General features: G+C 33.9%; 5 protein-coding genes and 1 non-coding gene across 13 annotated transcripts in view; 2 read left to right on the forward strand and 4 right to left on the reverse strand.

Moving 5' to 3' along the window:
- Positions 1-800: 800 nt before the first annotated feature.
- TRNAW-CCA (transfer RNA tryptophan (anticodon CCA)) lies at positions 801-872 on the reverse strand. The gene has a single exon. It is a non-coding gene; the product is annotated as a tRNA-Trp (tRNA).
- A 7,708-nt stretch (positions 873-8,580) lies between these two features.
- Positions 8,581-25,225, forward strand: LOC107950380 (protein ACTIVITY OF BC1 COMPLEX KINASE 8, chloroplastic). Of its 4 annotated transcripts, none has more exons than XR_005911116.1 (22): positions 8,581-9,429; positions 10,194-10,329; positions 11,135-11,301; positions 11,562-11,682; positions 13,106-13,206; positions 13,500-13,598; positions 14,713-14,823; positions 14,925-15,004; positions 15,144-15,213; positions 20,443-20,516; positions 20,630-20,699; positions 20,791-20,879; positions 21,194-21,318; positions 21,880-21,960; positions 22,046-22,106; positions 22,217-22,271; positions 22,359-22,457; positions 22,569-22,658; positions 23,534-23,593; positions 23,716-23,839; positions 24,713-24,774; positions 24,853-25,225. XR_005911116.1 is itself a non-coding variant. In XM_041089688.1 (21 exons), the coding sequence occupies exons 1-20, from the start codon at positions 8,905-8,907 to the stop codon at positions 23,830-23,832; spliced, it is 2,331 nt and encodes a 776-aa protein (XP_040945622.1). In that variant the 5' UTR covers positions 8,581-8,904; the 3' UTR covers positions 23,833-23,839; positions 24,713-25,225. The 4 variants fall into 4 exon arrangements, 2 of the variants coding, with proteins under 2 accessions (XP_040945622.1, XP_040945623.1); XR_005911115.1 differs by having other exon boundaries at positions 24,872-25,225; XM_041089688.1 differs by having other exon boundaries at positions 24,713-25,225.
- A 17,095-nt stretch (positions 25,226-42,320) lies between these two features.
- Positions 42,321-48,472, forward strand: LOC107950377 (probable inactive receptor kinase At5g10020). The gene is made up of 3 exons (XM_016885224.2): positions 42,321-43,638; positions 44,659-46,326; positions 47,712-48,472. Exons 1-3 carry the CDS (start codon positions 42,702-42,704, stop codon positions 48,287-48,289), a joined length of 3,183 nt encoding a protein of 1,060 aa, XP_016740713.2. The 5' UTR covers positions 42,321-42,701; the 3' UTR covers positions 48,290-48,472.
- Positions 48,473-48,596: 124 nt separating this feature from the next.
- Positions 48,597-52,843, reverse strand: LOC107950378 (protein CPR-5). 2 transcript variants are annotated; one of them, XR_005911117.1, is made up of 6 exons: positions 52,352-52,843; positions 51,508-51,564; positions 51,366-51,401; positions 50,507-51,223; positions 49,163-49,823; positions 48,597-48,963 (listed from the first exon to the last, which is right to left on the reverse strand). XR_005911117.1 is itself a non-coding variant. In XM_016885225.2 (5 exons), the coding sequence occupies exons 1-5, from the start codon at positions 52,697-52,699 to the stop codon at positions 49,299-49,301; spliced, it is 1,683 nt and encodes a 560-aa protein (XP_016740714.2). In that variant the 5' UTR covers positions 52,700-52,843; the 3' UTR covers positions 48,597-49,298. The 2 variants fall into 2 exon arrangements, 1 of the variants encoding a protein (XP_016740714.2); XM_016885225.2 differs by having other exon boundaries at positions 48,597-49,823.
- A 2,624-nt stretch (positions 52,844-55,467) lies between these two features.
- Positions 55,468-56,535, reverse strand: LOC107950379 (nuclear transcription factor Y subunit B-3). Its single transcript, XM_016885226.2, has one exon. The coding sequence runs from the start codon at positions 56,301-56,303 to the stop codon at positions 55,623-55,625; it is 681 nt and encodes a 226-aa protein (XP_016740715.1). The 5' UTR covers positions 56,304-56,535; the 3' UTR covers positions 55,468-55,622.
- Positions 56,536-71,915: 15,380 nt separating this feature from the next.
- LOC107950376 (uncharacterized) overlaps positions 71,916-72,089 on the reverse strand; it is a 2,545-nt gene continuing 2,371 nt past the window's right edge. For all 4 annotated transcript variants that reach the window (XM_016885223.2, XM_016885222.2, XM_041089691.1 and 1 more), the window contains exon 5: positions 71,916-72,089. This exon is cut by the window's right edge. The gene's annotated coding sequence lies outside the window, so the exon portion shown is untranslated.

The following is a 72,089-nucleotide window of genomic DNA, read 5'->3' on the forward strand; positions in this document are numbered from 1 at the left end:
GCTTGTCTTCATTGCTTGTGTTGTTACCTACTAGAATCCAACACATATAGTACGCAATTTTCATTATTTAAAAATTGCCGAGTATTAAACTAAGCAGCTGCACAATCAGTCAGTTCATATAGTATGCAGGATACTGAAAATGAAGTGATCACTGAAGTTACTAAAAGAGAAAGGAACAGAGGGATCCGAGGTATTGGAATAGGTCCCCTGCCATCTTGCTACTTTAAGCGAAATACTTGGTTGTCTATAGAAGTTGATGAAATTGAGAGAAGAAGTGAATTTTATGAAAGCAAACCTGGCCTGAATGCAAGCAGAAAGAGAAGTAGACATGGCCAAAATGCAAGCACATGAAGAAGAAATGAAGAGAAAATATCAGGAAATGCAGTCACAGATTCAGGTTATTTCAAGTTTCATGCAACAGAACTCCAAAAACCCATCGTTTCAGGTCCTATTTTTATTCACGTTGTTAATTGTTTAATAGCGTAATTAGGGCGGTGATGAAGGTGGTGCAGAAATCGACAGTAAACCAGTTTGCTTCCAACTGTAACGGAGAGATTCTATCTTATGTATTTTGTTCAAAAGTGTTGACAAAGACCATCTATGATAAAATTTGAAATTTAAAACTTGAATATTTCCTCTCAACTTGTATGTTTCATGGTATTCAAAGTAGAAATTAGTGTTAATCTTTATTAACACTAAAAAGTTAGAAGACTATATAACACCATGCTAATTTCTAACATCTTTTTCCATTGAAATATCACAAAAACCAAAAAAGGTTAATCCGGATGGGATCGGGGCTTTGAACCCGACGTGAATCGAACACGCAACCTTCTGATCTGGAGTCAGACGCGCTACCATTGCGCCACGGATCCGATGGTGTGAACTTATCGTAGCGTATAATATATTGTTCTTAGTTATGAATAATTAAAGTTCCTCCCGATAGATAGATTTTTTTTAATTAAAAGTATATAAAATATAAAAAAAAGAAACATATTAATTAAATTTAACGTATATATGTTTACATCTATATTTATATGGATTGAAATATCTAATTAAATTAAATGTCATGAGTTAATCAATTATATTTTAATTAAATAAATAAATTAATAAAAGCAAAGTAAATATAATAGTAGTGTTATATAGTTTTTCGGATTGTCAGCCGATTTGTTGGGAGAATTAAAAAGACATACAATAGAGGTAAATCTAGAGGCTGAGCTCAGCCCTCTCAAAATGGAAAATTATTCGACCCTTAAAAAGTTATTCTGGTTTCGCCTCTACATACAACTAATCAACGAGTAATAATGATCCATCAAAAATCGTGTTATGATCGCAACACGATTAACGATACTTCACTCTTAGGGCACACGTTCAGAAATTGTAAACATTATGATATACATTTTTGTACTCTTCAATTTTCATATATGCATAGATTTAATAGTTATTATTATATTACTAAGAGTAATTGTTATTATATTATTAATAATATCTAAAATATGATTTATATATTTAAATTAAATATTACAAATAATTTATATTAATGATTTAAAATATATTTAAAATTTATATGTCATATATTATTATATTAAATTATTTAGATTAAAATTCTTTTTTTTAAATAAATATTTTAACATTTAACCATAATTTTTCGATAGTAATATTAAACACTTAAAATTAACATATTACATTTTTTTATAACACTTTTTCAAAATGATTTTATAATAAATTTCTTAAAATTATTTATAAAATGAAAAATGTTTCAATTGAATTATTATTTTTAGGAGGGATAAAATTGAAAATTTTCTAATTATCCAGAGAGGTGCCACTAAATTTGTCCCTATTCTCATGTTTATGTAACACATTATCATTTTGTGTTTTTAAATTTTAATCAAGAAGCTTTTAAATTTTTTAACCTACTATTTTTATTTAATTAATTGCGTTTTAGTATTGTTTTGATGCTAATTAAAAGTTTCTCTTCTATTTATAATGAATTAATTATTTTTAAATTTTTAAATTTTTTTTAGAGGTTACAATTTATTTATATGTATAAATAGTTATTTCTTAATTCTCTAGATATTGTATTACTTTTAACAATTTATTTATATGTATAAATAGTTATTTCTTAATTCTCTAGATGTTTTATGAGTTTGGGCTTTTATGATTCCCTTCTTCTTCTTTTTTTTAATAAAGGAAGTTTGAACTTCAAAAGTTCAACCAAGAAATAAAGGATTAGGTTATCTAATACTGATCACATAACATAATATCTTGCACCACCAAAGGCAGGTGAGAAAAAATGAAATCTCATTGTACTGCTCCTTATCGCCTTGGTCATAACATCAGCTGCCATGTTTGCTATTTGTGGCACACGTTGAATGATTATTTTAATATGGAAGAGAAAAAGAATTTTTTAATTTTATATGTTGTAATTTAAAGAATTTTGAATTATACTCTAGATTAAAAAATATTTTGTATTTTTTTTATAGGTATAGTGCAAAGTTCGTTCAAAATATTATGTTTTAATTTATATTTAAATTTTAATAATGTTTTGTTTCATGATAAAATTATTCCTAGCGATAACTCATATTGGATTTCCTAAATTTTCTTATTTTTCTCATTCTCCCATTATATTTTTTTTCATTTTTAATTTTTTAACAAAAAAAACCATTAGTTTAGTTTTTTTTCTCAATTCATCAAATTTTCGTGTATTTTTTTTCTTTTGTTTCTCATGCATTTTTAGGCTCTCCCCAACTCTTTCATATATGATTTTCATTTCTTCACTTAGTCTTGTAATCTAGTGTAAGAATAATTTTTTACATATTAAAACAAATAAAAATATATAAATTACTTTTTTTATATAAAATATTTTTAAAAAACTAGTATAAAAGTTTGTGCTAATAAATTATTATAACATATCCGTATATTGTCAATGAAATTTTAGTTGTGGTCGCAAATGTTAAGATAATAACACAAATTAATTTATTCAATTTAGTTTTTGTAAAAATTAATCCTGATTAAAATTGTTGATATAATTAATTATAAATAACTTTTCACTTGGTAGGTGGGTGACAAAATTTTTTATTCCATATCCTACCCTTATAATTATTTTATTTGAGTAAAAGAATTCATAAAAAAATTTAAACGAAAGATATATTAAAACCATTTTTAAAAAATAATAATTATATTTTGATTAAAAAAATATAGTAATTTTTTAAATGGGTGGTTTTTTTCTAATAAATGCTTTAGTTTTTAATAAAACTTAAAAAGTTTTAAACACCCTTAATCATCTTTTTTGTAATTTTAACTCATGACACCAAAGACGGTTATATTTTTCATACATAGCTAGATTATGGCACGCTCACGTTATGACTGGAAAAAACATATATAGAACATATATTTCTATTAAGGGGGAATCGACTTCTCTTGAAGAAGTCATATCTTCGAAGTGTTGTCCTCTAAGCAGTCGATTCAAACCTCAACAATTGAAGATGTTGTACCCATATTGGGGTTTTGTCCTTGGTTTCTACGAAGTGTTGTGTACGATTGACGGAAGGGGCGCCTCGATCGAGGTATAACATACCCAAATACCTCCATTATTATTCACACGCCCAATACTAATACCTATCCTGAGTCTTGTGTCACGGGTTGCGAATCAAAGCCCGTAACTAATACACAAAGAGTGTCCCATGGAGGCCAATTGATTAAATGGGGCTCATTTAACCCACTTGAACTGACTCAACTTTTGGAACTTTTGGAGAAGTCCATCTACTTGAAGCCTTGGTGGCCTAGTGAAGCATTTAAGGAAAATTAGGGCTACTTTGGTAAATATGGAAAGTAATCTTAGAAGATTTGATTTAGTAATCTTAGGAGATCATGTAAATCTTTTAAGAATCTCAAATTGTAGATTGGCTTAGTCTCGATCGACGATATAAAGTAAATTGTATTGTTGGATCTAAGAGAGCTCAACTATAAAGAGAAGTTTTTCCTCTCATTTGTAATCATCCCATTACATCTCACAGTACATTATTATTGAGTTAAAGAATATGTTTGAAAGCATTTACTCAAACATTTAGTGTGCATTGCTTACTTGTAGTTTTTTCAATTCTCTCATTGCTCTTTCGTTTTTGAGTTTGCTTTCACTTTATTTTGATGCCTTAGAGGAATTCCAGGAAAATTCTCACATTTCGAGAGATAAGCTAACTTAGGCAAATTTGAAGCAAAGAAATTACCTAAGGCCGCGTGGTTTTCCAAACTTAAGTTCTAACCCCATGACAGTTGGTATCTAAGCTAAGGTTCGAAGGTGTCGGTCGAGATGATGAAAGGAGGAGAAGATCAAATTGAGCCAATGAAGACTTGTGGGAGGGCTAGAAAAGCTAGCCGATTAAGGGAGTGCTGTCAACTTTGGAAAGTCGAGTAGTCAATCTTGAAGAATCCATGGGGGATGTGAGGAGACACTCGAGGTAGTTAAGGATGTACTGCAGAGTTAGACTTAATGGAAAAGTAACTTAAGGAATTTGTGTTGGAGTTTCTCGGTTCCAATGTGGAAGCAATGCGAGGGGTACTCAATTCCACTATGGATAAGCTGACATTAAGGGACGATGCTCTCGGGGTCATGGTGATGGCTTTGAAAGAGGAAACTAAAGTCACGACGAAGGTTTTGAGCACAAGAATTGAAGAGCTCGAAGGAACTAAGGGAGGCAACAGAGTAAACATATTGAATGTTAAGTAAATCCACATGAAATTTACTTAACTTACCTTAACAAATGGAGGCAACGGAGTAAACATATTAAACGCTTAGTAAGTCCATATGAAATTTACTTAACTTACCTTAACATTACAACAAATTAAACATTTAAATACATTGGCATTATATATTGCATCCTTATAGTATCATATGCATAAACAAATACAACCAATAGTTTAGTTCACTTACATATCAAGAACTTATAACATAAAACATATATATATACAACAATTCCATTTAATATCATGTACCATCCAATTTGTATTCAATTTGAAAGCATATGTAATTTAATTCATGTTCAAATCATTTCTACAATTTCATTTCCATTAGGTTACCATTTTTGCCTGAGAGAACCTTAGTAAATCAACTCAGATACATGAGACTATATTGCTCAGACAAGCTGACATTTATGAATTTGCTCACACAAGTTGGAATTGTATTAAGGTTACTAGTCCATGTTAAACTAACAATACATATAAATCGAGAATTCGCAACAAATGATGGATCTCATATAACTATGTCAATCCTTAATCGTTTCCATATTTAACCTTAATGGCATACCATACGTATTCTAATCCTTTACTAAGTTCACACAACATTATTACTGTATTCATATCATTTCAATCCCTATAACAACATATACATTTCATACCAATCTTATAAACATTCCATTTCCATTTCGATACCTTGTACCTATTCATAAATATCATATTTTTCATACTTTGTAATTTAGTCCAATTGATGCCAAAATCACCAAATTCACAATTATATAAACTAATGAGCAAAATAATTACAATTAAATTATAACATGAAACAAAATAGTAAGTTCCATATGAACTTACCTGACAAAACAACAAATGAATAAATCTTTAAGGACTAATCAACAATTTTACCTTTTCCCCGATTATCTTTAATTTGGTTAAATTCCCAATTTGTACAATAATTCAGTTCAATTTATCAATTCCAAACATTTTTAACATCTTATTATATGCATAAATCAGTTCAATTTCATTTTTTGAATGTCCCTAAAGTTTTACTATTTATTTAATTTAGTCTTTAAAACTGAATTTACCATAACTTTCAATTTTGAGCTTTGGTTTCAAAATTGGTCTCAATTACATCCTTTTAGGACCCTCTACTATCTAAAATTACATAAATTTCACATCAATTTTTTAATCTATACACTTTAGTCCTTATATTCAAAAACTAGTAATTAAGTTTTACAATCTAGTCATTTTCACTTCTAAGCTTAAAATCTATCAATTTAACACTAATTTATTTAAGAAGTTTTTATAAACGTTAATAGTTTTACAAATTGGTACATGGGCTAGTTAAATCAAGCTCTCATGACCTCAAAAACATAAAAAGTATAAGAAATGACTTGATTGAACTTACAAATTAAAGGCCGAAAGTTTTGAAAGCGTAAAACCCTATTCTTTCCTTTGCAATCGGTGGAGAAGAAGATGATGAACAAATGTTTCTTTTTTCTTCCAATTTTGTCTTTTATACTTAGTTTAACTTTTAATTAATCTCAATTAATTTAATTAAACTTGAGCAAGCTAACCTTAAGCATGATTAACAAAGTTGGTGGATTTTTATCGTCACCCACCACCGTTTGGCCATATACAATTGGTCTAATTGCTCATTTGGTATTTTGGTTAATTAAACATCTATATCAATAAAATTTTACAATTTAGTCCTTATATATTAATTAACTACCAATTTGACAAAATTAGGAGACCAAACTTTAATAAGCTTTAATACTAACCTCGTAAATATTAATATATATACAGACTTGGATATCGAAAATGGGGTTCCAAAACTATTGTTTCTAACACCACTAAAAATCAATTGTTACAAATTATTTGTTAGTTCATTTTGTCGATTGCATATGTATCGTGGATACTCATCAATGACAATGCATTGTGTTGGTGAGTCGTGATGAGAAAGGTGGAACCAATGTATTTTCGACAATCCAGCTAGCCGAGGATGTTCATTGTGGCAAGAACATTGACTTGGTAGATTGGAGTGCTATGAAAACCTCATTGGAAATGCTAGAGGTACAACAAACCAATGTGAAGCCTGTTGAACTATCAGTGGGGCTATCACCTATGAGGGAGATGGTTATGCATCAAACTTTATCAAAAAAATAGTGATGCAAATTGGGTAGTTGGATCGAGTAAATTTTACGCGGGAGGTACATCTCAAACACTTTCTTAGTGTTTTTCATTTTGACTTACCATTGGCTTAGAAAAGATACAGAGGCCCTTTCAAAGTTCTAAAGCGAGTAACCTAAGGGACTTACAAATCGAAGTTGGTAAGAAACTCAAGGTTAACCCAATGTCCAAGTGGGCACGTCTAAGCCTATTTGTGAGGATCAAGAGGTTCCTGATCGTGGCAAGTCACAGTGTGGGCAAGTAAGAGCGATAGGCTCTTACAACAGAGATGTGCCAAAGAGAGGGGCAGTTCGAGTTAGGCAACGATCAAAGCTAAGACAAATATTCTGAGGGATAAGATTATCCAATAGAGGCTAATCGAAAATCAACCAAGGCATCAAGATAGTTTGAAAATGAGTCAAACCAATGTCATTCAGAGGACGCGACAAGGGCGTCGTAAGAATGGGTGGGGGAGAATGTCACATGCCACAGATCAAAGCTCGTGACTAATGCACAAAGAACGTCCTACGGAGGTTAATTGATTAAACGAGATTCATTTGACCCATTTGAATTGACCCGATTTGTGGAATATGTGGAAAAGACCATCTACTTAAAGCCTCGGTGGCCCAGTAAAACATTTAAGGGAAATTAAAGCTACCTTGGTAAATATGGAAAGTAATACTAGAATATTTATAATATTAGAATGTTTGATTTTGTAATCTTAGAGGATCATGTAAATCCTTTAAAAATATCAAAATGTAGATTGACTTAATCTCGATTGTTGATGTAACGTAAACTGTTCTGTTGGATCTAAGAGAGCTCAATTATAAATAGAATCATTCCTTCTCATTTGTAATCATCCATTAAATCCCATAGTATCCTATTATACTTTATATTATATATGAGAGCATTTACTCAAACACTTGGTGTACATTACTTTCTTGTGGCTTTTTCAGTTCTTTTGTTGCTCTTTTGCTTTTAGATTTGTTTTTGCTTTATTTCAATGCCTTAGAGAATATCCAGGAGAATTTTCACTTTTTGAGAGTTAGGCAGATTTGAAGTAAAGAAACCGTCTAAAGCCACACGATTTGTCAGACTTAAGTTCTAACCCCGTGACACTTGTAGATAACTATCTCTACTGACAAAAGCACCCCTCTCTGTAAACCATATATGACTCTCTGTGGAGTCTGAGGACAAAACCTTGACATGAAGACAATACCTTCGATTGTTGAGATCCAAGTCGGCAACTCAGAGAACAACATTTTAAAGATAAAATTTCTCTCGAAGGAGCCGATTCTCCCTTCATAAAACAAAATATAGATATAGATAAAGATAAAATAAAATAAAATAAAATAAAAATCTATATATATTATAAATTAACTGATATAAACGGATAGGACAAGTATGATTTCATTTTATTTGGAAGAGAGTAACGTAGATAAAGCTACCATCGGCATTCGATACCCGTACGGTATAACTACAAGTGAGTTTAGGCATGCACCCTAGTGGCACACTCAACATCAACCGGCAGGCTGACTTCACTAAACTCCCTCCAGCAAGCCTAACATACATACGCGGCTAGGATTGTTTTTGGGTAAGATTTTTAAAAATACTTAACCAATTAAACGCAAACATAATTAACACGTGAGCATCCATCCAAATGAAAATTTTTTGCCAGACCAACACCCTTTGTGGCCAAGACATCTCCGCGCCATATTCTCCACCAATCACAACTCTAAGCCTCTATTTCTCTATCCGCCTTTGCCACGTGTCCACCTTACCTCCACCCCTTTTTCTTCCTTTTTCACTTCATTTTCTGAAAAATCTGTCCGTTTCTCTGCAATCTCTTCACTCTCCCACCACAGGACATTCACAGTCCCAAATATATAACCCCTAAAAATAAAAAATAAAAATAAAAAAGAGAGAAAATAATGACTTTTTTGGGGGGTTAGTTAGGGTTTGATTCAAGTTTTCTGGTTGTTGCAGGAAAATTTTAGTTCAGTTGCATTAATGGCGTCATCATCTCTACCATTACAAGAGGTTCACTTTCTCTCCCCGAGAACTACTTCGAAGCACCGGTTTTATCTCTCTAGATGTTCTTCTCTCTCTAGAGTTTCTCTTGCTGGGAACGGCCATTTAAGGAACGGTGTCGTTTTGCGTTCTCGAGTTCGAGCGCTTAAAGAGGAAGGAGTTTCCTATGAGGAAAGGGAGCGAGAATTTATCAAGGAAGTCAACGGTGGGTTTGGATCGAATGGGAATGGTAGTGCTAGTAAGTACGTGTATAAGAATGGATCGGTTGAGGGATATAATAATGCCAACGGTGGAGTAGGAGTGGTGGAGAGTGAGGGCAATGGGAGCTTGGTCAAGTATGTGAACGGGAATGGGAATGGTGCGGCGGCGGAAGTGATGGCAGCGGAGGTGATGCAGGTGGTAGAAAAGGAAGGAGTAGTTTCGGAGGAGGCGAGGAAAAAAAGGGTAGAAGATATTGGGAAAGAGGAGGCTTGGTTCAAGCGGAGCACTCAAGACCAGGTCGAGGTACTTGGTTTTACCTTTTGTGGAGTTGGGACTGATTTAGAAAAAACTTGGTTTTATTTGTTTTTACTTGCTTTTTTTGTTCTTAAAAGGTTCTGCGAAGCAAAGTAAATCATAGAAAGTAAAACCATATTAATTCAAAGGGAGCCAAAATATAAAAGTAGATTATGAATGTATTCTTTACAAAATGTGATATTTCTAATCCAATATCTATATATTTAAAAATTTGTATTCAAATACCATTTTTGCTTTCTGATTTTAGCAGCAAAAAACAATTAACAGAATTAGCAACTAAGAATTCTTTTAAACAAATGTTGCCTCTAATATTATATAACAAGATATGGGGCTCATGGAATTTGAATATTGTGGTGAAAATTTTGTTTGCTTGTAAGTAAATGTACTACTAGTTCAGACTTTGCAGGATTGCTTTTAAAGTTTTGGTGTTGATCTCCATGATTAATGGAGCTGTATCTTATTTTGAATGTAGTATCTTATTTCATTATTAGAGAGGAGTGTCTACAGCTAATAATAACAAAAATCCAGGTTTAAGCTTGTGCTTGGGTGCCTTTTCCTTGATGTACTTTCTCACCCATTTCCGTGATGTTTGTTTGATTGCCTTGTATAATGTAATACAGTTGAGTTGACCGCATTGATTTGTTTTTAGTGTCACAACCATCTCTGTTTTGGTGCGTTTTCTACCTAAGTAGCTCTGGTTGTGTCCCTTCTATTTTGTATTAACTGTAATCTTGTGGCAATAAATCTTTCAGGTTTCTGTTGCTCCTGGGGGACGTTGGAGTAGATTCAAAACCTACTCAACAATACAGAGGACCTTGGAAATATGGGGATTTGTTCTAACTTTTGTATTTAAGGCATGGTTGAACAATCAGAAATTCTCCTATCAAGGTCAGTTACTGCTAGATATGCCCTTTCTCTTTGCAGTAAGCCTCCATGACAAATACAAAATTTGTTATTGTAAACCATTTCTTTCTTCCATCTGATGGAACAGAATAATAATACTAATAATAAAAATAATAAAATAGTAATTATTTAATTAAAATTAATTGTCTCATTATCAATTGGTTTTGGTTATGTTAGAGGTTAGCTGCTTCGTAGGTTTATAGCTGTTAAAATACAGCACACCTGTATGACTGTCAGCAATTGCGCCGTGTTTTTCATTTTTCCCATCATTTACTTGGAGGAAAAATAGATTATAAAAATTGGTATAGCCCAAATTTGATCCATGACATATGATGAAAAAGGTGATATTTTCAGAAAATGGTATTTTAGAAAGAATACATCACAAATTATATAAGTTCATTGTTTTACATTTTAGCAACCCTAATTTAAGTTTGACTAGATAAAGGGATGTTATCTAATAGAATTAACATTCTTGAGATGAAATATAAAGAAGATTGCTAGTTTGCGAAAAGAATTGGTTTTGAATGGTTGACATGATCCAGCAATGTTATCAGGATATAAAATTTTCTTTGTGATACTTTTTATTCTGTATCCTGCCTTTATAGACAGTGAGTGTGCTTGTAGCATCCTCTTGCATTTCTGAACTACCACCAGATGTTGGAACATAGAAGTGCAAGGGGTGGCTTGTTTGACTTATGTCCTTAGATAAACCCTGTGGTCTTATATATCATATTGTTATGTATCCTTCTTGTTGGCATTATATATCTTGTTTTAAGGTGCATTCATGCAGGAGGAATGACTGAGGAAAAGAAAGTTCTAAGGCGGAAGGCCCTGGCAAAATGGTTAAAAGAAAGCATCTTGAGACTGGGTCCTACTTTCATCAAAATTGGCCAGCAGTTCTCCACAAGGGTCGACATTCTTGCTCAAGAATATGTTGATCAGTTGTCAGAGCTACAGGTTGAAGTTCCTTTTCTTTTAAATTTTAAATTTTAACTTTTAGGTCGGATATTGTTTATTGTGAACGTTAGTTCTGCTTGTAGAAGAATTCATTCACGGCAGATTGTGAAATAAACTGTATAATAATTCTGTGCCCCAAAATCATATAATGATTTTCTAGTACATACTACCCCCTCCCTTCTACAAGAGAGAGTTAGCTAGCAATATGGTTTCTGAATTTAAAATTTTGTAGTACAGAATTTAATTCTATTCACATGCAGGATCAAGTTCCACCTTTTCCATCAGAGACTGCAGTATCTATTGTTGAAGAAGAGCTTGGAGCTCCTGTGGGTGTTATCTTTGATCGGTTTGACTATGAACCCATTGCTGCTGCTAGTCTTGGTAAGCTTCTTGACCTCTACATTTTTCTGATTTAATTTCTTTTTCATCACTGAATAAACATTTCATAAGATCAATTGGTAAAAGATGGATTTTTTTTTTCATTACAAATTGGGGAGGGGGATGGATTGCACAAGGCTTGAACCTTGGGCTTTGGTGTCAACTTATAACAATGTTGCCACCACAACTGTGGCTTTGTTGGTGGTAAAAGATGGATTATGCTGTGGTTAGTATGACCATTGTCAAATCACCAAATTTTATAACATACCCCCCTCCTCTCCAACCTGATTTTGAACAAGACTTTACAAAGATATGTTGCATCTCATGCCAAGTGGTATATTCAGAACAATTTTTGTTTTCTTCATTTAATTTTTCTGTTTTCTTTAATTCACTTATTTTACTTGTAAATAAATTCGAACTCATACCAATTTGGTGGACTATTTAACAGTTTGACTAAAATAACATGTAAATAAGAAAGACGCAAAGATAAATTCAGAGCTAGCTGTGCCTAAAAGAAGTTTACTGATCTAATGTCTTCATATGATAATATATCAAGAACTGTTACTATTCTATTGCTTCATTAACACATTAATGTGGCATCTAATGCTTATTTAATTATATATATGAATAACTCTGTAGATTTCTATGAACTTGTTACAAGATGAGAGAGATATGGAATGTTATTACCCATTAGCAATAATGGAATTTTGACTTTCACTTTTCCCCCCAGTAGTAATAATTCAATTAAATGAAATAAAAAGAGCCCAAGTTTTCTGATGCTTGCATAAGGATGTGTCCAGATTGAGCACAATAACAGAATATGATCAATGTAACTGAGCTTCGTGGTTGGAAAAGACTTGTTTGTTGTATGTTGGACATCCACTTATCATTTCGTACTCTCACATAACATATTAAGTGCTTATGTAAGTTAAAGCCTCACCAAACCACTCTTTATAACTATTAAAAAAATTGGAGTTGACTTTCTTGTCATCACATTATTTTTCCATTTGGCAGCAAATGAATTCAGCCATGTTGTTTATTTCTCCCTCACTCCCCCTTTAAAATTAGCCCTATCCAGATGATATTTTAATTTCAATGAGTTTGCAAATGTTTAGAAGAGTCAATTTAAAAACAGAAGAAACAAATCGTATTCATGATTAAACGATAAAGGAGTAAGAGAACATACACAGGAAAAAGTTGGGTGTCTATACACTGACCGTGAACCATATTATGACACATCATTAATACGGTGAACTGATTTATACACTGTCAGTGTATAATTAAAATAATTTTATCTTTTAACTGGTGGCATCATGTGGTTCATTGGAAGGTATAGATCTATACACTGTTATTGTATCAAATATAAATCCATAATAGTTTGCTAGTTGATTAAATGGAATTGAAAGATTTATTGTTTCTTTTGCAGGCCAAGTCCATCGAGCAAAACTGAAGGGCCAAGAAGTAGTTGTCAAAGTACAAAGACCTGGTCTAAAGAGTCTCTTTGATATCGATCTTAAAAACCTGAGGGTTAGTTTACTAATTTTTGAAATTCTATGTACCACTGATAATGTTATCCCTTATCATGACTTCATCATGCCTATGGTTTATTAGCTTTTGTGACTTCTGGTGTGTTACCATTTACTCTTTGATTCGCTTGTCAAACATGATTTCTACTTAATTACTTTGGTTTTGCTATCACTATCATTGGGTACTAATAAACTGCTTATTTTCTATTAAGATAATCTTGAAAGGAACTTTTGGAAAATGAGAACGATTACAGAAGGTTAAAGATTCTGACTCTTGCTTGGTTTGGCTTTTAGGTAATAGCTGAATATCTTCAGAAGATAGACCCAAAGTCAGATGGTGCAAAGCGAGATTGGGTTGCAATTTATGATGAATGTGCAAGTGTGTTGTATCAGGTAGTCTCATTACTGTATCAGAAGCTATCAAGTGCCTTGCTTCTGAATTGCTTTAATGCTAGATTGTGTGCAATTTGCAATTGCTAATATTTCCCCATAAAATTTATGCATGAAGATTATTTTAAGTTTTAAGGACCTTTTTGCTTCTTAAAGGCTGATGCTCGAAAGATCTCAATGTCACAAGACTGGATGAAATTAAAATAATGAACTAGGAAGAGAGTTAAAGGCAAGTGAGGATAAACAAGTAGGGAATAAATGAAATAAGAAGGAAAACCTTATGAACAGGGAAAATTCAGGATTTTAGGGAGAATTGGAAGAACTTGGGGGGAAAACTGAGAAAGAAGCACTAGAGGCAAAATATCTTAGTAATTCATCATCCAAAAATTGCTAGAAGCTAAAATCAGATGAGTGTAAATTAAACCTTAAACCATAAGTAGATCTACCTCATTAACTATGTAAGAATTGAGTGCACATTTTAGATTAAATAACCAAAGGATTTATTAGGAATAAGAATGATGAAATGATTGGATTGTATACTCATGCAACATGGTGAGGGAAGGGAATAGTGAAGATTTCTTTACTAGTGAAGGCATAATTGGTGTTTAATTGGATCCTATGTCATGACCAAACCTTCTAGCCTTATGCTAAAGACTCTTTTTAAAGGGAGAACTCTTGGTGGAAGTTTGAAATTAAGGATTTTGTGCTATGGCTCTGAGCTTCCAATAAGGGTAAGATATTGATAAACACAGAAGATAGCATGAATAGTAGTTAGACTTCAAGGGAATGTCCTAAACTAGAGATGTTAATAATAATGTAGGAAGAGCATTAATTAGTCGTGCTCACTGTTTAGACTCATGTTTTTGAGAATTTTGAAAGATCTTATGTATATGAAAATGTAAAATATCGGCCGGGGAATGAGAATGCATTTTGGATTGCCATTAAATTCAGTAATTAAAAAGCAACATATAGGCAAACTATTTGAGTTTTTTATCATCTTGACCTGCGGGTTAAACGCATAATCTTACCTAGTGCGAGTTACTTTCTTCTTTCTGCGAATTCTGCAATTATTGTCATTGATATTAACTTATACAATATGCATATATGCAATTTTCAGGAAATTGATTACACAAAGGAAGCTGCCAATGCAGAATTATTTGCCAGTAATTTCAAAGACATGGATTATGTGAAAGTTCCATCAATATACTGGGAATACACCACACCACAGGTATGAATTTTATGAATTTATAAAAAAAAAAAAATTAGAGTTGGAATGTCTTCTGGATTTACATTCTTAAATATTTAGATTTATCCATGTAATCTGTGTAGGTCTTGACAATGGAGTATGTTCCTGGGATCAAAATAAACAAGATTCAAGCTTTAGATCAGCTGGGAGTTGATCGGAAAAGGTTTTGCTAATTTCCCTAGCGAAAACAATATTTCATGCATTGCTTTCTCCTCTTACATATTAACAAGTGATTACAATATATGGTGTTCATGTGTTACCCTTCATGCTCTTCACAGTTATTATATTTTTATGTGATGCAGGTTGGGCAGATATGCAGTTGAATCTTACTTGGAACAAATTTTGTCTCATGGTTTTTTCCATGCTGACCCAGTGAGTTTCTATAATCAGTTTTAATTTGTTGGGCTTTTATACAAATAAGCAAGGTATTTGGGTTTATTTGTGGAACTGCTAGGTCAAGGGGTGTCAGTTGAATATTATGTTTGCACTTTAAACTTGGGTATAACATGCCATAGTTTCAAAGGAATGCTTTGCTTTTCGTTTTGTAGGCCTAGTATTTTTTTAGAACTAAAATGTGCAGTATTCGATTAGCAGTACCTGCTTTTATTTAATTATTTACTCAGATTACAAACTCCACTTCCTGAGCTCCTCCTGCTTTATTTAACTAGAAACTTAAATTACTGATATTAGAAATTTTGCAAAAATTCAAATGTAATTGGGGTTGATGGATAGATACCTTTTCCTGCTGGAGTTCTCTTTGAGTTCCTTTATCCACCAGCTTACTTAGTCAGCTCTAACCCTTGAAGCACAAACATTGCACTATACATGTGTATACATATGTAGCAGTTGGCTTTAAAACATAATGTGCAGTCTTGTTAATTGATAATTCCCTGTTTCATTATTTCTTTTCTTAGACATTATTGAATCAATCCTCATTTCCTCCTAGCTTCTTTCTTCATTATACTATAGCAAGAAAAAGATTAGACAACCATATGCTTACTGGAACTACTAACATTTTGAACGTTAGAAATAGGCTTTTTCTATTATATTTTCTTACAAGGAATTACACTAATATTTATATACATAGTGAGCCTAACTTAGGAAACTCTGTACTAGGAAACAGACTAATTCTAGGGATGCTGTCCCTTAAAAACAGCCTTAAAGTTAGGGATAACAATTATTAAAATATTTACAGAATCCTATCTGATACACTCAAGATTCCTTATTAGGAAACTGTAATCTGACACTCCCCTTCAAGCTGGGAAGTGGATATCATCCATTCTCAGCTTGCTTACTAGTTTCTGAAAGATCTTCCCAGATAATCCTTTGGTAAGTATGTCTGCCAGTTGACCATCAGTGGACACAAATGGAGTGCAAATTAAGCCACTGTCAAGTTTCTCCTTTATAAAATGTCTGTCAACCTCAACGTGCTTCGTATGATAATGTTGAGCTGGATTATGTGCAATATTGATAGCAGACTTATTATCACAATACAACTTCATTGGACATTCCCACTTGATCTTCAGATCTTTCAAAATAATTTTCAGCCATAATAATTCACAAATTCCAAGAGCCATCGCCCTAAATTCAGCTTCTGCACTAGATCTAGCCACAACATTCTGTTTTTTACTCCTCCAAGTCACAAGGTTGCCTCCTAGAAAAGTGCAATAGCCCAAGGTTGATCTTTTACCAACCATAGACCCTGTATAATCTACATCAGTATAGGCTTCAAGGGTTAAATTCTCCCCTTTCTTAAATAGGATTCCTTTGCCTGTAGTGCCTTTTAAGTACTGTAGAATCTGATACACAACTCGAAGATGTGATTCTTTGGGATTGTGCATGAACTAACTTACAACACCAACTACATAGGCAATATCCGGTCTAGTATGTGACAAGTAAATGAGCTTCCCCACAAGTCTTTAATATGAACCTTTATCAACTGCTGCATCTTCTAGTGCATCTCCAAGTCTGTGGTTTACCTTTATGGGTGTCTCTGCTGGTTTACATCCCAACTTGCTCGTCTCTGTCAACAAATCAATTATGTATTTTTGCTGAGATATGAAGATTCCTTCCCGAGAGTGTGCTACTTCAATACCAAGGAAATATTTTAACTTACCAAGCTCTTTGACTTCAAATTCTTTTACTAGGCATATCTTTAAATTTTCCATTCCTTCCAGATCATCATCAGTCACTATAATGTCATCTACATAGACTAATAAAGCGGTCATTCCCCCTGAAGATGAGTGCTTTACAAACAGAGTGTGATCTCCTTGACTTTGTTTATACCCCAACTTGAGCATTACTTTGGTAAATCTTTCAAACCAAGCTCCTGGGGATTGTTTTAGTCCGTACAAAGCCTTTTTTAGTCTACAAACTACCTATCCTGTATTTGGACCGAATCCTGGTGGAACATACATATAGACTTCCTCCTCAAGGTCACCATGTAAAAAGGCGTTTTTGATGTCAAATTGTTGTAATTTCCAGCCTCGGTTGGCAGCGAGTGACAGCAACACTCTCACAATGTTCATCTTTGCAACAGGGGCAAATGTCTCAAGGTAGTCTATTCCATACATTTGAGTGTACCCTTTAGCAACCAATCTTGCTTTGTACCTCTCCAAAGAACCATCTGACTTATATTTCACTGTGTACACCCAACGACATCCAACTGGTTTCTTTCCTCTCGATAATCTTACCAAATCCCATGTCTTGTTTTTTTTCAAGGGCTTCCATTTCAATCTTCATGGCATTTTTCCAATTCTCATCATTTAATGCCTCGGATACAATTTTGGGAATGGAGATAGAATTTAGGCTACTAAGAAAGGCTTTGTGGTTATGGGACAAATTTTTGTAAGACATGAATAAGTACAAGGGATGTTTTGTACAGTCTCTAGTTCCTTTTCTAATAGCAATGGGAAAATCATAGTCTCTCTGATCTGAATTTTCAGTAATATTTAAAGTAGGTTCAACAATTACATTGGGTTGTAGAGTAGTAGGTTGTATATCCGAAGAAGATGATCAAACTTGCACCGGTGTCTTCTTCCTTGAGTAAACCAGTAAAGGACGAGTAGTGTCCTAAATCCCTTTTTGTGATTCGGGTGTATTAGGCTTTTTTTCGGGTTGCATAGGTTCAAGTTGGGCAGGTTGGTTGGTAGGCAATGACTGAGTGTTTGACAGCTGGACAGGAGTTGGAAAATCAAGAATGTTTAGCTGCTGGACAGGAGCTGGAAATTCAAGAAGAAAGAATTCTCTGTCTTTATCTTTTGTGGAAAAGCTCTCCCCTTGAAGATAAGGACGAGTAAAGAAATTCTCTTGTTCTGCAAAAGTAACATCCGCTGAAATATAAAATTTTTTGGTGGCTGGATGATAGCATTTGTACCCTTTTTATGTGGAAGAATAACCGATAAAGACACATTTGACAGCTCGTGGATCGAGTTTTCTCCTAATTTGAGAATGTACATTGACAAAGGCAACACATCCAAATATTTTGGGAGTAAGGTTTGAGGTATTGAAATCAGGAAAGAACTTGCATAGGACTTTGAGAGTCAAGGACTTTTGTAGGCAATCTATTTATCATACGAGTAGCAGTTAAAACAATTCCCCCAGTATTGTTTAGGGACATTTTTTTGAAACAAGAGAGCTCTGGTAATAGCTAAAATGTGACCATTCTTTCTTTCGGCAACACCATTTTGTTGGGATGTGCTAACACAAGATGACTCATGTATAATGCCTTTTTCTTGAAAATATGGGGAGAGAAATTGATTGAAGTAGTCCTTGGTATTGTCCGACCTAAACCTTTTTATTTCAGCTCCAAATTGTGTTTTGATCATGTTGTAAAAGGTTGGAAAGACAGACCTTACATCAGATTTCTGTTTTAAAAGAAATATCCAAGACACACGGGTACAATCATCAATAAAGGATACAAACCACCGAGCCCCAGAGATGTTTCAAATAGTGGATGGTCCCTAAATATCATTATGAATAAGAGTAAAAGGAGCGGATGTCCTTATATTGCTTATCGGAAAATAGGTACGTTTATGTTTGGCAAGTTCACAAACATCACAATGGAATTTTTCAACAGTTATCCCTTTGAACAATGAAGGAAATATCATTTTAAGGACTCTAAATGATAGATGACAAAGGCGGAGGTGATGGAGCCAAATTTGGTCTTTATTGGTTTTAACAGATTTGGATATGAAAAATAATGGTGAGGAATTCAGAGCACTAACTTCTCCACTGGATTCTTCAAGATAGTATAGGCCATTTACTTCCTTAGCATGTCTAATCATCCTCCTCGTATTCTGTTTCTGAAAAAAAATCGATTGGGATAAAAAACCACACTACAGTTAGTCTTTGGTAATTTTTTGGATGGAGAAAAGATTGGTAAATAGTTTTGGAACGTGAAGGACATTTTTAAGAGTAAGAGTCTAGTTTATAACAATATCACTCTGACCAGCCACTGTGATCATAGAACCATCGACTACTGTTATCTTTCTATTATTAGGACAAGGTGTATATGAAATAAATTTTTGTGAGGAGTGGGTCATGTGGTCTGTAGCTCCTGAGTCAAGGACCCAAGACCTGTTGGTGACTGTATCCGAGACTTTAGAATCTTGAGAAGAGGATATACCTGAAAAAGCCAAACTACAAGTACTTGTTGAAGAAAATTTTTCCAGTGGTCCTAGCAAATTCTTCCCATTTAACCTGTAGGCTACTTGGATGTTCTGCAACTCACTTATTGGGTTGGAGTTGTTCATAGAGACTTCTGAAATATCCCCATTGGTATTGGTTTGGACAATTTTAAACATATTTCTTTTGAACAAAATATACAGGCATGAGGGTTGAGCGGGAGTAAAAAAATGGCAGAAAAAAGAAAAAATTCCCAGAAATCGGGCTAACCTGATACCATGTTAGAAATAGGCTTTTTCTATTATATTTTCTCACAAGGAATTACACTAATATTTATATACATAGTGAGCCTAACTTAGGAAACTCTGTACTAGGAAATAGACTAATTCTAGGGATGCCGTCCCTTAAAAACAGCCTTAAAGTTAGAGATAGCAATTAATAAAATATTTACAGAATCCTATCTGATACACTCAAGATTCCTTATTAGGAAACTGTAATCTGACGGAAATCAAATGTAATTAAGGTTGATATGTTTTTCCTGTGCACTTTTCCATTACATAAGTTCCTCCAGCCACCAGTTTTCGTACCCAGCTTAGTTATCTTTTCAAGAGTAGTTATTTCTCAATTTCAAGTTAGTAACGCTCAAAAACTTAGAATTAGCTAATGTATAAAATGTAGGCTGACCAAGAGAGCCAAGAATTGTGTAAACTGCCTCCTTATTTATGGTTAAGATCATTTAGAAGAAGTTCTGGGAGTTTTAGCGGTTTATGTTTTCATTCTGTCTTATAGTATATTCCAATAATTGGGAGACTTGCTGTAGCCTATTCATACCTGTTCTAGGTCTTGAGACCCATAGCTGTAGTAGTTATAAATAAGCCGTAGTCCTCAAGTTCCATGATTTCTCAATGCTATACGGTCCCTCAGGTATTTCTAACAAGAGCTTTCTTGTGTTTTCTTTTTCTTCCATTTCTGCAGCATCCAGGAAATATTGCTGTTGATGATTTTAATGGTGGACGGTTGATCTTCTATGACTTCGGCATGATGGGAAGGTAATTTCCTATTCTAGGGTTAGCTATTTGCAGGCAACATTCTGGATAGAAAGCTTTTCAGGTCTGTTGGTAACTTTGCCTGACATATATCTTCTGTTTTTGCTACCTTGCAGTATCAGTTCAAACATCAGAGAAGGCTTATTGGAAGCATTCTATGGAATCTATGAGAAGGATCCTGATAAGGTAATTATGTCTTTAAGGAACAGCCATATCATGCATTAGTTTGTGGACTTCCGTTGTTATATTCTGTTACTGATTAAGGTAACCTTAATAGGTCCTTCAAGCAATGATTCAGATGGGCGTTCTTGTTCCTACTGGAGATATGACTGCTGTCAGACGGACGGCACAATTCTTCCTTAATAGGTGGATTACAAGAAAAAATCCTATGGTTTTAACTTTTCACAGCATCCTTAAGTTTCTTTTGTCTAATAGGAGGATCTTGGCTTAAACTTTAAAGTGTGCTTTTGTATGCTTGCCTAAAACTGGAAAGATAAATAGTTCATTTTATCTGTGAAATTAGTAATTGGATATGCTCTTTGCCTGTTGAACGAAGGTTTAGAAGTAAGTTTAAACTATTTTTTTATTTAATTGGGTTAAAAAAGGGCATGGGTGGCAAAAGTGATCTCTTTCATCTAATATTCTGCTGAATGTGAAGTACATAAATGTAATTTTTTCAGTTTTGAAGAGCGACTTGCTGCTCAAAGAAGGGAGAGAGAAATGGCTACAACAGAACTTGGATTTAAGAAACCATTGACAAAGGAGGAAAAGATTGCAAAAAAAAAGGAACGCCTGGCTGCAATCGGTAATACATTTGGTGCTATTTTTTTTTCTTTTTAGTGTAAAATAAGGTTTTACTAACTCAGCAAAAAGGACATGAGACATTTTCATAACTTCAGTGGAGAAGACTCACTAAGCATCTAACAGGCTATTTGTTTGCAAGTTATTTGACATTTACATGGATACACACACATACTAGCGATCAGAGGAAAAAGATAATGTCAGCTTCTTTATCAGCTGATCAATTTTGAAAAATATCGGTATCATACGTCTTATGAAAAGATTGCCTTACTTCCAAGGTCTGGCCTTTTTCCTCCTCTTAACAAGAACAATATTTGCATTATGTGGACATTACATGTGGTTGGATATTGAAAGCTCTTCAAAACTTGAGTTGTCTTCCTTTATGTTAGAATCAATTGATACATCCTAGAAAGGCCTCCCTTTTTAAGTTTGAATTGTATTTCTTCCAATCTATTAATGTCCATTTATTTCTTCCTTGAGTTAATAATTCAGCTGTTTACCCTTTAATTTGTTCACTAAAAATAGCAGGTTCCTGCTTCTCATGGATGTTTCATTACCTGAACAGGGGAAGATTTATTAGCCATTGCAGCAGATCAACCCTTTCGATTCCCTGCCACATTCACATTTGTTGTCAGATCATTTTCAGGTAATATATATTAACCTGGTGGCTTCATTTCTATTTGTGCTTTGTTGAACAAGAACCTTAGCACCATGAATTATTTCCTCTGCAGTATTAGACGGCATCGGGAAGGGCCTTGATCCTCGGTTTGACATAACTGAGATTGCAAAACCGTGAGTGTGGTTTAACTCTTTAAGATCTTTGAAGTTTTCACTCATCTTTCAAAGGTTTCGTCATTCATTTTGTCAGTATATCTGATTATCTTGCATTTTATTGCTCCTAGCTATGCACTGGAGTTGTTAAAATTTCGTGAAGCTGGAGTTGAAGTTGTGTTGAAGGCAATCTTCTAATCTTTGAATCTGGTTTTGAGTTGTATTTTTCATGATACAGTTCCATTTTCATGATAATCTGTATAAATATTTCAGGACTTCAGAAAGAGATGGGACAGGCAGTCCCGTGCGTTCTATAACTTATTTAGGCAGGCAGATAGAGTTGAGAAGCTTGCTGAAATCATCCAAAGATTGGTAAGGCTCTAGATTCCTTCTATGATTTTGTTTGAAAGGTTAAAATAGTTTCTATGTTATATCAGTTGTTTCAAATGTTAAATTAATGTTGCAAAATTTTGCATATTACAGGAGCAAGGTGATCTGAAGCTCAGAGTACGAGCTTTGGAGTCTGAAAGGGCTTTCCAACGTGTTGCTACTGTTCAGAAGACTGTAGGGAGCGTAAGTTAAATCATAAATTTCTTTTTCTTTCTGTCTAATTTCATCGTTTGAGATTTGTTTTTAACTATGAAAACATTTTAAATTCCTTCAAACATCATTTTGCACTGTTGAATTATTGGCTTTCTTGCATTTCCAAGTGGATATAGTAAGTTTTTTCTTTTTTGTTTTTTTGTTTTTTGGGGGGGGGGGTGGGGGTGGCGGACTTCACATTAAGTTCTCTTGTATGCATCCTTCCATAGGTTGGCAACTTGTTAATTGGAGATGTAGACCCAGCATGATCCTTCCATAAGTTTATTCCCTTAGTATTATATTCTAATGGTGCATTTGGGAGGACTGGGGAAGTGATGGGATATGTGACAATGAAGTTCATGGATTGCTGGTACAAGTGAAAATCAGACTTTAAGAAGTTCAGAATGGATCAAGTCTTGTGTATTTCAGATATTACTAGAATTGAAGGGTTTTATAGCTTACTGAATTGTTTTCCATTTATAACTTCAAAGGACATTTATGTTCTTGGTAGCTTTTGAACATATTCTACGATGTGGAAAACATTTGGAATGTTCTTCAAAACTAGATATTTACATTTGGGAGGACTGGGGAAGTGATGGGATATGTGATAATGAAGTTCATGGATTGCTGGTACAAGTGAAAATCAGACTTTAAGAAGTTCAGAATGGATCAAGTCTTGTGTATTTCAGATATTACTAGAATTGAAGGGTTTTATAGCTTACTGAATTGTTTTCCATTTATAACTTCAAAGGACATTTACGTTCTTGGTAGCTTTTGAACATATTCTACGATGTGGAAAACATTTGGAATGTTCTTCAAAACTAGATATTTACATGGTGATCCTGTTCCTTTTTACCTATAAACAGGCAGTAGCTGCTGGAAGCCTGATCAACCTCGCAACAATTTTGTACCTCAATTCCATTCGAGTAAGCTCTCTATTTTGTTGGCCAAAAAAGTGCTCTCTATTTTAATATGAATCTATGTATATCTACACCCCTCAGTTCTTGACTGTCTCTTTAATCATTTGCTCTTATGGTTATCAATTTAGGTGCCAGCTGTTGCTGCATACGTCATCTGTGCATTTTTCAGCTTTCAAGTTCTTATTGGTATTGTTAAGGTGAAAAGATTTGACCAGCGAGAAAGGTTGATAACAGGAACTGCTTGAGTAACAGGTAAGCAAATTTTATTTCTTTTACACTTTAAGCATCTTGTTTTAAGTTTCTTCATCTTTGTAGATAATATATAGTGTAAATGAGATTCATCAATGTTGTTTTAGACGCTTGAACTACTGATAAGATTAAGGGTATGATTGATAGAGTGGAAAAGTGGGAGGATCAATAGAGAATGGTGAAAAAGTGGAAAGAATATGAAATTTGGGTGCACTTGGTAGGAAAGAGAAGTGAGAGGAAAGATTTATCATTTTCCACAAACAAAGACAAATCTGTTGTTATGAACACATGAACAGGATAGTCACAGGGCGTTTGACGGGGAAGTTGAAGTCAATTGTCTTCCCTGCTCCAAATTGGCAACGAAAGATGAAAGAAAACTAGGTTGATTTGAGTGAAGTGTTTACATTTACTAGATTCTTTTCAAGATCTATTTTCTCATCTCAACTTACAAAGGGTATGTCTTAATCAAATGCCTAGTGGCATACATTTTATTTTCTTTCCTCTCATTTTTTCAATCATACCTAGCAATGGGTATGAAGAAAATTATATATATACTCTTTTGTACCTTTCCTACCAAGCATACTAATGGAAAGAAAAACACAATTTCTATCTTCCACTTTTCTCATCTTTCGAGTTTTCTTACCACTCAACCAAGCAAATACTAAGTATATCATCATACTATTAGACGTAAATAACAAGTCAGACTCCTACGTGCTCTCTTTGATGCATCCTTTTCTTTTTGTTATGAAAAAAGAAATATAAACATATCAATGTAGATTAATGCCTGCTTTCATGTTATTCTCGTGTTACTCTTCTAGTAAGTTATATCACAGGAGCCGGGAGTACATAATGGAGGTTTAAACCTTGTCTTTGCAGATTTGAAGATTCAACTCGGAGGAAACTTTGATGATAAATCAATCTCTACCCACAGAAACAAAGTGAGAGGCATAGATACACTACATTTTTTGTTTGTTAATTCAACATAAATGAAAGCCTTCAACTTGGTAAATTTTTAGCCAAATGGATGTTTAACAGCTAAGCACTTGGGATGGCCTTAAAAGCTCTCAAAGATCTTGATGATGTTATAGCCAGAGCTTAGTTGCGGCAATTCCTGTAGCAACTTCATATTTTCAATTCTCGAGTTAGCAGTTTTTTTACCCCTTTTTATCATCGGCTGGCCTGATTTTCATGTAGCCTTTTAGCCATAGCATAGATTAACTTCTGCAGAAATTCAATGTTAAGTGTTAGCATAATGTATCCCCCTGTCAATTTACTAAGGGGCATGTCTATAAGCTGTGTATAATATTTCAACATACGAGAAAATGTTGTGTAATTTGTAAGTTATACACCATTCACAGACTACAAATTCAATTATGGTTTCTATCTTAACAGCTTGCTATGCATATATATTTTTTACCTGACAGATTGCACACTTTTGAACTTTTTTTGTTTATACATGTCTGGTTTATGGTACATGAAGACTAATCTTTTCGGAGTTTGTAATTGTCCCGCTCAAAAATATCATCTACAAGGTTCAAACTTGAGTTTTATTTGTTTTATCATTGCATCCAGCATTTATTAATAATTATATTTGGAATCCAGTTTGGAATGAACAGAAAATGTTGATAAATATGAGATTCAAATCTGATTTGGTGTTGTTTGATCCGAAGGTCACCAGAGCCTCTTCTACCAACTATGGTTTTTGAAAACAAGAGTGATACGAAATGGAGGTGAAGTGGTCCTGGAGTTATAAGTAGGCAATTCCATGCACTTTGTTGTTACTTGACAAATGATGATGCCACAATGAGAAAAGGAGAGAAAAAAAGGCAAGAAAAGCTTGGATTTGAAAACTGTAGAAACACCAACTTCCAACAATTGAAAAGGTTATTATTATATTATTATTATTTCCTAAATTCTTTATTCATTAGCTGTCAGTCACTTGATGTATCCTTTTATAATCATTCAAGATGCTAAAGCAGATGGGGTGGGCGGTGTTATGCCCCACTCCCCCTCCGGTATCATCATCTTTCTATTTGACCTAATTTCCAATTGCTATACACTTAAACAGTGATTGTACTTGACATTGTGGTTGGGGGCCAGATCTGTACATTCACATACCCTCAAATATAAATCTTTAGCTCTATTCTTTGTACGGAAGGGGAAAGGGGAAATGTCAACATGCAAAACTCTTTTTTCGTCTCTGACGGCATCAGCTGTTCTACCTTAGTCCTTGGACTTGTCTGAGTTGTGGATTTAATCCTTACATTCTAATTTGATTCGTTTTAGTCCCTTTACTTTTTAATTTGGTCAATTTTAGTTCTTTTATTTTTTTTATTTTAAAATTTTAGTCTTGAAACGAACGGTAGTGGCTAAATTCGTTAGGTCGAATTCTGCTATTAGTCTTGTAAGTTGTGGATTTAGTTCCTGTTGTCCAATTTGATCATTTTTAGTGCCTATGCTTTTCGGGTTTTGAAATTTCAATCGTTATCCAAACAATAGTTGTTAAATCTATTAACTAAAATAGTTTAGTTTTTCTGTGAGTGTTATGTGAAAATAACAAGCTGATATAATATTACATAGACGATAATATGTTTACCATGTAAAATATTAAAAATAACATAATTTAACTTAATGAACTTAACCGTTACTAATTGGCCAAAACTGAAAATTCAAATTATAGAAAAGCATAAGGTTAAATAATGACCAAATTAAAGTATAAAAACAAAATTCAGAAGGTATGTATATATTGTACAAGGTACCTCTGTGGATACCCTTGCCGGTTGACTTCCTTCGTCGATCACGATCAAATCCACTAAGATACCTCCTCTATCAATACTAATCACTCTAAAGGAATGCCCAAGCCGCCACTACTAGAAAGCCCATCACATTGACTTGATAGTCATTACCCATCTTCTGTGCACCTTACAACATCACATCGCTACCCTATAACATCACGTAACAACCCTCATTGAAGGGCAATGAGGGAACCGTCCACCTATGAGAATCCACTACCTAATTAAAAACCCTAAACTCTCTTAAGGAGAGGACATAAACACCCAGACTCTGTTCTCTTTCCCCTTTCTCCTCTTCTCTTTTTTTTTTTAATGGCGGAGATAGGAGATCGATTCACTTAAACAACCATTTTTTAATATATAAAATGTAATCATAAAATTAAATTATTTAATTCAATTAATAATTTTAAAATATGTAATTGAGGTATATATTTATTATAATATGTTGTTAAGATGAAAAAAATTATAAAATAAAAATTGATAAATTTAAAATAATACACCAAAACATATTTGGATACATCCACAACCCAAGGTAAAAGTGGAAACAAAAATTGGATCCTTTAACCTCAAATAACTCATACAACGTGGTTGCCAGAATCAAAATCTGTAACTTAAGCCATGTATAATACTATATGTTCTTTTTAAGGCAATCAATTATTAGAAAGAGAGTAGTTTTTGTTGTGTAATCTAAGCAATTAATTAGAAAAAATTATGGGGTTTCCAAAAATAAAATATTTAAATTATTAGAAAATGTGAATGGACAAGATGGGCTCCCACATAATTGAGCTTAGGTTAAAAGCTAAACCTTCATTAAATTGGCTAGTTAGAATCCAAGAAAACTAAACAAAGAGTTAATCAAGGGAGAGAGAGAGAGAGAGAGAGAGAGAGAGAGTTGGTGATGTAATCCTCTCCTCAGCTGCCCCACCCTTTCCTTGCTTCAATAATCAAACATTATATTCTCCTTACACCTCTCACATACATACATGGAAAGTGAAGAGATGATATGTAATGCAAAAGTTTGGAAGTAATGGGGGAAATGAAGGGGGGTTCACAACAGGCAGGAGCAGCTTTTGTGTGGTTTTCCACTTTGCCATGCACAACAGAGATGATACAAAGGAGAAAACAAGGACATATGATGAGCCATTGGATTTGAGAGATTGGAATATTGCTACTTTTTTTTTCTTCCAATAACTTTGGAGTGAGCTTGGACTTTCGCAGTGGCCTTACTTCCTTCTTCCTTTTTCACATATTTGAATATACATGAATAAAAAGTTATACATATTTTTTTATGTCCATGATCCTTTAAAGGAGGACAAACAAAACCACCATTGAGTGTAACCAAAGATACTATAATCCCCAAAATAAGGTTTACATAATTAGTTCAAACAAAATGTCTCAAAATATATAATCGTTGTATATTATATATATAATAATCAAATCACCATATGTGCTATGTTAGTCTAAAAAAGTAATTGATAATACGATTACTAATAAAAATAATAAGAAAAATAAACATTATATAAATTTTTATCTCATTGCTCTAGTGCATATTTATTGGATTATCCTCTCTTTAATATTTAACATATGCTCTTCATCATCATTTGTTGGTCCTTAATTGAGTTCATCCTCATCTAAATTTAAATATGCATCATTAATATTATCAAAATCTCCTTCTTTCATGTACTCTTCGAAATATGCAACATTTGTTTTTTTATGCAATACTAAGGTGATGTTGTTAATATAGAAAATATTTCTCAACCACATTTTCAAGCCTTTGAATGTCTCAAATTAAAGAATTCGTGAGCTATCTATAATGTTTGTGTCTGACATCATTCTCTCAAATGATATCATCTCCCATGATATAGTGTAAGAAAATCTTTTCTATTTGCATAATTAGCATCGACCTTATAATATTTGGGTTCACAATCCAAAAAATCTATAGCTTTAATTATAAAAAATTATGTTAGGTTATATCACTTTTTATAATACGTAAATTAAGTAAAAAACAATATAAAATTTAAAATATATAACCTTTATTAAAGGATTTTATAAATTGTCCAAAACTTTCATAACATTTCTCATAAATAATATATATTTTTTTAGAAAGCTATTTTTTTATAAAGAAGTTAAGATAAGAAAACAAAACTATAACATTTTTATGAAAAAGTATATTATTTTTATAATATATAACAAATTTATGTCCATACTTTTTTGCTATAATTTTTTTTACAAATAAACATATTATAACATTTTTTTAAAGGATACATTATAACACTTTTATAACATGTAAATTATTTTATAATAAATATTTTGACCATTTGAATTTTTTTTAGAATTTACATAATATACTTTTTTGTTATAACTTTATAAAATATATAAATTATTTTTATAATATAATTATCTCAAATGTTGATACCCATTTATACTTATAATATAATTTTATAATTTATATAAAAATAATTTTTTAAAAAAATTAGATGTAGGTGTAATATCAATTCAATCATAATATAAACTTAAATGCTTACATTAAATATAGTATGCATAAGTTATGAATTATATTACGTTAAGCCTTAAAACTGACCATTTTACCAATAAAGGCTCATTTCTTACTTTATTTATGGAAATGGGTCACTTTATTTGTTATTTACCATAATAGGCGAAAAACACTAAAACGCTTAGACGCGTTTTAAGGGGAAATTCCAACAAAATGCGTCCTTGAAGGAGTGATTTTGCCATGTCAACAAAAAACACACTGACGTGGACGTGCTTTGCTGACATGGCAAAATGCTCCCTCAGGGACACGTTTTAGCTCATGTTTTTCTAGGGTTAGGGCTATTTGCATGTTTAGTGCCTAGAGCTTATGGGTTTAAGGTTAGTGTTTTGAAAAAATAAATTAGGGTTTAGAATTTTTAAAAAATTTAATTAAATTAAGTTTTAGGGGTTTTAAGTAAATTAATTAAAATAAGGTTTAGGGTTTTTAAGAAAATTAATTAAATTAGGGTTTAGGTTTAAAAAAAAATAATTTTGTGTTTAGCTTTTAGGGTTTTTGTAAAAGGGTTTAGGGTTGAGTCTTGAAAAATTTATATTGACAAGAAGGATTTTGTTTTCTTTTTCTACAGTAGTTTCTGAAAAATTAATTTTGAGAAGATACTTCTGAAAAGATAATGTCAAACACGCTTTAAACAGGATGTACTATCAGCAAAAGTACTAAAAAAAGCTCCCACGTGGACGCTCTTTTTCTATAGTAGTTCTTGAAAAAATAATTTTGAGAAGACAGTTTTGAAAAAATAGTGTCAAAAACGCTTCAAGCAGGATGCACTGTCAGCAAAATTACTGAAAAAAGCTTCCATGTGGATGCTCTTTTTCTACAGTAGTTCCTGAAAAAATAATTTAGAGAAGATGGTTCTGAAAAAAATAGTGTCAAAAACGCTTCAAACAGGATACACTGTCAACAAAATTACTGAAAAAAGCTCCTACATGAATGCTCTTTTTCTACAGTAGATCCTGAAAAAATAATTTAGAGAAGATGGTTCTGAAGAAATAGTGTTAAAAACGCTTCAAGCAGGATGCACTATTAGCAAAATTACTGAAAAAAGCTTCCAGGTGGACGCACTTTTTCTAAAGTAGTTCCTGCTTGGCCTTAGGCTATAACAGAGCCAAATTTCATTCTCATGTTGCATAAGTTACAGCAAGAAAAATTAGAGAGGTTAAGCAAAATAGAAATTGAAGATTAGTAAACATATTAGTGTTGTTATTTATTATGATGGTAAGGTCCGTGACTCCGAGAACGGTGTTGCTTTTTTATCGAAGAACACAGCGCGACTGGTTTTTAACTAAAACATAGATTTGACAGAACTTCGTAAAAGAATTAGGCGCAAAATCTTCGGAACGACGCCAATGAGAGTTTCATTTATTAAGTATTGGTTTTGTACTTCGGTTGATCTAGTGACATATGACTCATTTGATATCAAAGGTAGTCATAGCTTGGAGGCGATGGTGCAGATTCAACTCGCTAGTGGATCACCCTATCTTGAGTTATATGTACAATTTTCATCGCCAAATGAAGCATTTGCGACATCAACATCTACTTCTGTTCGAGAGGCATACACGACCCCTGCCCGACAATCCGTTAGTAGGAGGCAGAATGTAACGGCTCAATTTTTAGTGGTGTCGAAAATAGTGGTTCGAGACCACTAAACTGATGAATGAGTTCAAAAATTCTATTATTTAGTATTTATGAGTTAAATGTGATTTTAGGAAGACTTTTAAAATAGTAATTTGTGTTTTAGAAGAAAGTATTAAGTTAAGTGGTTTCGAAAACGAGGTATCGAGACCTCGATTCCATAAACCAAGTCGTAAATATTTTTATAAATATTTATGGAGTGTCCTTGAGTTAGTATTAACATTTTGATAGTTAATTAAATAAAAAGGACTAAATTGAAAAAGGTGTAAAACTTGCTAATCAAAAGAAATAGTGATTAAATAGCTTAAATAGTAAATAAGGGAGGACTAAAAGGGCAATTAGGCACACATGAAATGGTTGGGCAAATTAGTGTAGAAAATAAATAACAAATTAGTGTGAACAAGGGGTAAAATGGGAAATTTTGTAAATAAAACAACAATTAAAAGATTTTCTAGACATTTCTTCATCAATCTTCAGCCAAAAACAGCCATAGGAGAGCTTCTAAAGCTGGTTTTTCATAGTTTTACTCCATGTGAGTTCAGTTCTTGTTTATTTCTTGTAATTTTTATGTTTTTGAGACTTTTACAATTAGGTCCAACTATTTATGCCATTAGTTTTTGATTTTATGGGTAATTTTGAAAGTTACCATTGATGAATGCTGGATGTTGGTGATGAATTAACATGGATTTATAACTTTAATTTTATTATATGATGATTTTATCAAGTGATTTCAATATAAATTGATTTTAAGACCAAATTGTGAAAAGATTAAATATTAGGATTTGATACTAAAATTATGTTGATCAAAGGTTTTATAATAGTTTATAATATTTATATAAATTGTCAATTGAGAAAAATTAGCTCATTTGATTGGCTAATTGGCGAGGGACTAAATTGCAAAAATGGTAAAAGTTGAGGTAATTGTATAATTCCAAATATTAAAGGGTATTAATTGTCAAGTGAATTAGAATTGAAATGTATTATAATGAATGAATAATTTTATATTTTAGATCAAGAGCCCGTAGATAATCGTGAAAAAGATAAATTAGCAGAATAATCCCTGAACTACTACAAATTCCACAATTTAACCCAGGTAAGTTCGTATGGTTAAACTCTAATGTTATATGTTAAATTGATGAATGGTATTATGTATTTATTCATATCATTTGTTGAAAATAAAATTATTGTTAAAGTTATGAAATAGAATTGAATGTTCGAAACGAACGGAATGCGAGTTTGAGTACAGTCGTTCAGTGCAAAGGAGGAATTGACAGCAAATTACCCAAGTAAACTGAGGTTCAGCATTTGTTGGAACTTTCGTGTTTACTTTCCATTTAGCTCTCATGAGCTTCAGTTTAACCCTATTGGGTTTTTGTTCAGCTCTTTTGAGCTTCAGTTTCACCCTTATGGGTTTCCGTTCAACTCTTATGAGCTTCCGTTCAACCCTTATGGGTTTCTGTTTAGCACTTATGTTCTTCTGTGCAGCCTTGGGGCTTCTGTATACGATGTACTCATATTCGTAAGACGTTCTCCGATTTGACAAGGGTTGGTAAGTGACAAATGGAATTAATGTTTGAAGACTTAAAGTTATTATTGATATTGATATGAAATATGTGAATTCATTGATGGAAGTTGTGTTTGGCAGGAATTGTATATTGAATAATTTATTTAAATGACTTGTTATAGTATGTTTGGTAATATTTATGTTTAAAGCCAACAAACTTATTAAGCTTCATTAAGCTTAATTGTGTTGTTTAATGTTCCTTGTAGATTTTAGAGAAGTCAGGAGACTGGTAGATCTTGAATTATATATTATGGTTTATATGGCATGTATAGGGATTGAAATGGATGTGTAAATGTTAAGAATTACATTTTTTTTATATTTCAAGTTAACTTATATATGTATGGTTTTATCATGTTTGGTATAAGTACTAGTGTGGTTAATGGATGGATAGTTCCTAGGCATAATAATGAATAAACTGGTAAAACATGTTGATATAGGTAGTTACTTGTGTGAAATGATTTATGTTCTAATTAAAATGTTAGAATATATGTGATAATATAACCATGTTAAAGTTAGGAATTGGTTGTTTTGGTGACCTTGTTTGGCCTATATGTACAAAATTTGAAGTGTGTGGATTGAAGTCAAGAATGGTTGAGAAAAAAGGCCATAAAATGCCCTATTTTCGTCCACACGGGTAGAGACACAAGCGTATGTCTCAGCCGTGTATGACACACGGCCTGGCACATAGGCGTATGGTCTGGCCATATGTCCCCTACATCTTAAAATTTTAAAACAGAATGTTTAGGTTTTTACACACGGCCTAGCACATAGGCGTGTGGCTTAGTCGTGTGACCCCTACACCCTACACACGGCCTAGCACACGGGCATGTGGTTGGCCATGTAAGCCAAGTCAGAAAGTTACACGGGTATAGACACGGGTTGAGACACGGCCGTGTGCCTCACATCGAATGCCCACATAGCCTATGACACGAGCGTGTGTGTCCTCTGCTCCTAAGAAAATTTTAAAATTTTGTGAAAAATTATTTGAGTTTCCGGTTTAGTCCCGATTTATTTCTAACGCGTATATTGGGCATCGATGGCTCACACAAAGGACAATATACGTGTTTTATGACTGGTTTCTGATATGTATATTAAATATTATGAAATATTCGTATGTAATCCGTAAAGCCAGGTAATGTTTCGTAACCCTGTACCGACGATGGATAAGGGTTAGGGGTGTTACACAGAACAAAGAAACACTCGTGTTTGGTGGCAGTATGGAATATACAACTCCTGCACGACACTTGGTTAGTGGATGGGACATGCACCTCAGTGGGTCGATGTTCGATGTTGGAAATACGTACTGGGGAATGACATCAACTTCTAGTGGTTGGCAATCCACATCAGATTTGGGATGCTACTAAACGTCCACAAGAAAGGATGATGTCCTCCCTACGATGTCCACCGGTGAGGGAACCTCGTACGTTGCAGATGATTGTGGGTTGGATGATGAGTCCGATGTGGATCCGTGGTGCAAAAGTTGTATTATTTTCTAAATCGGAGCCTATTCCAACCGAACTTGAAGACGGTGTAGGGGGTTCAGATAAAAAAAGATCTACGATTCACGGAGTACTCGCCTCCAGCCCACATGCATAATGCCGATCTATTAGTAGATGATGCATTGGAGTTTCCAGATCTACCACACAGAAGGTGAGACCGTACAAGTTCATCGTTGGATTCGGGTGAATTGGAAGTTGGTAAGGAATTTTCCAGTAAGGATAGTTTGCTTGGTGCATTGAAACAATATAGCATCATGAATGAGGTTAACTACCACGTGGTTAAATCCAAATCTGATAAGTTTGAGGCCAAATGTGTAATGCAAGACGATACATGTTTATAGAAAATCATGCTTCGGTTAGGAAAAAGATTGGCTTGTAGGAGATAAAGAAGTACAAAGGTCCACATATTTGTGTTACCTATACAGTATCAGTGGTTGTTCATGGTTTTTGGATAATATTGTCATTACTTAATGTTGCATTATTTAACATATTTTGTTGACATGTGTTTATAAGATCATCCCAAGATAGATTCAGATATAATAGCTAGCTTAATACTACCGATAGTGAAGGCGGATCCCAAGACTTCTGTGTCGGTTTTAATTGCCAATATTCGTAGCCAATTAGCTAAGCAGAAGGCGTTGGAAAATATGCATAGTGGATGGATACTTTATCTAATGAGGTGTGGCAGTGGTGTCAAGTGTTGGAGAGGTACGTCCCAGGTTAGGTAACAGACCTTGAAACGAGTCCTGCGTACTACAACGACCTCTTACTCCATGGATGCCAAGTGTTCAAGCGTCTATTCTGGAGCTTTAAGCAATGTCGGGACGCATTTATGTACTACAAGCCATTGGTACAAATTGACAGTACCTTTATGTATGGTAGATATACCTATCGGCTATTGCTAGCTGTGGCACAGGATGACGATGGGAGAATCCTTCCAATTGTGTTTGCAATAACACCGGAAGAGCAATGTGACGATTGGGATTTCTTTCTTTCTAGGTTGAGGAGGCATATCTGCCCCCAACCTGATATTTGCGTTATATCGGATCGGGGTACTGGAATACTAGCCGCAATTGAGTGACAGGAAAGCCTATGGGATTACACACACCACCGGTATTGTCTAAGATATGTTGCATCCAACTACTATGGGCAATATCGGTATACCACTGAACGACGACAAATGACCAACATGGGTATTCAATCTCTACTAATATAATTTTGTTTATAATATTCAATTTATTCTGAATGGAAGAGTGGTATGTAATTTTCGCTATCAACTTATATTGACAGGGTACGAGATCAATAATGACTATTTTCATAAGATCTTGGCAATTTTACGGCTAGTTAATGATCAAGGCGTAGACTACCTCTGTAACATACCTTTCAATCAGTGGACACAAACATACGACAGCGGCCTACGATATGGTCATATGACCTCAAACCTAGCTAAATGCATAAATTTTGTTCTAAAAGAAACGCGTCATTTGTCGATAACCTCGGTTGTGCGGGAGACATATTTCCATTTGGCGACACTATTTCCAAAGCGAGTAGCGAGTTATAAAGGCCAAATGCAGGAAGGCCATGTATGGTGCCGAAAGGTATTGCAAGAAATTAACAAGGCGAATGAGTGGGATAACACAATGCACACAGTGTGTCACGATCGCGATAACCTATGGTTTCGTGTGATGGAGTTCAACAGACCGAATCAATATATTACCGGTGAGCAATATTGTGTACACTTAAAAAAATGACTTGTAACTGTGAGACGTTTGACGCACTTTGTTATCCATGCGCTCATGCAATTGCAGCATGTTAGAATTTCCGTTTGGATCCCATGAGCTATGTCGACGAAGTGTACAAAATAGAATACATGTACAGCGTGTGCGGACACATATTCTCACCGGTCCCAGATAAACGTAAGTGGTCTATATCGCTTGCTCCGTTTAAGTTGTTACCAGATAGAGAATTGCGTCGTAAACCAAAAGGTTAACCTTGTTCGAGTAGAATACGTATGGATATCCGGGAAAGAACTAATCAACAAAAGTTGTACGGATGGTGTAGGAACCCAGGTCATACAATTCGAATATGTACAAATCGAAATAGTTGATAATTGCTTAAATGAAACTATGTTGCATTAATTTTATTGTCTTATTCAAAAGAACTTTTATTTTTATTAAATAAGAAAAAATATAAAAATAATTTACTATTAAAATATTCAAAACAACTTTTATTTTATTAAATGAAACAATATAAAAATAGTTTGTACAAATATATTAAAAAAATTAATGTATGTGCCGGTCGAAATCAGTGCCACAAGGGGGTGGTCGACGGTTACACGTTAGATTCCTTATTGGTTCAACTTCCGGCGGGGGTTGTGGTTGCTCTGGAAAGGGTTGTGGTTGTTCAGGTTATGGGTGTTGGGAGGATGACCCACCTTGATATAATAAAGAATGCGGAGGTGTTTGCATCACCCACGACGGAGGTGTTTGAATCCCATAAGGTGATGGGGATTGGAAATGAGATGAGCTCCCCGACAGTGCCTTGTGCGATCCCTCCTACGACGATGGCCTATATATCATCGGTTGAGTTGGAGTCATCAAAAAAGGAGATGTATCGGGCTATGCATTCCAACCTGGCATAGGACTGGAAAAAGGAAACATATAAGTGTTAGGATACATATAAGGGCTAGGATACATACTGGCATAATCTGAAGGGGCTGTGGTGTGGGCGTCGTCGTTTGAGCCGTTGGGTTCGATGATTGTGTGGACGCTGTTGGTGGGCCCGTCCCGTCATCCCTTCTTCTTGGATTTAAAGGGCCTCGTCATTCCCTTTCGACACATATTTACAAACGCCTCCGCTCTTCTGAGAGAAAATGTAGCTTGCCATATATTTTAAGCATGACATGTAATTCGGCGCGCATACTAACTCTGGACCGATAACCGGTACGCGAGTAGGTATATGATCATATCAATTTTCCTAATTTTTGATATATTCTGAAAAGAATACCAGCCAATGCATATTCGATTGCCATAAGTTAATTTTGTGCTCATCATCGAGCACCACAAGTGTCACAGGAATCGGTTGTCGGAATCTAAATTACCGCAACATTCTATCGGTCTGGTGCATCTCGACAGTAGCATAGTTGACCAATGGGGCCTTAACATGCCAAATGTTTGGATTTTGAAAGAATTCATCTGAAATTACTGTCCGAATTACTAGATCCTCGTATAATGTCTATTGACACTATATGAACGTGATTAAAATATTAGTTATATACATAATACTAAATACTAAATATGAAACGACTATGTTATGTATATATATTTCATTTAATACTGACATGCACTTTTGACCGTTGATCTAATAGAAGGCGTATATCTTCAAGAATGGTAGGTATGCCAACATAACTCGCCGAATGGTTTAAATGAATTTTTAGCATAAAATTATATTTTAAATGTAATAATTTTAAAATCTAATATAAATTTTACCTCATTATGAGTGAGAATGTATATGAGTGGTTCACTCGAGGACGTAAAAATGAAAAGCGAAACTGAGCCCATGATTGTAGTAGTGATAGACAACCTCTAATTTTGGCTTTATTTGGTTTCGTCACCCCACACATCTCTCGGTACAATGTTGCCAACACGGTAGACCCTTAACTAAGTTTGCTAACTGCTCTAAAATCAATGAGTTTCAACAGCCACCTCAGATGTACGAGGTTTCGTGACAAGTCCGGCATCAAACAACCTCCAATCATCTCAAGGATGTATGCCCGAGCATACCGTATTCTTTCTACTTCAGTCAAATCATTTCTCGGCTCCGGGAATGTGTCTCGTAACCAGCTTATCTCGATCCAACCTCCGTAAATATTATCCGGAATTGCACCCAAAAGATCGTAGCATATGGCTCCCCTATCAGCAGATTGAGCGGGCCTGGTGAGTACAGACCCATCCACCGGCAATCCTAATTGTAACTGCACATCCTCCAAAGTGATGGTACACTCTCCACATGGAAGATAATGTGTGCGTCTTGGGTCTCCACCTCTTTATGAATGCACTAATGAGTTTCGGGTCCAACTTGCACCCCCGGCCTATATTGGCCACGTGCCAAAAACCCGCTTCCCTCAAATAATTTTCTATTAACGGTGATGGAGGACTAGACATATTACAAATATAACATTGTAACACCCGATTTACAGATTGTTATAAAAAATTATAAAATAAAAATTAATTAAAATCACATAAATGAAAAATATATATTAAATAATATTCAAAAATTGAAATTAACCTTTACCATTTTCATTTGTTCGACGGAGATATGTTTATGATTGAGACGAATAGATTCCCCGGCCATTGCTAACACGATCAAATAACTTTGAAATTATAAAAAAGTAATACTAATTTAGAAAAAAAATTAAAGGAAATAATTAATTAAAGAGAGCTTTGAAAATTTGGGGAGAAATTTGAGAGCTTTTTTGAGAATTTTGGAATAAATGTTTGTGTGAAAAAAATAGGTGGGGGTTTTATAGTTTTTTTTTTACTGTTGGACCCCCCAACGGTCAAAATTTTAAATGACTGTTGGGGGTCAAAAACACGGGCTAAAACTCGTCCCTGAGGGAGCGTTTTGCCATGTCAGCAAAGCACGTCCATGTCAGCGCATTTTTTGCTGACATGGCAAAATCGCTCCCTCAGGGTCGCGTTTTGCTGAAATTTTCCCTTAAAACGCTCCTACGTGGACGCGTTTTAGTGTTTTCGGTCCATTCTGATAAATAATGAAAAAAGTGACTCATTTCTGTAAATAACGTAGGAAATGAGCTTTTATTGGTAAAATGGTCCTTAAAACTTTAATACACAATATTTTTTTTTTTGAAAAGCTAAAATAGTAGTATTTTGAATTGATATGTGATAACAATTACTAAGTATGAAATCAAGGTAGTCCTTCAAACACTAAATGAAAAATAAAAAAGAATATAAGGAAGTTGTTTACGCTGTTTAGTTTGTGGTCCTAATATATCATACATCTTATGACCATTTTTCTTGCCTTTGTATTTTGAAGACTAGATACTCTCCTCACTAAATTCACTCATTGTGAATTCAGCAAACAAAACCACAACACAAAGATTTTACTATCAATATGCACTCATACAATGAAGTTACCTGCTTGGCAGATTTAATACTCTCACTTTAGTACTCTCAATTTATAAATAATATTTCGAGACTTGCTAACATAGAGAAGATCTATCACAAGCCCTGTAAAAATAGCCACCATATAAGTTGGATACAATATAATAATAAACAAAGTAAACAATGATTCTTGACAGGTAAGTCTTTAGTGATTCAATCCAATCCAACTTTATTAATTGAAGGGGTTAGATAAAGGTGATCAAATTTGATCCAAACTCCAAAACTTGTTTCCTCAAGTGACTTCATTGATAGGTAGATATCATTCGTGTATACTCAGCATAGCCCATATAAACCATCCAATAAATTGTCAATACCTTAAATATAGAAATTATCTTCTACATTGATGGCTATAGAGGTGATCATGGGTTGGGCTACCCGGCCCGGCTCGCCCAAAAAATGAGAGAGTTCGAGTAAAAATATAGGTCCAAAATATGGGTTTGGGCAAAAAAACGAGGTCCATTTAGAAAACGGGCCGGGTCTCGGGTAAAACTTTTTTAGCCTGGGCCCGACCCGAATTATATATTAAATATATATTTTTTATTTTTAATCAAATATATTTTATATATATTAAATATATATTTAATATGGGTCGGGGTCGGGCCAGGCTCGGGCTGAGTAATTTTTTTCGGGCTGGGCTTGGACAAGCCCATGTTTCAGGCCAGACCGGCCCGAGCCTAAAAAATGGGCCTGAAATTTTGTCCGGGCCCGACCCAAACCCGGCCTGGCCCATGAACACCTCTGGATGGCTAGGAAGTGGACACTCTTTCGGACACCAAATTGTCAATTTCATATTTTTTAATAATATGTATTATGACACAAAATATTTTAAACAAATAACTCAAAATAACTTCATTTAAGATTCAAAATAATCGAAACCCCTGAAAATATGATCCGAAGTATTTAAACATCAAACACTATCCTAACTTGACTGAAGTCAAAACTGTATGTTTGAGCAAAGCAAACAAAACCCAAATAGAGTTGCAATTCCCCGATGCCCTACATCTTCAAATCCCTCGTGTTGCACCATTTATGCATTGCTCCACACAATCAATCTCTCATGAATGACTGGAGATTAAAAAGATTGTTACATCAACTCTCACTAACCGCATGATGGCTTGAGATCTCTAAACAGAATTCATTCAGGTTTAAGTTTCCAAGATAGCAGTTATAGTCCCAATATTAATAAATGACAACTCCTCTGTAAGTGGTGTGGCTATATTTTTATCATATGTTAATGATCAAATCAAGATTAGAAGATTTATACCATTTTGTTATTAATTATTTCACACTACAGTTAAAAACATGTAAAATATTAAGAGTGTGTTTGGATATCAGTGTTTATAGTTTGGTTAAAACTAAATTAATCGACTGAATCGATCTAATTTAGTTAATCAGTCGGTGGTTGAATTTAATTCGGTCGAAGGTCGATTAATAATTTTTTAAAATTTCGATTATCGAGTAATTCGGTTCGAAACCTAATAATTAACCGAAATAAATAATATATATTATATATATAACCCACCCCTGTATATAAATAATTAAGATAACCCAATATATGAAAACAATGGACTATAAGTTTTTTTTACGTAACAAGCCAATAATGACCCAAAAATAATAAAGAAAAAACATTAAAATTAAACATTTAACAAAAAAATGAAATTGAAACAGAAACAAACCCTAACAGTAAAATTGGTCTTTTTGTTGTTGTTCTTTTGGCTTAACCCTTATTTTTCAACCCATTTTCAAGTTGAGCTCAAACTTCACCCTGCACCTGTAACATCCCAACTCGAAATCAACACCCTTTTCCTTTTCATTTCGAGTTTCAACGATCAAGCATTGCTAAATTGGATTCTTAAGGTAATTACTTTTCTTTCCAAACTTTAGTACTTCAAAGGTTTTTTTTGTTGTTAAGTATTAAGTGCTATCATCGTTAACTTTCAAGATTTACTTTATGTTGTTTTTTAAAAATTTTAAGACTTCTTCTATGGTGTCGTTGTTAACTTTTTATTTGGTTGTTAAATTTCAAGACTTATGTCATGTTTTTAACGTCTTATTTATTGTTTTCGCCTCCATTTAACGTTTTTTTTGAACTATTAAAAAAATAAAATGAATATTAGCAATATATTTTTTATGTTTTATATTTATTTTAACCAAAAAGTAAAAACATATAAATTTTGGTTAACTGACCGAATTAACTGAAATATTTTGATTCGGTTAATGTATTTGAGAAAAAAAAAACTTCAATTCGGTTAATAATTAAAGGTTTTTACATTTCGGCTATTAATCAAACCGACTGTTTGAACACCCCTACCACAGAGTAATTGGGTGAAAGTATAAATATTAGTGTAGTAATAACACCATCTCATAATTACAAATGTAATTTTCTAGATTTGTTTAGCTTGACAAATGTAATTATATTATAATTCCTTATGTCGTGTTTGGTTGTACAACTTGTAATTACATAGTTATATAATTTTTTTAAATATTACTTACAATAAAAATATTAATAATAGTTGAGAAGAAAATTCTAAACAAGTAACAAAATTAGAATCAAATCATCGTATGTAATATGTTAGTCCAAGAAAGTAGTCGACAATATAATTACAAATAAAGATAACAAGAAAAGTAAGCATCATGTGCAATTTTATCTAATTGCTCTATCATTCCATATTTGCTAGGCTATTTTCTTTCTAACATTTGAATCTGTATCATTAAGACTATTAGGATTTTCTTCTATGTACTCTTTAAAGTATGGACCATCCTAATTCTAGCTAAAAATGAAGTTATGAAATATACAACATGCTAGTACAATTAAAAATTTTTTAGACTATATTGAGGTGGTGGTGTTAATGTAAGAAATTTTTGTTCAGAATAAAAAATGTCCTCTCAACCACATTTAAAAGTTTTAAATGTCTCGAATTGAAGAGTTCGTAAATTATTTTTAGTGCTTGTGTCTAGCTCCATTCTGTCAAATGGTATCGTACCCACAATACGGCGCAAGAGAATTTTTTGTACCTGCATAACCAACTTTATAATCCTTCTATTATAATAACTCAATTAAGTGAGATCCACCAATGATAATTATTCGTATAATTATAAATAATTGCATTTAAATCTAAATGGAAGATGAAAATATATTAAATTTAGAAATTGAAAGATAGGAAATAAAAAAGAATGAAATGGCTAGTAGATTAAAAAACAAGCTTGTTTTAACATAAAAACAAAATTAATAATTACAAGTAAGAAAAAAAAAACTAAAAATTGAGACAGTAAAGAGTATGTATATCTCTGCAATATCAAAATGGCAAAATCTGAAGAAAAATATATTATAAATGGAAACAAAATAAGAGACAAAAATCTTTTCTTAAGCTTTCATAGCTAAGGCAGGCAAATAAGGGCTTTGGCTAACCCTTCCCTTTACAGACTATACTTACTCTTTTTCCCACCAACCATCTTCATCTTCTTCATTTCTCACCCCTACCCTACCGCCATTTTTAACGAATTTACTTTTCTTCCATTTTTCAAGTTAAAAAGAAACCCAGTAAGTTTTTTGGCATCCCAAACAAACCCTTTTTTTCCCAAGCAGAAGCTTCAGTTTCTGGGTTCTTCTTCTTTGGTTTGGGATTTTCTACTCGATGAATTAAATGAATCTCTCTTTTTCTTTCGCTTTCTCTTTTTATCTACTTCTGTTGCCCTTGTTTTTGGGGTTGGCTTCTGCATCTAGGTTCGACCCGTTGGAGCTCCGATCTTTGCTTGAGTTCAAGAAAGGAATCCGACACGATCCTTTCAATAAGGTGCTTTCGGTATGGGATCCGGATACCCGACCCGATCCTACTTCTTGGACCGGTGTTACCCGCGACCCCAACTCCGGCTTCATCGTTTCCATCAGCTTAGATCGTCTTGGCCTCGTCGGCGACCTCAAGTTCCACACTCTCACTCCTCTTAGGAACCTCCAAAACCTCTCATTGTCAGGCAACAATTTCACGGGTCGGATTGCACCCGCATTGGGATCAATAACCTCGCTGCAACATTTGGATCTATCTGATAACCAGTTCATCGGCCCTATCCCGGGTCGGATCGCTGACCTTTATGGGTTAAACTATTTGAATTTATCGGTCAACAAGTTCGATGGTGGGTTACCGAGCGGGTTCCGAAATTTACAGCAATTAAGGGTGTTAGATTTACACAACAATGCGCTTCGAGGCGATATAGGCGAGTTACTCAGTGAGTTAAGGAACGTTGAACACATTGATTTGAGTTATAACGAGTTTTACGGAGGCTTGTCTGTACCCGTTGAGAATGTGTCCAGTTTAGCTAATACAATCCGTCATGTGAACTTGAGTCATAACCAGTTGAATGGTGGGTTTTTGAAAGAGGAAGCAATTGGGTTGTTTAAGAATCTGCAGCTTTTGGATTTGGGTGATAACTCCATTTCTGGGCTGCTGCCAAGCTTCGGGTCATTGCCGGGTTTGCGGGTTCTGAAATTGGGTAAAAATCAACTCTTTGGACCTGTGCCAGTGGAGTTGGTAGAGGGTTTTGTCCCGTTGGAAGAGTTGGATCTCAGTCACAATGGATTTACGGGTATTGACTTTTTATTTGACCTTTTCTTTTTCTCTTTATTTCAGTGTTTTTGATAATGAAGTTGGAATATTTAGTCAATAGTCTACTAATTTTCAGGCTAAATATGTAACTTTTTTTTGGATTTTAATTATTGATAGTGTTATTGTTCCTTAGATTTTTATGTTAGAGACTAAAGGCAATACGTTCTTTAGGTTCTGATTTTCCCATGAAAGCAATGCTAGTTAAACATGCACGTCTTTTTTTTTTTTGTCATTTTGGTTTACAATAATTATTTACTTAATGGTTTTCTAACGTTGTAATTTACTAGAAATGTATGAATGTGAATTATTAGGTTGAAATATATTATCTTAATTCATGATCTTAACAAACACAATGTAGGGGGAAAAAACCAGCACTTTATTCGTATAATTTCATAAATATGAAGCTGAACATTCTATCTTGCATTAAAATGATTGTGTGGAATCTTTAGAGCACAAAATTTTAAGTGAGAAGGCATCATTGCTGTTCTTGTAATCTCTTAAGTGCGAAACAAAGGAAAATGATTTTTTTTCCCTTCCTCTTGGTTTGTTTGTTGCTTTACATATACTGTTTGAGGAATGATGAAAATGAGATCCACTCTTCCTGCATCATCGGTCTGCTTTAGATATGCTTCAAGCAAAATATACGAAGATGCCTGCTTAAGGGGATTCAAGGCAGTTAGACTGTGTAACAGTTATTCATCCTCTAAGTTTGAGCTAATCTTCTTGCTTTTGCTTAAAGTAGCGATTACTAAACCTGGAAGATTTTTATGTACAAGGATATATGAAAAGTGTGAACCACTGAATCCCATCAATTAGTTGTTTGAATGTAGCAAAAGTCAACTCTTTACGATTAGTGTTATTTTGACAGTAGATATTTGCTATGTCAAAATTGACTCCTGAACTCCTTTATGTTTTCTTATTAACCTAATGTTGTGGTAAATTCTCTTCTGTTTGCATTTGACTGTCATTTGATATTTTACATCTATCCAAATTTGTACAGGTTCAATTCGTGTAATTAATTCTACAACTTTGAAGGTTCTCAAGCTTTCTTCTAATCAGTTGTCTGGTGATTTGCCTTCTTCTCTAAGAAGCTGTGAAATGGTCGATTTGAGTAACAACATGATCTCTGGTGATGTATCTGTTATGTCGAATTGGGAAGCCTCTTTGGTGGATCTTGATTTGAGTTCAAACAAGTTGTCAGGAAGCCTGTCAAACTTGCCTCACTTCGAGGATTTGAACACATTTAATCTTAGGAATAATTCCCTTGTTGGTGCTTTGCCTTCTCTACTGGATACCTCTCCAATATTGTCTGTTGTTGAACTCAGTTTGAATCAACTCAGTGGACATATTCCTGGCAGTTTCTTTACCTCTACAACATTGAAAAGCCTGAATCTTTCAGGAAATCATTTAACTGGACCAATTCCACTTCAAGGCTCTCGTGTTAGTGAATTACTTGTTATGTCAACTTATCCCCAAATGGAGTCACTTGATCTGTCCAATAATTCCTTGACAGGTGGTTTGCCTTCTGAGATTGGTAACATAGCTAGGCTCAAACTACTGAATCTTGCAGGCAACGAATTATCAGGTCAGCTGCCTAGTGAATTAAGCAAACTTAGTGATTTGGAATACCTTGATTTATCAAGAAACAACTTCAAGGGTAAAATCCCTGATAAGCTTTCAAATAGCCTCAGTGCATTTAATGTGTCCAATAATGATCTGTCGGGTCCTATTCCAGAAAATTTGAGAGGCTTCCCTAGGTCTGCGTTTTCTCCAGGAAACTCATTACTTATTTTCCCCAAGGGCATGCCACCGACAGGCTCGAGTCAGGATCATACCCTTGATCATGTGAGACATCACAGTTCAAAGGGTAGTATTAGAGTAGCAATTATTGTTGCCTCAGTTGTAGCAGCTGTAATGATTGTTTTTGTATTTTTGGCATTTCACCGAGCCCAACTTAAAGAATTTCATGGAAGATGTGGATTTAGTGACACAACTACTGGAGGCAATGCAAAGTCAGGTGGGCTTGCACGACCCTCCCGTTTCAAGTTTCACTCAACTGCTCAGGCGCCACAAACTTCATTAAGTTTTTCAAATGATCACTTGCTTACTTCAAATTCTAGGTCAGTTTCTGGACAGCAAGAATTTGCTGCTGAAATTGTTGAGCATGGTGCAGCCGAGAGAGTGACAACCTCTTCAGCATCTGTGAATCCTAATCTACTAGATAATGAGCCAGTATCATCTGGGAGGAAATCCTCCCCAGGCTCTCCATTAGCATCATCACCACATGCTATAGAAACATTTGAACAGCCTGTGACATTGGATGTTTACTCACCGGATCGTTTGGCTGGAGAATTATTCTTTCTTGATACTTCATTATCATTCACTATTGAAGAGTTATCTCGAGCTCCAGCAGAAGTTCTTGGAAGAGGCAGCCATGGAACTCTTTATAAAGCTACTCTGCGTAATGGACATATGTTGACTGTGAAGTGGTTGCGTGTAGGATTGGTTAAACATAAGAAAGAATTTGCTAAGGAAGTTAAAAAGATAGGGTCCGTGAGGCATTCTAACTTTGTTCCAGTCCGAGCATACTATTGGGGACCAAGGGAACAAGAAAGGCTTCTTCTATCAGATTATATCCAGTGTGATAACTTGGCTTTGCATCTCTATGGTAAGAGCTCTTATATTTGTTTTATTTTTGTTTTGTTGTTTTTTATTATTTAACTAAATCTTAATGTTTGTTTGCTAGTTATTTATACTATTATAAAGCTTTGGCTGAGTTTGGTTTCACTTGACTTATTGACACCAACTCAAATGAAAAAAAGAAAAACTCCAAAGAAAACTATCCTAAAATTTTTAAAACTAATGATATAAATGTGTATTCACTTAAGAGAAACAATCCATATAATGTTTTTTATATTTTTTCCTGAACACAATTTTTACCCATGCATTTTCAACAGCCCACATAGTGGGTGTGCCATATCTAGTATCCTTGAAGTCTTCTTATCACGTGGATTATGATGTTTATGATATTGGTTCACATTTATTTTTCTAGTTTTTGATCTAGATTTGCTCATAATCTACTGCATGTTCAAATGTCACAGGCTCTTTCTATGTTTGTTTGAACCATTTCGTATCTTCTTGGGATACTTTCTAAGTGCTGTCCTACCTCAGTTTTGGCAGGAGTATTATTTACTTGCTTATTGAATACGGTACACAGTGTGTTTTTTGTTCATGTTATGGGAATTTGGAAAGTCAAATCTCTTCATCTCTCTTTCCGTAGCAGCACCTAGAAACAGAACTTTTAAGCGTGCAAATTGTTATGAAAGAAAACTGGATAATAATATTCTTGTTTGTCAGTAGGTGTATGAGGTCATGTTGAGGTCTCTTGCAAATGTTTTTAACATGCTCTGCGTGACAGAAGTAATGCAATGATGCTTATCTGGATTTTGACCTTCTTGGGGTCCAAATTATTAGAGAAGTGTCAAATGAAACTGGCTACTTACAATAATTTCTAAGTCTATAAGATAGTCAATTAAACCTAAAAAATTAAGCACTCTTGCTTATCTTATAATCATCAGTGTTTGCAACTACTGATGTGACTTTACCACCCTGTTTATGCATCCTGATGAATCTTGAAAGTCAAACATCATGGCTGCAAGCAAGAAATGAGGGCAGTAATTTAAGAGGAGCATAAACATAGATATGTTGAATCTGGTTTAGAGTTTAGGCTCAGGTACTATGGCTGAACTTCTAAATTCTGCTTCTTTCACCCTTCCAGTGACTAAACCTTTTGCTTTCCTTGCAAAAGATGGAGCTTAAGGTTGAAAAGAATCTTTGCGGTGTCATTAACCCGTTCTTGGAACCATCACTCTCCACCTGTATTGATTGTTGTAAATAAAGAATGGGTCATAAGGGATTGTTTTAATTGTGTTGCAATCTTAAATTGCACTTGTATGTATCTTTATGTTTTGGGAATTCATGAAATTGATTGAAGATTCTACCTTTCATGTTTTCATTTGATCAGCGTATATGCTTATATGTATGTTAATGCAGAGACTACTCCTCGGAGGTACCACCCATTATCTTTCAGCCAAAGACTGAAAGTAGCTGTGGAAGTTGCCAAGTGTCTGTTACACCTTCATGATAGAGGGCTGCCACATGGAAACCTGAAACCGACAAATATACTCCTCGCTAACCCTGATTACCATGCTTGCCTCACCGATTATTGTCTGCACCGGCTGATGACGCCAACTGGAATCGCTGAGCAGATCTTGAATCTGGGAGCCCTTGGATATCGTGCTCCCGAACTTGCTTCCACATCCAAACCAGTCCCATCTTTTAAAGCTGATGTGTATGCATTAGGAGTGATCCTGATGGAATTATTAACAAGAAGAAGTGCAGGTGACATAATATCGGGTCAATCAGGAGCGGTGGATCTGACGGATTGGGTTCAGTTATGCGATCAAGAAGGACGGGGGATGGATTGTATTGACAGAGACATAGCTAGCGGGGAAGAACACACAAAAGCAATGGATGATATGCTTGCCATATCACTGAGGTGTATTCTTCCGGTAAATGAGAGACCTAACATCAGACAAGTATATGAAGATCTCTGTTCGATATCCCTTTGAAATTTTGTACATTCGTCTTGGAATTCATTTTTATCATTCCTTGACCACATTGTTGGGTTTCCTTTTTTTTCTTCATATATTATTATTTTTTCTTGTGATTTTGGGGTAATTAAGTTGTCAGATTTGTTTTTTGTTTCTTGAAAATTTTCTTGTAAAGTGAATGTGACTACCATCCATTGATTATTTGACAGCGTATCCTGTTTAATCCTCACTTGAAAGGGTTGCATTCCAGGGAAAATCAGTTTGCAAAGTTCGTAGTCTTGACCCTTCTTTTGCAAAAATTTCTCATATTAAGAACAAACATCCATGCACAAAAGGCAACTGCTGATTTCATAATTAATATAATTTAATAAATAATGTTAAAAGTACAATGGTTTGATACACGGTCCAAAATGCCTCTTCAACCTCAACTTTCTGTAGGTAAGAGAATACCTGCTGGACGTGACAATCGCAGAGGTACAAAATAGAATGAAGCAAGACGACCTAAAATAATGCTCTAATAAATTACCTCAGAGCCCACAAACTTTTCCGGCTGACAACGATGCAGCACTTTGACATCTAGTCCAAAATAATTATTCCATAAGTTGAACAACAAGCTCACAAGCACTTTAAAATTCGCAGCAGCCAATTCAACTCTCCAAACTCTAGATTTCCTCTCCATTATCGAGAACCAGCTGCAAGAAGTGATCTTTCCACTCAAACAGGTATAATTTAATAAATAATGTTAAAAGTACAATGGTTTGATACACGGTCCAAAATGCCTCTTCAACCTCAACTTTCTGTAGGTAAGAGAATACCTGCTGGACGTGACAATCGCAGAGGTACAAAATAGAATGAAGCAAGACGACCTAAAATAATGCTCTAATAAATTACCTCAGAGCCCACAAACTTTTCCGGCTGACAACGATGCAACACTTTGACATCTAGTCCAAAATAATTATTCCATAAGTTGAACAAGAAGCTCACAAGCACTTTAAAATTCGCAGCAGCCAATTCAACTCTCCAAACTCTAGATTTCCTCTCCATTATCGAGAACCAGCTGCAAGAAGTGATCTTTCCACTCAAACAGGCCCGCGAAAGGCATAAGACCGCACAATAAGGGAAGAATGAAAAGCATAATAGAATAGAAGAGTGATCTCCGAATCCAGTATGGAAGAAGTGTGCTGCTTGTCCTTTGTGATATGTTAACAGGTCCATGAAGAATGATGAACAACATGGACGTAAAGACATTTGCGAGGAAATGCAAAAAGCATAGAATCTCCCAGTAGAAGACCCAGTAATATCCATTTCCTCCTAAAGTATCCACACAGAACTTCCCAGCCAAACCACAGACAATTCCTAACAGCAACAGTAAAAAAGTGACTGGCATCGTCTGATTTGAAGTTCCAGATCGTTGTATAAGCAAATAAGCTACTGCAAGAATCAGCATGACCCCGAACATCATTCGGCTTACAACTTGAACCTGGCACTTGAGAGTGTGGAACCCTATATTGAGAGATGACACCTGCTTTGGGATCCACCAAGACTTGCTATCCTGGGAAAAAAACGAAAGCATCATATAAATATTTTTGGAACGTTAAAAGTAACCTTAGAGGGGAAACATCCCAAACAGAAATAATTTATTATGAATGGTCTGATATCATCAGGCACTTAATGTCAAGAGATAATATTCAAACAGATAATTATCTAGAACAGAGGAAAGGAAACAGATGAACGTTGGAGATGTATACATGCATCAAACCTAATGATAAATTATTGCTATCAAAATTTAGAAAGATAAACACCATATGATAAACAGTGGCAGTCTCTGTAAAAATGTTTTCTTACACTCCATTCTAGTCTTTGGCAACTGAACAACCATGTTAATTCCAGAACCACTCATCAATCATTTGCCCCCCCCCCCCAAAACCACATTCTTAATTCCTACAGACCAGAAGGCTACGTAAATTTTCCACATGAAGCTACAGAGTAAGCAACTAGATAATTCACTCAGAAAGCAGCAACCAAAAGAGAAACTTCCATATGGTGTTTTGAGGGATTACTTTTCATGGCTCCACAACCTAGTTAAGGAGATGACCAAACACAAGAATCAATATTAAAAGGCACCTAACCTAATAGTCAAATAAATCAAAAGAAAGGAAAACACTGAGCTTCTATAACACAAGAAAATCAAGGGAGGAAATTGATCAACTGAAGCCAGGAAGAGATCGTCCTTACCTCAAGTGAAAGATTACAAGATGATGTAGCATCAGTAATCCTTTTGTAAGAGTAAACATAAGCACCATACATAAGAAGAAATGACATGATGAGCAATCCAGCAACAAGACAATCGATGCACTTTTTAAGCAACTCAGCCTGTCCTGTGTCTTTTAGTTCGTTCTTGAACTTTTCAGCTTTGAAGGATGCCTTTGATATGCCCATTGCCAATTTTGATCTCTCTAGATGGTTTGAATCAAAGTTTAAAGCTAGCTGTTCCTCTTTCAACTTCAACTTTCTCATAGTAAGACTAAGCTCTAATGTCTTGAGATCATTAGAACGAACTTGCTCTATAACAGATTTCTCGATTGTGCTGCGCACTGACTGGTCGGCAACGGAACCTGTTCTTGGATTGAAGCAAGCCAGTTGATTAACTTGTCCATGAATGACAAGTTCCCGATTCAGGGACCCAGTTTGGATATTCTCCTGTACCTCTTCATGGATATTCAATTGATTCTGAGTTGAAACAGAAGGCCGATCAACATCTGAGTAAGAATCCTTTATGTCAAATGAGTTTCTGCTTCTAGTTTCATCTGAAGAACTTTCCACATTATTGGGGTTTGATGGATGCTTTTCCTTGTGCTTCGATGAGTCATTAATCAATCTAAGAGTCCTCAAGGTGCTTCCAAATGATTTCTCAAAATTCCTCGCAAAACAATCAAACTTGTCTCCAAAAACCTGTAACCAAGTAAACCATAGAAGAAAAAGGCATGTTCTCTATAAGCATCATTGGTGGTGTGATTCCCATAAAAAGGCACGAGGAAACTTAACTTGTAAAATCAGAGTCAGTCTATGAGTCAGCAGTTTAAATCCGGCTTACATTGGCTAAAGATTCTCTGACAGCTGAAGTGCAGATCTGCAAGCATGAAGATTGACCAACTTTTTTAGCAAGCAAGAAACTTTTAACTTCAGTAAAGTAAACCAGCCATCATGAGCATCATGTTAGAGAATTCAGACCATACCAGTGAGAGATAATCAGGAGGCAGCCTTTCATTTGCAACATCTATCTTTTCCAGAACCTATATTTACAAGGATTGATGTCAGCCATAATCAAGCAAAACTAGTGTGAGATCTTTACAAACTGAAGAAAAATGCAAGAATTGCCTTTTAAAAAATGTAGCTTTCTTAAAAAGAATTGGCCATAATTGATGAAGACCAAAACAGAGAAGGGATTTAAACCACCTTGACCCCTCCACTGCATGATAACAAACCAACTAGGCAAGGCAAAGGTTGCTTATTTTAAAGCTATAATCAAAACAGAGAAAATGCGCGCTGCCTTAGCTTTTACCAATAGCCTAGATATAGCTCTATATTGCAACTCAAGCTTCAATGTGCCAGGCAAAAATGAGATACATCAGCCTAGCACTCCCTTTTGCCTGAGGCAATTGCAAACATTAGTGATGCAGTACCTCAGCCATCTATAAAGACTATATCATAAGATATCTTCAAATGGCCAAAACTAAGCATAATCAAAATAATAAATGTGGCATAAACTGTTACAAATTTAAACGTATACGAATCCAAATTCACAACAAACTTAAATATTAGGGGGCAGAGACAATCACAATGTAAAAAAATTAAAACCATTTTTCCAAATTGTTATATAAAAAACGAGAATTTAACTTTAAAAAATCCCCCCCAATAAAAAACCTACGTTTCCACTTCCACCAGAATTCTAAAAATGTCCAGAAAATTCAACTGAATTATCAACAATTCTATCAAATGAGAACCTATACAATACAATTTCCTGACTAGCATTAGGGCTAAAATATTTAAAAGAAAGAAAAGAATGAAACTTGATCGAACCTGAGCAACAACGGCCGCGAAGGACATTCCTAGAGGCAGCGCAATGGAGTCAACGTCACGAACGTCGGCTCGCCGAACTGGACCGAACCGAACCCTAAGATTCCGGCGTTTAGACGACAAACGCATTCCTTTCTGAACAGAAGAGGAATAAGCAGAGCAAGAAGAAGATGAGGGTGCATCTCTGTCAACAGTTTTCCTCCTCTTCTTTCTGATGAGGGGCTTCGAAGATGGAATATGATTATCGAGTGTTGGATTCGAATCATGTTTGTACGGAATAATGGACGCGCACGCAGAGGATCCGTTAGGTTGCAGAGAAAGAGGGGAAGAAGAAGGCGGCATAGCGTCCATTGGGGGAAAACGTACGGAATTTCCAGAAACAGTGCCCTGGGCATAATCAAAAAGGTAGATGTGAGAAACGGCGTTTGAAACGACGCCGTGGGAACATTTGAATTTTCGTCTAACCGTGTTATAGAAGCTGTTTTAACAAATCCATCCAATATTTTTGCTGTCATTCAATTTAAAAGCTAGGATCGGTTCGGTGCCTTGCCTCTTCAATTACTTAAATTATTATTATTTATTTCGTAATTAGCTTTTTTGGACTTCAACATTCACCATTTTTTTAATCCAATTTTTTACGAAAATTTTGATATTCTATCTCAACTTTAGTATAAATCTTTCAATTACTAAATTTCTTCGTAAATATGAAAATGTAAGTTGATAAGTTTAACTTAAGATCTGACATCTATGAATCTCAACTTTTATTAATATCAATGAGTTGAGGTGGGTTTGGATGGGCGATTGGGTGTGGTGCGGTGCGTTTAGTTTACTTTTTGTCTCACGCTACAGTATTTAATTTCACCGCTATCGCTGTTTTTACACCAACTGCAGGTAAGCGCACTGCCCATCCAAACTCACACATAGTTTTATTTATTTAAATAGACTTTAACTTTTATTGGTGTCAAGTTTAGTTTAATATTTTGACTTTTTTTTTCTCTCTAAATATATAAAAGGCAAAACTTTAACTATAAGTTCACTCGTATTGTTACTTCAATGGGAAAAAAGTCCTAAAAGGTTTAAGAAAATTGTTGAGAGCTTGACTCTAGTTATAGATGAAAGCATGAGCATAAAAGACACCTAAAATACTATGTGATTGGAAAATTTTCAAATTTCACTCGTCTAAAACAAAATAGAAAAAAGATGAAAATTTAATTTCTCTACAAATGAAAATATATAAAACAGAACTCCACATCAATTAAAGTTAATATATAAAGCGAAATTCGACATCCATAGGTGTTGAAGTCTAAAGTCAGACTTATTTGCTAACATTCTTTTTCTTGTCCCATAATGCTAAACTTTGAGTCTCGTAAGTATTGAAATACTCTTCCAAATAAATATTTTGAAAAATAACTTTGCCTAAAACCTATTTTAATAAATAATGTTCAAATCTATAATATATATATATAAACCCAACTATCATTTTTTGGATTTAAACTGTTTTTCTAATCAAATAAAAAAAATTACTTTCCAAAACTGTTTGAATGTCAAATTAAAAAGAAATATATATTATTTATATAATTAAAAATTATTATTTTGGTAAGGGAAATAACTAGTGATGAGATTAAGGCTTGTATGTTTGAGCAAGAAAGCAATAAAACCCCAGGACCTGCTTTACTTCTTACTTTTCTAAGACAACTTAAATGATAAAACAATTTTGTTTTAGACATTATCCCCTCAATCAGAGTGCCTTTGTTCATCACTTACAACATTTTGATGGCTCATTCAGAGAGCATTTGATTCACTAAATTGAGATTGTAGGGAGAATGAAACAAGAAACCATCTTTTCTTTAGAGTACCAATACTCAAAGAAAATTTGGGAAAAGGTACTTAATCATTGTTGTATTCAAAAAACTACAATGAATTGGTAGCAAGTGCTTTGTTGGCTATGCTAATCTTTTCAAGTCAATGAGGTTGTTATTTTGGGTTATATTCAGGACACTGTACAAGCTCCATTGTGGGGGAAGAGTGTTAATAGAGTGGATGATGTTAATATGCAATAGGTTGTTAATAACTGGGGTCACTCCGGAGGGTTTGGATAAAAATATAAATTTGTAAAATGAGTTTGGGTAAATAAAAAAAAAGATCTGTTTAGAAAATGAATCGAACCTCGGGGAAGATTTTTTTGTTACTATTTTAGAGACATTTGGTTGTTAAGTTTTAAGGATAAAGATTTTTTAAATTTATTTTCAATTTGGTGGGAACTTTATTTTAAGGTTTTTGATGTATTATATAGTTTAATTTATTTATATAAAAAATAAAATAATTAATACGGGGCCGAGCCCAGGTTTAGCATCTATAATCCAGATCAGGTTTGGACAAAAAATTAAGTCTATTTTTCAAGTCGGGCTCATGCCTATCGAACGGGTCTAGAATTTTATTTGGTCTCAACCCGACCCATGAATTGGTCTAGATAGGAGTCTACTAATTATTATAGAGAATTCATTCAATTGTTCTAATTTTATTTTTTTAAATTAAATTATTTTAATTACTTATTATGGCAAAAAAAAGAATCTTAAACACTTTTACCTTTGCTTTTGATTTTGTAATCAATTTATTCAATAAAATTTCTAGAATAAATTTTATTATGAAACATAAAATTGAATGATGATTACATTCCAACCAACTCTGAGACATGAAACGGAGAGATAAATTATAGGATCTCTCCTTTAATTCCTACCGATTTCTAATATTTAATAGTATAAATTATATTTAATTTTTATAATTTATTAAACATATTTTATAATTTAAATTCAATATTTAATTTTTCAAATTATCTTAATTGTTTATAGATTAAAAGGGAAATATGAAAATGTTATAATAAAGCTGATAATAGCAAAATTAGTTGAGAAAAAGAGAAGAGGAGATTTTGTCTAACAAAAGAAGGGCAAATAATTTCTCAAACTGCCCTAAACCAACTCCATTTACTGACCCTAAAATTTCTGCTTCCCATTTGGGCATCCCAATCTCATGTTAGAATTCATCTTTCTAACTCCAAACTCTCACCAACTTTCGTTTTTATATAAAATGAAAAGCTAAAACTCAGATTCTATACCAACTAATTAACTCTGCATTTCAACATTAACTTTATTAACAAAACTTCTAATAAACCTTTAAATACAGTCATTCCATAGTTAATCAAAATTAAACAAAGAAAAATTAACTTCAACTTATATATAATTATATATATATTTGTATCTTTGGAGTTTTCAAACTACTACCAGTCAACCCTGTGAAAATGGGCTGCCATGGTTCTATTACCATTTCCATCACCATTTTCTCCCATCCTGCTTGTGTTAAAACCACCTGCAGCTGCCATCAAATTCTCTCCATAACTCTGCGGGTGAGACCCTAGCGAAAAGAATCCCCCACCACCACTGTTATACCCCTGGAAATGATCGGCAGCGTTAGCCGACGACGATATACCCGCACTTACATTGTTGAATTCATTAGCCCCACCGTGGCTGATCAAACCGTACGATGTGGGTGATTGATGGTGATGGTGATGGTGATGGTCTTCTTGCCTAGCCATGGAATTCTTCTCCCCTTCGGTTTCCCTATACTTGTTGAGGTAAACCTTGAGAGGACCCACGTAATTCTCAAAACCCAGTGTCGTCATTGCCCACAACAGATCATCCCCGTTTATGGTCTTCCTTTTCTCCCTCTGACACTTATCGGAAGCCTCGCCGGTGATGAAACTGATGAACTCCGACACACATTCTTGCACTGTCTCTTTGGCTTCTTTGGATATTTTTGCGTTGGCGGGGAGGGATTTTTTCATTATCCGACTCACGTTAGCTATGGGGAGGAACCGGTCTTGTTCTTTAGAAGAACTGTCTGATATGTTGCCGGACGAAGGGCTGCCGACGGGGCTGGTTTGGTTTCTTTTCCCAGTCATGGAGATGGCCTTCTTTTTTACAGCTTATACGAATTGCTTTGAGATGAGAACGGGAGTAGATAATATGAATGAACGAATTGTTTATGAAATGACACAACTTGTTTGAAGAATCTAATAAAGGGTAGTTTAGATTTATAAGCTAAGAGAAGGCAATGAAAGAACCCAATATATATACATATAAAGAGGGAATTGAAGGAGGGTTTGATGCAGACAGGAAAGGAAAAAAACAGGCACTTGAAGGATCAAAACAACATGGCATAAAATAAAGCTTAATAGGTTTTGGAATCTTAATTAGAAAGTGGAAAAGCCCCTAAATAAAGCTATCTATGGATTGGGTCGGGTTATCGGATCGACTTTAATGTAAAATTAGAGTAAATTAAAAAATTAAATATTTTAAAATTATTTAATATAAATTCGGGTTAAGTTGAATGAATTGGATAATTTATCTAACCTAGGAAAAAAATTATTTTTTAAATGGGTTTTTAATTATAATAAACAAGGAAGCTTCTCATTTACTCTACGTGTATCTTTTCATTAAGTCCTCTAATTCTGATTATGCAATTTTCAGTCAAAACTTAAAACTCACTCCTAGGAAAAGGGAAAAACGCATGACCAACTAGCAAAAGTAAGGGGGAAAAAGGGGCATAACAATAATAAGAATAATACTCTATATATCAGACCAAATAATAATAATACTACATATATATTTGGCCAATATGCAAATAATAATAAGTTGTTGTCTTGCTAGTGAATTCTGTAACAGAAATTTGCCTAGTGGAATCTAATCTACCAAATTGCATGCCTGATATGACATTCGGCTTGACTGAATCAGTGTACATTACAGGTGTTTACTGTTAGTAAGGGCCGGGCCAAGTTTAAATCACTTAAATCCGTTCACATAATTTATTTTACTGTTTAAAAAATATATTTTTTTATTTATTTTTAAATAATAAAATTACTTTTTAACTCATAAGTAGGAAGTTAATACACTTTGATATACTCGAATTTATATTCTTTTACCTTGATAATGATATTCATACAAATCGAACATAAAAATAAAATATTTAATTATTGTAGTTTAATAATGAGGCGTGCTAACTCAGGTGAGCTCTATATAGCATAGGGTTCCATTTTCCATATATACCTACCAAATAATGGCGTGGAATAAAATCCTGAATATAGATTGGACATTCATGGAACGAAAGCTAGCGGCCCTCTTCCTCATCCTCATATTTTCCCACCATTTTCTTCTTTCAATTTTTTCATCACAAACTAACTTGTAGCTTACAAACAGCGGCAAAGCTAGCAATTCATTATCGGAGAGGCCAAAATAATGTTTTAAAAGTTTCAGGGAAAAGTTTAAAATTTTATTTAAAAAGGATTAAAAGAGAGATTATATCCTTTAGCTAAAGAGGGCTAAGGTCATTCTCTATTCCTCTTAACTACATCCTTGTTTAGGATAATATGTAAATAAAATTCGAATATAATTTCTTAAACGTGATTTCATGAACAATCATAATTATGGTTTGAATTTTTTTATTTTTTTATTTTTTTAATGGGATGCAAATATGGAGATTTGAAGGTCATTGGCAAAATGAACTAATATATTCTAGGCTTAAATTAATGTATGAAAAATAGATCAAAGTAATCGGTAAGTCCCTCTATTATAATGATCCAATTAAATTTATTTTTTTAAATATATCAATTTAGTCCATATATTATTAAAGACTAAATTTTGATAAAATTAATATTTGCTATTTAAAGTTAATACTTTTGAAAACTTTTATCGTTCAACAAATGAAATTCTTTATGATATAGAGTTTAACTAAAAAAATGTTATTTTTTAAACAACAATTATTAACTCTGTTATAAATTTGGTCCTATTTGATTTTTTTCTATAGTACAAAAAATAAATTAATCCATTTCGGTCCCTATAATGCAGGAACTTAGAAGGTATTTTTTGTACTCTTCATAAATTTAGAATTTAATTCATGTACTTTTATTTTTAAAATTTTAGTCCCTCGACTCTGCTACAAATTTGGTCTTATTTGATTTTTTCTATAGCACAAAAAATAGTGTTGTAATGAACTTGAAGTTTGAAATATGAAAAATAAAAAAGTAAATTCCTATAAATAAACGCACAAAAACTAAATTTAAAATTTATAAAAGTAAAGGGACTTATGAAAGATTTTAACCAAAATAATATAGAAATGGGCATGGTATCTTTCGTACGACTTGATAGGGAAAAAAAAAAAAGGAAGATGGGGGGGCTTTGCACATATGCTTCACTTTGCTTACTCTATCTATCTATCTAACTCTTGCTTTATTATGCTTTGTGTTTTTCCGCTCGTGGCTGAGATTCTCCCTACCTATGATTGTCCATCGAGTGCTACTCGCTGTCCACAACAGTTCTTTTCTTGCTTGAAAATTATAAAAAGAGAGGAAAAACTTAACCTTGAATCAATGTTTTACTATTGGTGACAATTTCTTTTTCTTTTCTGAAATAATGGATTTCAAGTTTATGAACTTATTTGAGTGAGAACGTTGAAACATTAGTAAAGCTTAAATGTATCCCTAAGGAGACGACAAAGAGGAATATTGGAGTGGACCTTGAAAAAGAATAGGTATGGTGATAGGTTGTTGTGATGAAGGTTGTAAGGTGATGGTAATTATTATAGTAATTGTAGAAAAAAAAGGTTTAAGTTTAATAGAAAATCGAAAAATGAAATTAAAAGTAGTGAATGTAATAAAAGTTATTGTTAAGTTGGATATATGAGTCTCTAAATCATATTTTGTAAAACAATAACTTCGTAATGTTTTGGATAGTTATAGAGTTTTTTAATTGCATTGCACATTGTCTTTTGTCACATGCTACATAAGTAGGGTGGGAGCATTATGTTTTTAAAGCATTTGGATTGAGTTCGACTATTAGAGTTACCGTTATTGAAATGATTTTAGTTGAATATCACTTCTAACTTAAATAAGATTAGTTTCAAACGGTAAAACAAATGAATGATTTACCAAAAAAATAGGGTAAACTATAAAAATAATCACTTTTGTTTGTCTCAAATTACATTTTAGTCACTTATGTTAGAAATGTTACATTTTAGTCACTTACGTTATCTTTTTGTACGCAGTGGTCTCTCTCTACCGTTAAACTCTGTTACCTCTCTAACGGTAGTCCAAATGGATTTTAAATGCTAACTTGGATGTCTAGTTGTTGGGATGAAAATAGGTTTTTAATTAAACAAATTTAGTTTGGACTGCCACATAGGACATCCAAGTTGACATTTTAAATCCATTTGGACTGCCACGTAGGATCCCGTTAGGGAGGTAACAGAGCTTAACGGTAGAGTGACCACTTCGTAACAAAACGATAACGTAAGTGACTAAAACGTAACATTTCAAGCATAAATGACTAAAATGTAGTATGAAGCAAACAAAAATGACTATTTTTATAGTTTACAAAGAAAAAACGTAGAGATAATGATATGGAGCTTTAGAGAACTAGTGCTAACAAGTTGTTGCCAACAAGTACTAGAGAGGGGCTGAATTTGAATTATAAATATTTGATAGAGCTAAAAATATAATTTTATTGTTATATTAATGTAAAAATTTATAATTTTCGAATGATTAAACTATAAATATTTTTGTTTTTGGAGAGAAGTAAAAAATGTGTACATCAAATTAAATTAAAACATTATGAAGATTCAAAGATGTAAAAGGATAATATTTTAAGTTTAGGAGACCGAAATCCCTGCCTACATTGGCCCTTGACGAGGCAGTATTATATTAATTAACTGATCATTGCCAACAGCCCGCAGTTAAATCTCTGTGTTGGCAGCTTAAATTACAAGAAAATATTTTAGTTGAATTAATATTATAATGTTGAAATCCTCGTTTTATGAGCATAAAAGTGACAAATGGCTAAATTCTAATATCTTCGAACTAGCATTGCCTATTCCACCCCAAAGCTGAGTTGCAAACATAATAAAAGGGGCGCTGTCCGTCCCCTCACTAATATAAAATGCAAAAGTCTGGAGCTGATTGCGCATCGGAAAGGAGTGATGTTTATTAAAATTGAGTTTGGGGTTTGACATGAATGGAGGCTTGTAAGGGTCAAACATTAAAGTTTGGAGAAATAATATAATTAAATGAGATGTACAAATCTTTGCTTTTAGAGAATGAACAAATTAAACCCAGTTTAATTAGTTAAGTTGAAGTATATGTGTGTGTGAACAAATTAAAGCATCCAACCACAAGGATTTCCTTCGCATAAAAACAACTCAACAAGATTTAGTCTAAGATGTTCAATAAAACCATTATTATTAGATCATGTTTTTTTAATGGCTCTTAAGAGTTTTATTCCTGTTTTTGGTTACCCTCAAATATGGACAAAATAATATGTCCAACCCTATCTCTTTCTCTCACACACATTATATATCTCAATTTTTTATCCATGGATTCTTCTTTTAATAAATATTTAATATTTTTGTGTTAATTGGAAGTTTTGAATTTTATTGATGGAGGGTAAAAAGTTTATTAAAAACTCTAACGACAAAAATTAATCAAAAGTAAATTTCAATATCAAAAACATTACTATCACTCTCTTTTAGGATTAGATTGGATCAGTTAGCCAAATCGAGAATTGCTCAATGTATTTTTAATGTATTTATTTTTGGCTAATTATCGGATAAAATATTATTAAATTTGAATTTTTCTTATCAAGAATGAAGTTGGTGTGTTGAATTCAAACTCTTACAAGAAGGGGCCAAATTGGAACAAAAAGTAAAGAGGACGGCTTAATTGAAAGATTGAAGATTCAAAGATAATTGGATAAAGATTGAAGGGTTGAAGATTTTTTTTTAAAAGTGACTGGATAAAGATTGAAGGTTTTTTTATATTGTTACAACTCTGTAGCTAGTTTAAATTCTAGTTTTAAATTTCAAATTATTTAGTGATAATATTTAGAATTATTTAGTGATAATATTTAAGAACGATCTAGCTAAATTTTAGCACTAAAAGTGTGTATAAATACCTAGTGGCTACAACCAATTGAACACACTTTTGCCTTTAGGATTTAATAATTTCTTTATTCTTTTTTTCTTTTCCTTTCCTGCGTCACCCTATTATGTTCTTTCAAAATTTTTTTCTTTTACTTTCAACTTTAGGTTTAATTACCTTCCAAGGCCCTTTTCCTTCCCACTTTCCATAATTTCATTTAAACTATTTATTATGATTCTTTTCATGATTAACTAAATCCTTTTTAGCCTTAACCTGGTTATCACTCTGACAAAGTAATCGTGAGATATGAACCCACACTAAATATTTTACAATTTGGCATTCGCTGTCTCTTCGGTATATAGGATAGTACAAATTCATCCCTCAAAGTTGATTCAATTTCAATTCAAAAAGTGCGCGTTGGGTTGGAATCGTTTGGCGTACAATTGGGAAGTTGAGTCGGTGGTGCTGTATTCAAAGTCCCGCGAACAAATTGGCTTGTTCAATTGGAAAAAGCTAGTTGGATTCTGTCAAGGGAGATAGTGATCGGATTTAAACGACCCATATAGTTGAGGCTGTTAATTTGAGTTGAGCTTTTTAGATCACAGGGCTGTCGAAGTCTTAAATTACGGGTACGTGCCACGTGGTTGGAAATTCGACAAGGTTAGATTTGTAGGTGATACCGAGATCGACTATGAGAGGAAGAGTTGGCGGTTTGAGGGATCCTCGATTGCTATAACCAGCTTATTGCTTTGAAGGGAAAATATGTTTCAAGGATCGATTCAAGATCGGAGTACACTGAGGCTAAGGCTAAGCTTAAAAATATTTTATTTACCAATTTATTTTATTTTCTTAAATTTATTTTTGCATTTTCGAATTTGTTTTTATTTTATTTTATTACACTTCATATTTCATTATTTTATTATCTTAATCAATTTAAACCCCCCATTTTTATTTCTTTTTTTATTACGATTACGCACAAGTTGTGGGCAGGACTATGACCGCGACAACAAATCTGGTCATAAGAAAAAGCGAAATTAGATAACCAGTCTCTGTGGATTCGATCCTACTGCTCTATATTTCAATTTATTGTTATATTTGTCGTAAGAATTTATATTTGGTGGTTTCGACGCCCATCAACCCTCGAATTGGCATGAACCGAACTAAAAATTGATTGGATTAGTTTTCTTATTTTTTTAAACAATTTATTTGATTGAACCAAACAATCCAATTAAACCGAAAACAAATAGCCTGAATGATTCAACTACTAATCAAGTTCTAAAAACCTTGATTACTACGAGAACACAATAAACTCAAACAAACACTTCAAAGGAAGTAAAATACTAATTGTACGTACCCCACATCTATAAATGAAAATAAAGTTTTACTTACCACTTAAAAAACCATCACTGAGCTTAAAGAAACCAATGTTAGGAGAGCTTTGTCCATTATCTAGAGATTCGATCCAATTCGATTTTAAATTTAGCAAGAACTCAATACAATTGTCGAATATCAAAACATCTTAAATTATATATATAATAGATGGGCTTAGAGCATAAGTGATATTTTGTTCACCTTCAATAATCAGTATTCAAAATTGGAAAATGTAATTTTTGGGAACCTTATAATAGGATTGGTGGTCCTATTCACAAAGGTTAAATGTTTGTTCTTGAAAAATGTACACTATTTTTGGATGGGAATAAGGTAGTAAATTAGTATGCAAAAATGGAATAACGTCCCTTTAGCTTTAGCTTTTTGGTTTTTCCCTATCATCACCGTCGTTGTTACCTTTTTGGCTTGAGCATATTGTTATGTCGTACGAGAAAAGGCTTTTTCTTTTACTTTAGAAATAGTTTGGACTCAACAAATGTGTTTAGAAAAAATCTAATACTAGAAGTTTATGATTTATATATATTTTTTCAAACTTCGATATTATTGTAAGCGAATTTTGTTAATTTCAATTTTAATAATAATATTAATTAATTTCCAAAATTTAGGGAAAAAAATTTTAACAATCTCATTATAAATTTTGATCATATTTTTCTTTTTGATATAATGCTCTAGAATTACCCATAATCATTCTCTAACCCATAAATAGGAAGAGAATGCTCTTCAATGCACTTAAACCCACATCCTTGTGCATTTACAACAATGACCATATCAATTAAGCTAAGACTCAATCGACCAAAATTCAAAAACTCAAAAAGCTTTTTACTTATTAGTTTGATAAAATTTATGTTGTTTAACATCATTTTTAAGTCAAAAACAGCTAATGAGTAGCAGTGAGTTGCTTTCAGGCTTCACCTTGAGAATCTGAGATGTCATGCCTTCATTGCTTGAAGAAATTATCTTTTTATCTTCTTTCTTTTTCCCTTTTTTTCATAAAAGCATAAACTCGAGTATCAATAAATTTATCAATCAATGAATATTGGGTATAATGATAAGACACATTACACTCTTGGAAAGAGAATTTTTATTTGAACTTTAGATGACATTATATAAAATCCAAAAAAATTATTTTTTATCAACTATAAAATAAACATAAAAATACTTTAATCATTAAAAGATAATAAAAACTTATTTAAGCTCTTTTTTAAATGTATCTATTTTTTTAAGCTATTTTTTAAAAAAATTATATGTTAATTCAAATCTTTCTAAATATCGAGTCGACTTTCGTGTAACCTAACATTTAGAGGATTTGCTTGAACTCAACAAATAAGTCTATGATATAATCATAATTGATAAACTTAGTATGTCTAGTATTTAGCACATTATTGGATATATTATTGGATTATGTTTATTTCATTTAATTAGATTATAAGATTTTATTATTTAATTGAGAAAATATAAAATATTTTAATACACATTTTATTAAATTTTTTTATTGTTTATTTGAATTCATCAGCTAAAAATTAGTTCATTTTAACTAAATTGGGTCTGCTCTCCTTACACGTCTCTGTATGCTACATCTAGCAGGTTCTTGTTTCTTTTAGGGTTTCAGTGTGTTTTTTGTGGTTTTTTCTAAGGTTTTTGGGCGGTGCTGTCAAGATTAATTACTTGATTTCTTTAAACTTGAGGACGTTTTGTGGGGGTGAAATAGGGGAATAGAAAGAGGTTTTTCTATGTTATCATTAGACGATGAGGAAGAGGAAGTTGTTCAGGTGCAGAAAGGGCCGGATCCAGTTTCTGAGAAAGAGGAATTATGTTTGGTAGGGTGTTTTTTACAACAAGTGTTATACATTTTCCAGCGATAAGAAGCACAATGGCAAATATCTAGCATCGAGTTAAGGGGGTTTAGATTTCAGATTTGGGTGAAAAAAGATTTTTGTTTAGATTTTTTCAGAGGATGGATCTAGAGAGTGTTGAAAGGATCTCCATGGACATTTAATATTGGTTCATCATTTGGGGGAAGGAGAGGATTTGCTGAAGGTGCCTATAATCTTTGTAAAATTTTGGGTTCAAATTCATGATGTGCCTCCGGGGTATTTTTCTGAGGCGTTGACGAGACAAATGGGGGACTTCATTAGGAAGTTCTTAGAATATGATGGCACAAATCTAGGTAGAAAGGTGAGAAATCATCTTCGTATGAGGATATAGATGGATGTGAGACGTCCTTTGGGAAGGAAGAAGAAGGTTCTAGTTTCATCCGAGATTTGCTCGTATGTTAGTTTTAAATATGAAAGATTAACTTTATTTTGTTTCTTTTGTGGTTGACTAGGTTATAGTGATTTTTTCTATCAAACGAAGATAGATCTAGGGTTTGAAGTAGCTGAATGGGGTGAAACCAATCTTTAAGAGCTCAATCTAAAAAAACACTTGCGATGGGCAGTGTATGGTTGAAGGGAGAGGGAGGAGAGATAAGATGGGGGAATAATTACGAATGGGCTAAGTTGGGTAGAAGCAAAAGGGATGAAGAGAATGGTAGAGGGCCGGAGGCCGTATTGATCCCATATTGGGGGTGAATTTAAAAGGGGGCCTTAATCAAAATCTGGATGTGGAAGGGATTCAATTGAATTTACAAGGTTGGGTAGACATGGACTAAGATTTGGCAATGTGTGTGATGGAGGGTGGTAATAAAAAGAAGAGGCCTAAAAGGGAGAGTGATAAATTTATGGAAGGGGAAGAGGTGGGGTCCTTGGTCGTAAGGAACAGGAGGGTGTTGGAAAAAGGTCACGTTATACCGGCAGGCCGACTAGTCGCAATGAAAATCTTCAGTTGGAATATTTGTGAATTGGGAAGTGTACGAGCTATTAGAAGGTTTCGGTATGTGCTGAAACTGTACAACCCATAGGTGGCCTTCATCATGGAGACTAAATTGGTCAAAGTACAAATGGAAAATGTTAGAAGGAAGTGTGGTTTTCTAAATGAGGTTGATATTGCAGCGAATAGATCGAGAGGATGTTTATGTTTGGCATGGAAGAATAACATCAATGTTTGTGTAAACAGTTATTTGGCCTATCACATTGATGTCGCATTGAAGGAAAGTGATAATGGAAAGGAATAGAGGTTTATCGGGTTTTATGGCTCCCCTTATGCGTAGAATAGATGAGTTACTTGGGGAATGTAGAGAAACTTGAGTCGACTCAAAGGCTTACCTTGGATGGTTTGTAAAGATTTTAATGAGATTCTTTATTCATTTGAGAAGGTGGGTGGTGTACTAAGAGAAGAGAGGATGATGTCTGCTTTTAGGGATGTTTTGGATGAGTGTCAATTGATGGATGTTGGTTTCTTAGGTACTTGGTTTACACGGGAAAGAGAGAATTTACTGGAGACAAATATCCGTGAAAGGCTTGACAGGGTAGTGGCTGTATTCTTTTTCTGACCATTGCCTCCTCCTACTTGATACGGATATAGGATTGAATCTCATGTCCAAAAAGGTATCTAGACTTGAGGCGTGGTAGGTTGAAGAGGAGAATTGTGATGATGAGGTTAGATGATTGTGGCAAGCAGATAGAGGCGATATCTTAGGAAAGTTAAAGGGTTTACAATGTGGGCTTGGGAGATGGGCAGTCGGGCTTAGACATAAGAGGGATGGGCGTAAGAAGGAACTGACAGAAAAATAGAGTTCCTATTCGATCAAGACAGAATTGATGAGAGTATGGCTGAATTGATTGATACTAGAGTTTACTTTAATTTGGAGATTGATAAGGACAAAATGTATTGGGAACAAAGGGCTCGAGTAAACTGGTTAAAATGAAGGGACAAAAATATGATTTTTTTTCATAATAATGTCTCGCAAAGAAGGAGAAGGAACACTAATCGCAGTTTAAGGCACGATGATAGAAGAGAGACTTGTGATAAAGGGGAGATGGGGGAAATTGCAATGAGTTATTTTCAACAAATTTTATCGTCTAATGTTGTGGGGATACTGAGCATATCCTTGCTGGGATTGAAAGATGTGTTTCTGAGGAAGAGAATTCAAAGCTGATAGCAAATTATACGAAGGAAGAGGTCATGGCAGCTCTTAAGGAGTTGGGTCCTACGAAGGTGTTTGGGGAGGATGGTTTTCCAGCTATATTCTTCCAACAGTTTTGGCATATTGTAGGCAATGAGGTAACAAAGTATTACTTGGGTATTTTAAACAGAGGTATGCATATGGACCTTTATAATTTTACTAATATTGTGCTTATACCTAAAGTCTCTAATCCAGTGAATTTAGGAAATTTTAGACCTATTAATTTATGCAATGTTCTTTATAAAATAGTCGTCAAAATGATTGCGAATCGATTCAAAAGTATAATGGGCAACCGCATTGATGGTTCCCAAAATGCCTCTGTACTGGATAGATTAATTTAGGATAATGTGCTCTTTACCTATAGGATTCTTCATACATTTAGACAAAAAAGTTTTGGGAAGAAATGATTTATGGCACTTAAGTTAGACATGAGCAAAGTATATAATAGGATGGAGTGGTATTTTCTAAGAGTAATGGTGTTACGGATGAGATTTCATACTTTGTGGGTGGAAAATATTATGAAGTGCATTACGTCGGTCTCATATTCAGTAATTATTAATGGGAGAAGTGGCCAGACATTTAAACTGGCAAGAGGGATTAGATAAGGGGACCCTATTAGTCTCTTCTTGTTTTTAATTTGTAATGAGGGCCTTTCGGCGCTTATGAGGATGGCTTTGAGGGAAGGTCAATTAAGGGGGCAAAGGCAAGTAGAGGGGGTCCGTCGATTTCTTATTTATTGTTTGTTGATGATAATATATTGTTTGGTGAAGCTAGTGAAAGGGGTGCACAAATTTTGAAATCTATCCTAAAGGAATATGAAAGATGCTTGAGACAATACGTCAATTACGAAAAATCAATGATTTTTTATAGTAGCAATAGTTTGGAAGAGTCTAGGCGAGTCGTTTCTAATATTCTTGGGGGTGAGGATGTAACACTCCTAACCCATATCCATCGCTAGAATAGGGTTTTAGAGCATTACCGAATTAACATTACCTAAATCACTCATTTCAAAACATTTCAATAATCACAACATAATCCATTATTAAGCATGCATATCGTCCCTTATTCAAGCCCTCAAGGCCTTAGAATCACTTTAGAAACGATTCGAGACTAAATCAGGAACATTTGAAAATTTTAGAAAAAAGTTAAAAAATTCAACTACAAGGGTCACACACCCGTGTGGCCAGGCCATGTAACTCTCTAACTTGGGTCACATGCCCATGTGTGTTGCCCGTGTATGACACACACTCATGTGGCTAGGCCGTGTGCATCCAAAAGTACCTTAAAACTCAAGTTTACCATTACCTACTTACTTGGGCACTAAACTTGAAAAGAGAGCTCCCAAATGAAGAGATAAAGACTGCTATGTTTGATATGGCTCCAATGAAAGCACCGAGTAGTGATGGCTACTATGCACTATTTTTCAGAGTCAGTGAGAGCTGATTGGTGGAGCTATTTGTGAACGAGTTAAGAAGATTTTTGGTGGCTAACCCATAGATAATGAGCTTAATAACACCCTGCTCATTTCTATTCCTTAGATTCAGAATCTTAAGAGTTTTACAGTTTCGTCCTATAAGTTTGTGTACAGTTCTTTACAAGTTGGACATAAAGATTATTGCAAACAAATTTACAACGGTATTTCCTAGAATCATTGGCCCAGAACAGACATGATTAATTGCTGGGAGAAACATCACAAATAATATTATAATGGCCCAAGAGGTTATCCACTCAATGATAAGCAAACATAAAAGATGGATGGCCATCAAAAGTGATTTGGAGAAGACCTATGATAGGGTGAGATAGGAGTTTATAAATGATTCTCTCCAGGTCGAAAGCATACCAAAATACCTCCAAAATGTCATTTTGTCGGCCACCACAAGTTCTACTATGCAGATTTTGTGAAACGAGGTGCCTACTCAGAAGTTCAACCCCATTAGAGGCATCAAGCATTGAATGGCTGGGACAAAGCATTTGTTCATCTATCAATTCAGGTCAGTGATCTCCCATTCGTCTTTCCCGGTTAGGATCGACGCTATCTCATTTTATTTTGCTAATGATCTTGTTATCTATGGGAAAGCTTATCTGAGCCAGGCTAGTTTAATTAAGGATTTGCTGGATAAATTCTGTGGTTTTTCTAGCCATCAGGTGAATGCTCATAAAAACAACATTTTCTTTTCTGAAGGGGTAAACGAAGATTCAGCAGGACATCTTTGTGATATGTTTGGTTTTCGTAAAGTCCATAATCTAGAATCATACTTGGGAATCTCTTTTTTTCTAAGAAGGAGTAGCTATTAGCTCCTTGAGGTTTGTGGTGGAAAAAGTTATATCTAGGTTGTAAAGGTGGGATACGAAGCAGCTATATCTAGCTGGTAGAGTTACTTTAGCACAATTAGTCTTACTTACAATTCCTAGCTATTTTATACAGTCATTGAGGATTTTGCAAGGAATTGGATCCTTGGGTTTAATCGTAGATTGGGAAATGTTTGGTATTCAAAGCTAAATTATCGGGTATTCTCGATGGTGTGGCGTTGGTGCAAAGAAGGAAACATGACGGATATTAGTACAGACGATAACATGGAAGTTATTAGAGCTATCAAGGAAGTGTTGTCGAAGCGGTCAAATTCAACAATAATCAAACGGATAACTCAGCTTTTGCATAGTATGGAGAATTGGTCAATTGAACATATCCTTAGAGAAGAAAATGCTAAAGTTGATCGCATTGCCAAGTTGGCCTTTGATAAAGGGGAAAGCTTACAATTATATATAGATTCTCCTTTTCACTCTTTCTAGCTTTTTGTAAAGTATTTTAATTTATTCAACAAATATATATATGCCAAATAAATGCAAAAGAGAAATGGTTAAGCTTTTTTGACATTTTGAATGTCAAGTTCAAACTTTATTTTTGTCATTTCCTTTGTTTTTAATTTGTAATATATATATAAACACATGCACACATATATAATGTTATTTTTAATTATTTTATTATTTTACTAGTCAAAAAACAAATGACATCTTTTAAAACTTATGAAATTTTTTAGTTTATTTTTGTTGAGTTAAGATAAGTTGATTGTTGAGTAGCATTCCACAATACCAATTGCAGACTATTACCGAGATAGTTTGATTACTTGTCTTATTTGAATTGACAATTTAATGAAGAAAATATTTGGACTTTATGATGTGCTATTATTTTGAAAATACTATGGTCCATCTATGAAAATCAATCATTAGCTTTTGAAAACTGGACTGGATACAAGTGAAACAATTCAACCCTTGAAATATGGAGATTCAATTGGTATTGTGTTGTTGATTATGGAGAGCATTATGGAGAGCATATCTTCGATTGATTGTGCTTTGAATGTTAATAATGTAATAACTATTATCAAGGAGTTACTTTGTATTCACTTAAATGCTATGTTAGCAAGCGAAATGGATATATGTTGAGATGTTTTGTCTAGGTTATGAAAGAGAGCTTATTGAGTGCATTCTAATTTGTTCATTGAGGAATTGTTTTTGTGAGAGAGTGCAAACTAAATTGTAAACACTATTAAAGTGTTTATTGTCCAAGTTCTTAGGGGGAGGATTTGAAGGTGAGTATTCTAGTCTTTAAGTACAAATGTGAGATATCTATACTTGGGAAGTGATAGGGTATGAATCACTTGTTGTATTTGCGATTAAAGATAATGGAACTAATCACTGAGCTAGGCTTCGCAGATGTAGGGAAACCGAGCTGTATAAACAAACATTTGGTGTTCTTTATTTTGTTTGCACAATTTCGCAGTGATAAACCGTAGTGGCCACTGTAGTCAAGTACTTCCATTTATAGTATTGTATTACAACAAACAAGCAACTTCAAGTATCAACAATTTTGAAAAGGAATAAGCAAGGCAAATAGGACATAATAGCAAATAAATTAGAAAAACATGTTTTAGGGTTAATTGCATCAAACATCACCAAATTATCACTTAAAATTTAAATTGGTTCTTAAACTTCAAAACATTTTAATCAAGTCCTTAAAATATCGATCAAGACCTTCCAAAGCTTGTGGGTAGATTTTAGCATTAAATGTCATTTCAAATATGACTTGAAGTAAACATATGAATCAAATTGTAAATACGTGTATTTACCACTTAAGACAACTTGAATTTAACATGTTAAAAACATAAACAATGTCAACCAAATTTATGAGGGTTATTTCTTTTAACAAGTCAAATTTGAGCTATGCATATAGTAGGTACACACATGTTTACAAATTGGTCACTCCATACCATATTTGAGCTAGCATTTAACACTCAAATTAATGGTTATACTAACAAAAGGACATGATTAATATAATACTGATGCTTTGATGCTTTGACACGAATTTTGAGAACTAAACTTTTTTTTAGTAAAAACATGTTTGTTATTTATTAAGAGAAAAATAATTTATGAAATTGAAGGGCAAAATTGGTATAAAAGTAGCATTTTGAGAGAAATGTTGTATTAGCTAAAAAAGAAATGATATTGAGATTACACCTTATATGCTCAATCTTGACACTGTTGGTCAAAGGTGAAGCCAGATTTATTTTTTGGAAGACTAGAATTTGAATTATAATTTTTTTAAATAGCTAAAAATGTAAATTTGTCATTGTATTAACGTCAAATTTTACAAATTTTCAAAGAATTAAACTATAAACTTTTTATTTTTGGAGAGACCATAACTGAAATTTAAATTTTAAGAGAGGCTGAAATGCAATTTTAACTTTTAATTAACTTAAAATTTTACAATTTCTAAAGGGACTAAAAGGGTAATTTTCCATTTGGGCTACTAACTACGCCCCTGCTAATATCATACATGAAAATGTGATTATAGAAAGTAAGATTTCCCCACCGAAATATTACCCTGATAACATCAGTTAAAATAGACGAAGTAAAACTAGAGCAACCAGAATGGAGTTATAAGCAAATGGACAAGAAGAACAAATCAAACAGCATTCGACCGTGATAGCATTATTTAGTGGGGCACTAAAAAAGGTAGAAGAAGCGTTTGGTGACCTACTGATTTGTTCCCTTTTTCACTTTGTTATGGGTTGATTGTCTTCTACTTTCAATTAACCATGTTCTCCCTTATCCCCATTTATTATGGAGCCCTCCCTGGATATGATTGAAATATCTCTATGTTGAATCAAACTTAAGGTTGCTATACTCGACACTCAATGATTCAGAGTTTTTTAAATCCTGAAACTAACATCATTGAAGTAACATTAGTGCCAAAAAGCCTACTAGCAAACCAGCGGTAACACAATTAAATCAGCACACTCGGAAACAAACAAACGTAACAGTAGACGACAAGA

The sequence above is a fragment of the Gossypium hirsutum genome, chromosome D03 (genome assembly GCF_007990345.1).
Source record: "Gossypium hirsutum isolate 1008001.06 chromosome D03, Gossypium_hirsutum_v2.1, whole genome shotgun sequence".
NCBI classification, from domain to species: domain Eukaryota; kingdom Viridiplantae; phylum Streptophyta; class Magnoliopsida; order Malvales; family Malvaceae; genus Gossypium; species Gossypium hirsutum.

Coding starts and splice junctions, on each gene's coding strand:
- LOC107950380 (XM_041089688.1), top strand. CDS start 8,905: ATGGCGTCATCATCTCTACCATTACAAGAGGTTCACTTTCTCTCCCCG. Junction 14,824..14,924: donor GGGAATACACCACACCACAG/GTATGAATTTTA, acceptor TAATCTGTGTAG/GTCTTGACAATGGAGTATGT. Junction 15,005..15,143: donor CTGGGAGTTGATCGGAAAAG/GTTTTGCTAATT, acceptor TATGTGATGCAG/GTTGGGCAGATATGCAGTTG.
- LOC107950377 (XM_016885224.2), top strand. CDS start 42,702: ATGAATCTCTCTTTTTCTTTCGCTTTCTCTTTTTATCTACTTCTGTTG. Junction 43,639..44,658: donor CAGTCACAATGGATTTACGG/GTATTGACTTTT, acceptor AAATTTGTACAG/GTTCAATTCGTGTAATTAAT. Junction 46,327..47,711: donor CTTGGCTTTGCATCTCTATG/GTAAGAGCTCTT, acceptor ATGTTAATGCAG/AGACTACTCCTCGGAGGTAC.
- LOC107950378 (XM_016885225.2), bottom strand. CDS start 52,699: ATGGACGCTATGCCGCCTTCTTCTTCCCCTCTTTCTCTGCAACCTAAC. Junction 51,565..52,351: donor TCGCGGCCGTTGTTGCTCAG/GTTCGATCAAGT, acceptor TTGTAAATATAG/GTTCTGGAAAAGATAGATGT. Junction 49,824..50,506: donor CTTGTAATCTTTCACTTGAG/GTAAGGACGATC, acceptor TTTTTTTCCCAG/GATAGCAAGTCTTGGTGGAT.
- LOC107950379 (XM_016885226.2), bottom strand. CDS start 56,303: ATGACTGGGAAAAGAAACCAAACCAGCCCCGTCGGCAGCCCTTCGTCC.